The sequence below is a fragment of the Lygodium microphyllum genome, chromosome 2 (assembly GCF_053477565.2).
Source record: "Lygodium microphyllum isolate KBCC chromosome 2, Lygodium_microphyllum_v1.1.10, whole genome shotgun sequence".
NCBI lineage: Eukaryota > Viridiplantae > Streptophyta > Polypodiopsida > Schizaeales > Lygodiaceae > Lygodium > Lygodium microphyllum.
This window is the reverse complement of record NC_141136.1, coordinates 37,983,820-38,055,908: the sequence shown is the minus strand read 5'-3', so window position 1 is coordinate 38,055,908 and position 72,089 is coordinate 37,983,820.

The following is a 72,089-nucleotide window of genomic DNA, read 5'->3' as shown; positions in this document are numbered from 1 at the left end:
TCAGGATGAGGCAATGATTCTAACCAATCCAATTTCACAGTCATAGTGACTTTCTTGGCTAGCTTTGCCTTCAGCTTGTCACCAAATGTCTTTTCAATTAAGGCAGATGGAATAGTGATATTTCACAGATATTCGACCGCCCCTGCATCCTCTTCAGGGGAGTCCATTGTGATTAAAGGTTCAAAACGATCATCTGCCACCAAAATACAAGCTGCACCAGGATTTTGAGCATGCCATATCTTCAATGCAAAGTAGCAACCTCCCCGGTCCACTAAAGTTTTGAGAAGTGCAGAGCTTGTCAGATCAGGAAGATGTTATTCCGGTGACTGTTGGTTGTCGCACACTGATTATGAGTGCTATCTGGAAGTATAATTATCAGTTGTCTAAGCAAACAGATGGTGGTTCTTGTTCTCTGCAATGATGGCATTCAACTTTCGAAATGCATATAAGCACTGAAGGATATAGATCATTTTGTTACAGTTTGGGAATATCGTGCCAGAATATGGGACAATTCACTGCCATCAATGCGGAACTGAGCTTCCTTCCACACTTTCTGTACATACTAACCCCTTTTTACCTATAGCAGCATCTATGTCTTCATCAAGCCTCTCAAGTTGTTGCTCAGTAGCAATACCGGTAAACTTGCTACAACATAAACCTGATGAGCCTCTCTATGTTACAGCACCATGCATCCTTGAGACAAATGATGTCTCAGAGATAAAAACTTGAGAGACAAGTTGCAACTGCGGTCTTTCAAACTTCAGTGGAGGGCTCAGGGTATTCGAAAGGCATTCCTTGATGAGGTTTCTGCGAGAGGCAGGAACATGTAACACTGGTGTAGCAACAACATCATGCAATGCTCTGCCAATCTCTAAAGCGATAGTACATCCCTTCTCTGCAAGTGAACCACATGCTTGGAGGACACCAAGAAATGTTGGCTTATTGGGACTCATTCCTTCAACTAGCATTTGACTATATAGCTTGCAGAGCCTTCTCTGCCTTATCCAACTCAAAATATCGTGAGATCATAACATTCCATGCAACAATGTCCTGATCAAATAGCCCATCAAACATGCTCTCTGCTTCTAAAATGTTGCCACATTTACCATAGATACTAATAAGAGTGATATTAACAAAAGCATCTGAAGTGAAGCCCTTCTTGTGAGCATCTGCATGTAATGCTCGGAAAATTTCCCAAGAAACTTTTCTTGGTTTCCCATCCATGCTCATAACATCTTCCTTCTCAATGAGGGCACCACATGCTTGAAATGTGATCTTAAATGTCTAGTGATTTGAGAAAATGCCCTCCTCTTGCATCTGTTTGTATAGTTGTAATGTCTTCTCCCCTTGACCCTGCTCAACATAGGCTGAAAGCATCCCATCATGCCTACCATTGTTGAAGGACCTATCAGGTGAAACCCCAGCTGAAAGGAAAGGCAACAAAAGACTCCTCTCTCTACTATACTACCCACGTAGAACAAAAATGCAAACAGAACAACTAAGTATGTACAAAGTAACAAAATGTCAAACACACAACTTTTTGGTGGATTTCACACCTCGAATGCGTAGCAATACGACAACGGGTGGACAGAGCCATCTTTGTATCAGTTGTTTGGAGCTTTGATGGACTAGTAACTGCCCTTAATACTCAGGTGAGACCTTGAGCTTTGAATTTTGAGGAGTTTTGTGCATTATTAATGGAGGAGGAGTTGAGGTTGAAAGCCCGAGAAGGAAGCAACAATGGAGAAGCTACATTCTCTGCCAATGCAAAAGGCAAAGGTGGTTCCTCCACCAAAAATGATGGTGACAAAAAGAAGAAGGGCGGCAAGAAGAAGTTTCAAGGAGAGTGCTTCTACTGCAAGAAGAAAGGACATGCAATTGCAGATTGTCGTGTCAAGAAGGCAGATGAAAAGAATGGTATCCTTAAAAGTAAAGGGAAAGAGACAGCCAATACGGCTGAAGCAGAGTTGGAATTATTCACGGTGACCATTGAGGAAGTGTGCTCCTCGGCACAAGAAGAATCTACCACTGACTCATGGGTGTTGGATAGTGGGGACTCCGGTCACATGACCAACAAGAAAGGTCTATATAGTTCTATGCAGCCTCTACAAGAATCCATCAATGTGACGGTTGGAAATGATGCTAAATGCCCTGCTGCGGGCACAGATACTATTTCTTTTGTTGCTGCAAATGGTGAAGTCAAAAAGCTTTCAAATGTGTTGTATGTTCTCGAAATCAGGAGAAATCTGTTATCAGTTGCTGCTATAACTGATCTTGGTCATGAAGTGAGGTTCAAGAAGACAGGTGCATAAATTCTTGATAGTGCTGGCAAAATTGTTGGCAAAGGAGAAAGAAGGAACAACCTGTATGAGCTAAGTGCTCTTACAGCCACCGTTAGAGTGGGTACAAGTAAGCTTTGGCATGAAAGGTTTGGACACATCGGATTGGCAGTGTTGAAGGAGATGCAAAAGCAAGGTATGGTTGCTCACCTACCTACATTAATTGAATTGTTGCTCACCTACCTACAATAACTAAATTGCAGGAACCATGTGAAGCTTATATGATGGGCAAGCAACAGAGAAAGGCATTTCCACAAGAAAGCAAGAATAGAGCACAGGCTCCTCTAGAGTTGGTGTATGCTGACTTGTGTGGTAAGATGCCTACACAAGCCTTGGGGGGATCTTCTTATTTTATGTTGATTGTCGACGACTACAGTAGGAAGATGTGGGTGTACTTCCTTCGTGATAAGGCTCAAGCTTTTGGTAAGTTTAAAGAATGGCTAAAACTTGTTGAGAATGAAATAGGGAAAAGTGTGAAGAAATTTAGAACAGATGGTGGTGGTGAGTGCAACTCAAAGGAGTTTGAAGGCTTTTGCAAGAGCAAAGGGATCAAGCATCAATTGACAACGCCTCACATGCCTTAGCAGAACAGTGTTGTGGAACGCAGGAATCACACCATTGTGGAGATGGCAAGATGCATGCTAAAGGGCAAGGGATCGCCTAACCATTTTTGGGCTGAAGCTTTTAATACTGCAGTCTACATTCTAAATCAGAGCTACTCAAAGGATCTCAAGGGAAAAACACCTCATGAGGCTTACACTGGTAAGAAACCATCTGTCTCACATCTCAGAATTTTTGGATGTGAATGTTATGCACATGTTCCAAATGAGAAGAGAAACAAGTTAAAACCAAAAAGTAAAAAATGTATCTTCTTGGGTTATAGTGATGAGCAGAAGGCTTACAAATTATATGACCAAGAGGCAAAGAAGATCATCGCGAGCCGTGATGTGGTGTTCAAGGAGGAGCCGCATACGGTGGAGGAGGAGAAGGCAAGTTCTTCCACTTTATCATCAAGCGAAGAAGTAGCCCACTATGAACCTATCCCGAGAGTTGTCCCTATCCTTAAGGAGGAGGAAGCATCATCTTCAGATGATGAGGAAAAATTTCACCAACCTGGCATCACCCCACCGGAAAAGCCATTGCCGCGCTCGGTGAAGCAGCTCTATGACCGCAATAATCCTATGCCTACATCTGTTGAGGAGAAGGCAGATGGACCAAGGAGGTCTCAGAGAATAGAGGAGCAAAGGGGGGCTTCTTCTCACATAGTCAATATGGCCTTGATGGTTGAGATTATGAGAGAAGTAAAGGAGCCAATTGACTTAGAAGAAGCACTTGCAGATCCATCATGGAAGGCTACTATGCAAGCAGACAGCATAATGAAGAATGACACTTGGGAGCTAGTGGATCGACCAACAAAGTGGAAGGTTATTGGCACCAAGTGGATCTGGAAGGTAAAGTACAAGGCTGATGGTACCTTAGAAAAGTACAAAGCTAGACTAGTTGCCCAAGGATTCTCACAAGTTGAAGGGTTTGATTGTCAAGAGTCATTTGCCCCAATTGCCAGAATGACCATTATTCGCACGGTACTTGCAGTGGCTAACCATAAGAAGTGGCCAGTGTACCAAATGGATGTTAAGTCAGCGTTCTTAAATGGTGACCTCAAGGAGGAGCTGTACGTGGCTCAGCCACCAGGGTTTGAGGCCCCCCATTCAGAGAACAAAGTGTGTAAGTTGAAGAAGGCATTGTATGGGCTGAAACAAGTCCCCCAGAGCATGGTACCAGCAGATAGATAAGTTCTTTTTAAACCTAAACTTCAAAAGATGTGCCTCAAATGCTAACTTGTATGTTTACAGGGATGGTAAAAAGTCTGTAGTGATTGTCCTATATGTGGACGACCTTATTACAGGTGATTATGAAGATATGATCAACCAAACTCGAAAGGCTTTGAGTTCTGAGTTTGAAATGACAGACTTGGGCTTGGTGCACTATTGTTTGGGGATTGAAGTCTGGCAAGAGCTAGGAAAGATCTTCATCTCTCAAAAGAAGTATGCATGGGAGATCTTGAAGGCATTTGGCATGACCAAGTGCAAGGAGATAGCTACACCTATGGAGGTGAATGCAGAGTTATCCATCCAGGATACATCAGCACTAGCACACATTGGGAGGTATAGGAGGTTGGTCGGCAGTCTGATCTACTTGTGTAACACCAAACCAGATATCAGTTTTGATATTGGTGTTTTGAGCAGGTTCTCAAACAAACCTCATGAGAGTCATTGAAGGCTGGGATGCGGGTGCTCAGATACTTGAAGGAAACTCTTGACTATGGTATCACATACAGTTTCGAAACTTCTCTTGTGGGGAACTGTGACTCAGATTGAGCAGGATATAGTGATTCCAGGAAGTTAGTTTCTGGTTATTGTTTCTCTTTGGGTTCAGGAATTTTCTCTTAGATTAGTAAGAAGCAGCCAACAGTGCCATTGTCTTCTACTAAAGCAAAGTACAAGGCAGCTTGTTTTGCTGCATGTGAAGTAGTATGGTTGAGAAGGATTCTATGGCCTATGGGAGTGCAGGATGAAGAACCAACTGTGCTAAGATGTGACAATCAGAGTTGCATCACCATTGCCAAAAATCCAGTGTTTCATGCACGCACCAAGCATATAGAGATCCAGTATCACTATGTGCGTGATTTGATAGAGGATGGGATAGTGAAACTGGTCTACTGTTCAACAGAGGAGAATGGAGTAGATATGTTCACCAAAGCACTTACGAAGGATCCGCTTCAAGTTCATCTTCAGAGACTCGGCATTGGGCCGAGGAGATAGTTCACCTATGGGTGGACGCTGAGGGGGGGGTGTTAGATATGATCAATTCCCCACCCTCATTAGGTGACACCAATGATCCATGGTGCTCAAAGTTGTAAGGCCCCCATTATGAGGAGAAGCCAAATGTGAGCCCAGACATTGTTTGAGTCCTGACTTGTATATCAGATGAGGTCTATGTGACCGGATGGCAAAAAGGTGACCGTTGTGGGTCTAATCTTTGGGTTAGATGGAGTGGTTAAGCTGGTAGCAACTCGAGGCACATTGCATCGAGTTGTGAGGTAAGAGAGTTAAAAGGGGCCCGATGGTAAAGGGAATATTCCATGGCCGACTAGTGGAGGCTCATATGGTAGGTCAGTCAAGCCGACCTAACAGCCTTCACGGGCTATAAAAGCTAAACCCCTTCATAGCCATCTATATTTCATCTTTTACCCAGTCAAAGTTGTTGTTCCAGCTAGCCTTAAGCTCTTCACCTATCTTCTGTCTAGATCGCCATCTAAGCTTCATAGAGTGGAAGCGCACGGGTGGACAGAGCCATCTTTGTATCAGTTGTTTGGAGCTAAAGAATTTACTGATTCTCCTCTTATCTGTTGTGTTCTCTCTATCTCTATCTCAGATTTTGTTCGCTGCGCCGTGTAAATTTTACATTCAGGAGTGGTAGAAGAATGGCTATCAGAAGTAGCATCGGAAGAATTAAAGTGCACGTCAATGGGGGAAAGGATGGGGTGACTATGATTGTCAAGATCCCCAAGGAGAGAAGTACTTCTTTAGGCGATAGCCATTAATCATGAAGGGATCATCAGAGGCATCAACGGTCTACAATTGAGTAGAGCCATTAGGGTTGACAGCAAGTACCTTGTACGGGCCCATCCACCATTGTTGAAGCTTGCTAGAAAACTTGCCAAATCTCGAATCATAGTCCAGAACCAGATTACCTTCTTTGAACTCCTTGTGTTTGATGAAGCTGTCATGGTAAGCCTTACGTTGGGCTTGCGTGGCTTCCATGCACTGTAAAGCCATCTTGCGAGTCTCGTCTAAACATTCCAAGTGCATGAGGTAGTCTTGTAGTGACTCATCATCTCCCAAGCATTCTTTGATAGCCGCTTGCAAAGAGGGCAATTCCAGTTCAACCGGGAAAACAACTTTTGTACCATACACCAGTTGGAAAGGAGTTTATCCTATAGCAGCCTTATGGGAGGTTTTGTATGCCCAGCGGGCCTCTATAAGTCGATCATCCCAGTCCTGATGATGTGCGGCAATTGTTCTTGTCAAGATCGAGCAAAGGATGTGGTTGGTGACTTCAACTTGGCTATTGGCTCTGGGGTAGTAAGGAGTGGACTTGAGATGGCGGATCTTATACACCTCTGTCAGCTCTTTCATGATCTTATTAAGGAAATGAGTACTTGTGTCACTTACCATCTCGAGGGGACTACAAAAATGGGTGATAATATTCTCATACATGAAAAGGGCTATGTTGTTACCATCGTCCTGCTTCAAAGCTTTAGCTTCACACCACTTTGTGGCATAATCCGTACATAGCATGATGTATCTGTTCTACTTCCATTTGGTAGGCAGATCAATGGGACCCACCAAATCAATCCCCCACTTCTCAAACAGCTTTAGTGAAAGAAGAGGTTGTAGTGGCATGGCACTTGTTTTGGTGGGTTTCCCCATTGCTGACAAGGGTCGCATCTCTTGCAATAGTCATAGGCATCCTTGTGAAGGCTCGACCACTAGTATCCTACTAAAAAAGAATTTTTTACTATCACTTCTCCAACAAAGTGTCCACCACATGGTTTATCATGGCATTCTTTCAATACTGTGCTGATTTCGTCTCCTGCAACACATCTTCGCAACACTTCACCTTTGCCTTTCTTGTACAGTGCACTGGCTAGTAAGGTGTAGGGGATTGATTCTAATAGAAGTTTCTTCTTCTCACGGCTTGAGATGCCAGGAGGATACTGCTGAGTTTCCAAGAGGTTGGCAATGTTTGCATACCAGGGAGTAACTGTGTCGACTAGAAACAAGGAAGCATGAAGAAGGTCTAGATCATCATGTTCCTCTTCTACAGTTTGAGGGATCCGTGACAGATGATCAACTAGGACATGGGAATAGCCATGCTTAGTGACCACTTCAAAATCAAACTCTTGGAATAGGAACAACCATCTCATCAGCTGTTCTTTGACATATGCTTTGTTCATCAAGAAGGACAAAGCTTCATGATCCACATAGAACTTGAAATGCATTGAGAGTAGATAGTGTTGAAACTTCTCCAGTGCAAACACCATTGCTAAGCACTCAAGCTCTATAACTTTGTAGTTTTGCTCTCGGTCAGTTACTTTCCGACTTGCATAGGGCCTCTTTGACAAGTTCTATGAAGTTGCTGCTGACAACACTGACAGCTTTCAGGTCAGCTTTTCGGCTCAAGGCATCTGCTATTTTGTTAGTAGAGCCGGGCTTGTGCTTAATTTCCAGGTCAAATTCGGCTAGGAAGTCTAGCCAACGGGCTTGCTTTGCTGATAACTTGGGTTGGGATTGGAAGTATTTGAGGGAGATGTTGTCGGTGAAGACTATTGTATGCTTGTCTTGAACATAGTGCTTCCATTTTCTAAGGCAGTGGATGACTGCCAACATTTCCTTCTCATGTGTGCTCCACCTTGTTTCAGCATCCATAAATTTCTTGGACTCATATGCAATGGGGTGCCCCTCTTGGACCAGTACACCCCCTATGCCATAGTCAGATGCATCTGTAGAGATTTCAAAGGGTTTGGTGAAGTTCGGTACCCTTAGGACGGGAGTTTGGCTCATGCACTTCTTCATCTGCTCAAAGGCTTCCTGTTGCGCATTCCCCCATGTAAACGAGTGGTCGTCTTTGGTGAGGTGGGAGAGGGGGGCAGTGATGAGGCTGTAATCTTTGATGAATCTTCGACAAAATACTGTAAAGCCTAGGAATTCCCGCACTTCTCTTACAGTTTTCAGTACAGGCCATTTTTGGACAGCTTCCACTTTCTTAGGGTCCACTTTGATTCCATCTGCTCCTACAATAAAGCCTAGGAACTCCAATTCTTTCACTGCAAATTCACATTTTTCCGGCTTGGCGTATAACTGATGTTGCCTCAACTTCTCAAAAACTTGGCGTAAGTGTTGCTTGTGCTCTTCTAAGGTCTTGCTGTAGACTAGGAGGTCATCTATGTAGATAATGACAAAGATATCTATCTCCGGTCTAAAAATTCCATCCATGAGGCCACAAAATGTGCCTGGCCCATTGCTTAGGCCGAACCCTAATACTAACCACTCAAAACTACCATATCGGGTGCGGAAGGCTGTTTTTGGGATATCTTCTTCGGCTATGCGGATTTGGTGGTATCCTGATCTAAGGTCAATCCGACTAAAGTGCTTGGCCCCATGCAGTCTATCTAAGAGATCTTCCACTAGGGGCATAGGGTATTTGTTCTTTATGGTGATTTTGTTAAGAGCCCTATAATCTACACAGAGTCTAAGTCCCCCATCCTTCTTCTTTACAAACAACACTGGAGCACCAAAGGGGGATTTGCTAGGGCGGATGAATCCTTGTTCTTCTAGTTCATGTAGTTGCTTCTTCAATTCCATGAGCTCAGTGTGGTTCATGCGATAGGGAGCTCGGGCCGGTGGAGAAGACCCTGGAATCAACTCAATCTTGTGATCCACATCTCGTCTGGGTGGCAGGCCCTTGGGTAATTCGGCTGGCATTACATCTTTGAATTCTTCAAGTATTTCTGCCACTTCTGTGTTCCTCTTCTGTTGTTTCAGTTTCTTGCCATCTTCTTCTTCTTCTATAGGTCGGATCATACATAGGTAGACCATATCTCCTTGTTTGACTGATTTCTCGACTTGCTTTGCACTGCATGTCATGATATGTGGCCTGATGACGGTCCCTTGGACCGCTGCTTTTTGGGTCTGGCCCTTTGGTTGGTTTGCAGCTGGTTTTACTGTTTGGCATGATACTCCTGGCTTGTTCTCCTTCATTTGCACCTTGATTGGGGTCCTACCAGGTAGCTGCATTCTTTCGCAGGGTACTCTGACGCCTTCTCCTTGCATATCTAGCATCATTTCATTCACACCCTTACCGAACATTGCAATGACATACTTGTCATAGAATTCTAAGCCTAGTATCACTTCAAAATCATCCATGGGGATTACTAGGAAGTTGAGTTTTGCTTTCCACTTGTCGGCTTCCACTTGGACTGCAAAGACTTGTTTTACCTCCTTGGCTTCTCCTTGTGCGAATGTTACTGTTAATCCTTCTGGGGCTTTGGATAGTTTCAATCCATGCTTTGCTGCACACTGTGGCGTCATGAAGTTGTGGGTTGCTCCTGTGTCCACCATGATAGGTTGGTTTCCTTCGCCCAGTCGACCTTTGATGTATAGATGGTGGACTGCCGCTACTCTGGCTGCCATGCATTGGGGTCGGGCACTAACTGACCCTACCCTTGGGTGGTCCATGCTCTCTTCACTCCCATTTGGAATTTCCTGGATACATGGTGGTTATGGTTCTTCTCCTCCATATGCACAAGCTGCATTCACCCTTGATCCACTCGATGAAGCTGTGTCTTCTATTGGGCATTTGTTTTGGTAGTGTGGACCCCCGCATTTGAAGCATCTGATGCCAGTGGAAGGGCCTGGGGGTCTCCACCATGATGTGTTTGATCCTGCGGGTCCATATGATGAGCTGGGGGTTGGCCTGTAGTGATTGTTTCCCCATCTCCCTGCTGCTTCTCTTGGTACTAATGCGGTTTGGAATACGGCCGTGGTGTTAGTGGTGTTTTGACTCCTTGTATCTGTGAATGCCCCTCTAGGAGCGTTGGGCCTTTGGTTCCAGGAGTTGCTGTTGTTGAAGGTGTTGTTGAAGTTGTTGTTGAACCTGTTTTGATTCCCTTGTGCTGTTCTTCTGCCTTCCAGGTCCACCAGTCGTTCGGCCATTCTCATGGCTTCTGCTAAGCTTGTTGGCTCTTGTCTCTCCACATCTCTTCTAGCCCATTCTTGCATTCCAAACAAAAATCCATGTAGCTTAGTGTCGGTATCCATGTTTGGTAGCTGCAGCATGATTTGCCTATATTTGCTGACATATTCTTTCATCTTTCCCTGTGCTTGCTTGAGGTTCCTCCATTCATCTCTTACTTTGAATTTCTCCAGCTTTGGAATAAAGTAGTCCCTCAGTTCTTCCTGGAGTTCTTCCCATGAACAGATTGTGTGGCCCTGCTCCTGTTCTAACAGGTACCAACTAGCAGCATCCTCCTCCAAGTAAATGGCTGCCACTTCCGCCTTCTTGTCTTCGGTGATTCTTGAATACTTTAAGTACCTATCCACCTCTGCGATCCATTTCTTCAGAACCAACCCATCTCTCTCTCCCTTATACTTGGCGGGTTGGGGCATCTTGAATTTTCCATAATCATCTTCTGAGCTACTACTATCTTCCTCTTCTTTGCGATGGTGCTTCTTCTCCTTCTTCTTGTCTTTCTTTTTGCTTCCTTATTATACTAATTTCTACTTCTCCTTCCTTGTATCTTGCGCCCTCCTAGATGACTCCTCTCTACCCGTTTTATCCATCTCCTCTTGCATTCGGTGTCTCCTCTCCTCTTCTTGTTGTTGACTCACCCATTCTCTATAGCCCTGCTCTACTTCTAGTTTCTTTCTCCTTTCTTCCTCTTCCTCTTTCATCTGCATGTTCCTCCATATTGATTCTAGCATGCCTGACATACCATCTATTTGTCTTTCTAGTCCGGCCACCTTCTCCTCTTGGGCCACTCTCCATTCTTGTCCCCTACTCTTCTTCCTCTCCTCTAATGTCGGGAGGGCGACGTTCTCCCTTTCTTCCTCCATGTGGTTGGTGGTGGTGTAGACGCGGGGAAGCCGCATTTCGTTGGTGGTGGTGTGGGTCGTGCCGCGCGGAAGCCGCGTCACGTCTTCGGACGGTGGGATGTCGAGATTGGGGCGTCACGTCGAGGCGACGCGTCGGGGTGGGGGCGTCGCGACGTGGGGTGACACGACGTGGGGCGTCGCACTGTGGGTCGTTCCGACTTCGATCTCTTCGGGGCACTGGATCTTTCCTCCTGCTTCCGTGAGCACTCCTTCACTCCGAGCAAGAGTTGCTCTGATACCAAGTGTGATAAACCTGCACTCGTTACGCACTCAACACGGCACAGAAAGGTAACACGATATGAGCTCAAGGTATACTCTTGTATTATTCAATCCAAAAGCGGGACAACATAGACACATCCCAGGACTACACCCTCGTGACGCCGCACATAAGAGGGTTCACCACTGGGTATAGGGAATCACACGTAGAGTGGAAACAAGGCAAGGCTTTGAGTCACTACTACTCCCTATATAGGTGCAATCGGTAGCAACGGCATGGTATAGCTACAAAGCCCTTACATCCCCCCCCCCCCGATTTTAATCCCCATAAGGGCCTTGTTTCCCCCCCCCGGGTTTCAAAAATTCCCTTAGCCCTTCCCATGGTTTTTGGAACCACACACCCCCCTAGGATTTTAAATTCCCTTTTTTTTTCCTTAAGCCCCTCCCTTGACTTTGGGAACCTACCACCACCACCCCCCCCCCCCCCCCCCCCCCCCCCCCCCCCGTGTCTTATTCCCCTAAGCCTTATCACCCCCTTATAACCCTTTTAACCCTTTTTCAACCCCCCTCATAACTCTTATTTTCCCACAACTCCCTAAGCTTTCTTCTTAATCCCCCCGTATCCCCATTATTAATTTTCCCCCCTTGAACCTAAAAATCCAAATCGTCATCATGGCCTTGGATGGTATCCCGTAAGGGAGAAATAGCCGTGAGATAAAAGATAGGGAGGGAAAGTAGAGGGAGTGAAAAGAAGGAGTGAAGGAGGAAGAGTGGGAAAAAGATAAAAGAAAGGGAAGGGAGGAGAATAAGTGCTTTCTATTCCTTGTACCCCAAGTCAAAATCCTCCAAGGGTTCCTGTGCTTGCAAAACCACACTCACCCATAAAAAAATTTTGATCCAAGGAGACGGTGGAATTCCAAAAGAAGAGAAAAAGGCTATCTAACATTCGAACTACGATGCCGCCGAAGAAAGTCCAAGGTGTAGCTGCGGGAGGGTCATCTCCAGGTATCCATGTGGATATCTCACCCCAAAACTAGGTTTTTCTTCTTGGCTTTAATTCGGTTTTAAGTCGATTGTGCAAAGAAAAATTGTTAAGGATAGGATATATTTGTTCAAGTTATTTGTAACGAAGGAGTTTAGCTTATGAATGACAATGAATAGAACTTATTTTTCTTCAAATTGCATCAAGCATTATAAATTACGAGCAAGATTATCCATTTACTATAGTAGTATGTTTTAGTTAAATCCTAAGGTGTAGAAATTATATCTTGCACCATTAGTCTTATTCCTTTCGCAACGAATCATTGTAAATGATTAAATTCATGAAAGGTTTCTTTCGATGCTCAAATTACTAGGGAGTTATATTTGCTAATTGCGCATTTTAGAAAGGCAGTTGTTGTTATTTGGCATGAGTTCATCTTTAAGGAAACCGGTGTTAGATATGATCAATGCCCCACCCTCATTAGGTGCTACCAATGATCCATGGTGCTCAAAGTTGTAAGGCCCCCATTATGAGAAGAAGCCAAGTGTGAGCGCGGACATTGGTGGAGTCCTGACTTGTATATCAGATGAGGTCTATGTGACCGGATGGCAAAAAGGTGACCATTGTGGGTCTAATCTTTGGGTTAGACGGAGTGATTAAGCTGGTAGCAACTCGAGGCACATTGCATCGAGTTGCGATGTAAGGGAGTTAAAAGGGGCCCGATGGTAAAGGGAATATTTCCTGGAATATTCCCTGGCCGACTAGTGGAGGCTCATATGGTAGGTCCGACCTAACGACCTTCGCGGGCTATAAAAGCTAAACCCCTTCGCAGCCATCACTCACTCATCTTTCACCCAGTCATAGTTGTTGTTCCAGCTAGCCTTAAGCTCTTCACCTATCTTCTGTCTAGATCGCCATCTAAGCTTTACACAGTGGAAGCGCATGGGTGGACAGAGCCATCTTTGTATCAGTTGTTTGGAGTTAAAGAATTTACTAATTCTCCTCTTATCTGTTGTGTACTCTCCATCTCTTTCTCAGATTCTATTCGCTGTGCCGTGTAATATTTTACATGGTATCAAAGCCCAAGGGGCTCTAGAGATTGGAGAGCATGCAAGAGGCAAAGGCTTCAACAGCAAAGAGAAACTATGTCGACTCCGGGAAGCGGTTCTGGCGCATCAGGAAGCGGTGCAGGAGGTGGTGCTGCTGTACCGGCTATTCAAACACTGAGGATTCGTCCACTAACCTTCAGCGAAGGAAAGTTAGATGGTACAAACTACACCTTGTGGAAGTTCAAAATTACAACTATCCTTGATTCTTATGAGCTTCTGGAGACTGTGCTGGGGACTGACGCAGAACCACAGCCTACCCCCAACCCATCAAATCCTAGTGTGATGATTCCTTCGAATGCAGGTCTTCTACGAGCTTGGAAACGAAGGAATGCAGATGCATTGTGTGCCTTAGTTACAAGCTGTTCTGACAGTGTTTTGACTTTGATTGAGCATACAACCAAAGCGTCAGAGGCTTGGAATGTACTAAGGAGTCAGTATGAAACACGAAACCAAACAAGGATTCAAAACTTGGAGAATCAACTAGCAGCGGAGAAGTTTGCTGAAGGAGAGACGGTTGAAGCAATCATCACTCGGATTAAGAATCTGCGCGATCAGATGGCTGGCGCTGGGATACAAAAGACTAGTAAAGAGCTAGGTCGGAGGTGCCTTCGGATTTGTCCACAAAAGTTTGATGGACTAGTAACTGCCCTTAATACTCAGGTGAGACCTCAAGCTTTGACTTTTGAGGAGTTTTGTGCATTATTAATGGAGGAGGAGTTGAGGCTGAAAGCCCGAGAAGGAAGCAACAATGGAGATGCTGCATTCTCTGCCAATGCAAAAGGCAAAGGTGTTTCCTCCACCAAAAATGATGGTGACAAAAAGAAGAAGGGCGGCAAGAAGAAGTTTCAAGGAGAGTGCTTCTATTGTAAGAAGAAAGGACATGCAATTGCAGATTGTTGTGTTAAGAAGGCAGATGAAAAGAATGGTACCCTTAAGAGTAAAGGGAAAGAGACAGTCAATACGGCTGAAGCAAAGTTGGAATTATTCATGGCGACCATTGAGGAAGTGTGCTCCTCGGCGCAAGAAGAATCTACCATAAACTCTTGGGTGTTGGATAGTGGGGCCTCCCGTCACATGACCAACAAGAAAGGTCTATACAGTTCTATGTAGCCTCTACAAGAATCCATCACTGTGACGGTTGGAAATGATGCTAAATGCCCTACTGCGGGCACAGGTACTATTTCTTTTGTTGCTGCAAATGGTGAAGTAAAAAAGCTTTCAAATGTGTTGTATGTTCTCGAAATCAGGAGAAATCTCTTATTAGTTGCTGCCATAACTGATCTTGGTCATGAAGTGAGGTTCAAGAAGATAGGTGCATAAATTATTGATAGTGCTGGCACAATTGTTGGCAAAGGAGAAAGAAGGAACAACCTGTATGAGCTAAGTGCTCTTACAGCCACCGCTAGAGTGGGCATAAGTAAGCTTTGGCATGAAAGGTTTGGACACATCGGATTTGCAGTATTGAAGGAGATGCAAAAGCAAGGTATGGTTGCTCACCTACCTACAATAACTGAATTGAAGGAACCATGTGAAACTTGTATGATGGGCAAGCAACAGAGAAAGGCATTTCCACAAGAAAGCAAGAATAGAGCACAGGCTCCTCTAGAGTTGGTGCATGCTGACTTGTGTGGTAAGATGCCTACACAGGCCTTGGGGGGATCTTCTTATTTTATGTTGATTGTCGACGACTACAGTAGGAAGATGTGGGTGTACTTCCTTCGTGATAAGGCTCAAGCTTTTGGTAAGTTTAAAGAATTGCTAATACTTGTTGAGAATGAAACAGGGAAAAGTGTGAAGAAATTTAGAACAGATGATGGTGGTGAGTTCAACTCAAGGGAGTTTGAAGGCTTTTGCAAGAGCAAAGGGATCAAGCGTCAATTGACAACGCCTCACACACCTCAGCAGAACGGTGTTGTGGAATGCAGGAATCGCACCATTGTGGAGATGGCAAGATGCATGCAAAAGGGCAAGGGATTGCCTAACCATTTTTGGGCTGAAGCTGTTAATACTGCAGTCTACATTCTAAATCAGAGCTATACAAAGGCTCTCAAGAGAAAAACACCTCATGAGGCTTACACTGGTAAGAAACCATCTGTCTCACATTTCAGAATTTTTGGATGTGAATGTTATGCACATCTTCCAGATGAGAAGAGAAACAAGTTACAACCAAAAAGCAAAAAATGTATCTTCTTGGGTTATAGTGATGAGCAGAAGGCTTACAAATTATATGACCAAGAGGCAAAGAAGATCATCGCGAGCCGTGATGTGGTGTTCAAGGAGGAGCCGCATACAGTGGAGGAGGAGAAGGCAAGTTCTTCCACTTTATCATCAAGCGAAGAAGTAGTCCACTATGAACCTGTCCTGAGAGCTATCCCTATCCTTAAGGAGGAAGAAGCATCATCTTCAGATGATGAGGAAAAATTTCACCAACCTGACATCACCCCACCGGAAAAGCCATTGCCGCGCTGGGTGAAGCAGCTCTATGACCACAATAATCCTATGCCTACATCTGCTGAGGAGAAGGCAGACGGACCAAGGAGGTCTCAGAGAATAGAGGAGCAAAGGAGGGCTTCTACTCACATAGTCAATATGGCCTTGATGGTTGAGATTATGAGAGAAGTAAAGGAGCCAACTGACTTAGAAGAAGCACTTGCAGATCCATCATGGAAGGCTGCTATGCAGGCGGAGTATGACAACATAATGAAGAATGACACTTGGGAGCTAGTGGATCGACCAGCAAAGCAGAAGGTTATTGGCACCAAGTGGATCTGGAAGGTAAAGTACAAAGCTAGACTGGTTGCCCAAGGATTTTCACAAGTTGAAGGGTTTGATTTTCAAGAGTCATTTTTCCCAACTGCCAGAATGACCACTATTCGTACGGTACTTGCAGTGGTTGCCCATAAGAAGTGGCCAATGTACCAAATGGATGTTAAGTTAGCGTTCTTAAATGGTGACCTCAAGGAGGAGGTGTACGTGGCTTAGCCACCAGGGTTTGAGGCCCCCCATTTTGCGAACAAAGTGTGTAAACTGAAGAAGGCATTGTATGGGCTGAAACAAGCCCCCAGAGCATGGTACCAGCAGATAGATAGGTTCTTTTTAAACCTAAACTTCAAAAGATGTGCCTCAGATGCTAACTTGTATGTTTACAGGGATGGTAAAAAGTCTGTAGTGATTGTCCTATATGTGGATGACCTTCTTATTACAGGTGACTATGAAGATATGATCAACCAAACTCAAAAGGCTTTGAGTTCTGAGTTTGAAATGATAGACTTGGGCTTGCTGCACTATTGTTTGGGGATTGAAGTCTGGCAAGAGCCAGGAAAGATCTTCAACTCTCAGAAGAAGTATGCATGGGAGATCTTGAAGGCATTTGGCATGACCGAGTGCAAGGAGATAACTACACCTATGGAGGTGAATGCAAAGTTATCCGTCGAGGATACATCAACACTAGAAGACATTGGGAGGTATAGGAGGTTGGTCGGCAGTCTGATCTACTTGTGTAACACCAGACCATATATCAGTTTTGCTGTTGGTGTTTTGAGCAGGTTCTCAAACAAACCTCATGAGAGTCATTAGAAGGCTGGGATGCGGGTGCTTAGATACTTGAAGAAAACTCTTGACTATGGTATCACATACAGTTTCGGAACTTCTCTTGTGGGGAACTGTGACTCAGATTGGGCAGGAGACATTGATTCCAGGAAGTCAGTTTCTGGTTATTGTTTCTCTTTGGGTTCAAGAATTTTCTCTTGGATTAGTAAGAAGCAACCAACAGTGGCATTGTCTTCTACGGAAGCGTAGTACAAGGCAGCTTGTTTTGCTGCATGTGAGGCCGTATGGTTGAGAAGGATTCTATGGCGTATGGGAGTGCAGGATGAAGAACCAACTGTGCTGAGATGTGGCAATCAGAGTTGCATCGCCATTGCCAAAAATCCAGTGTTTCATGCACTCACCAAACATATAGAGATCCAGTATCACTATGTGCATGATTTGATGGAGGATGGGATAGTGGAATTGGTCTACTGTCCAACAGAGGAGAATGGAGCAGATATCTTCACCAAAGCACTTACGAAGGATCTGCTTCAAGTTCATCTTCAGAGACTCGGCATTGGGTCGAGGAGATAGTTCACCTATGGGTGGACATTGAGGGGGGGTGTTAGATATGATCAATACCCCACCCTCATTAGGTGCTACCAATGATCCATGGTGCTCAAAGTTGTAAGGCCCCCATTATGAGGAGAAGCCAAGTGTGAGCCCGGACATTGGTGGAGTCCTGACTTGTATATCAGATGAGGTCTAATGGTGTGATTCCTGCATTCCACAACATTGTTCAGCTAAGGTGTGTGAGGTGTCATCAATTGATGCTTGATCCCTTTGCTCTTGCAAAAGTCTTCGAACTCCTTTGAGTTGAACTTACCACCACCATCTATTCTAAATTTCTTCACACTTTTCCACGTTTCATTCTCAACAAATGTTAGCCATTCTTTAAACTAACCAAAATCTTGAGCCTTATCATGAAGGAAGTACACCCACATCTTCCTACTGTAGTCATCGACAATCAACATAAAATAAGAAGATCCCCCCAAGGCCTGTGTAGGCATCTTTTTGCACAAGTCAGCATGCACCAACTCTAGAGAAGCGTGTGCTATTCTTGCTTTCTTTTGGAAATGCCTTTCTCTCTCTGTTGCTTGCCCATCATACAAGCTTCACATGGTTCCTTCAATTCAATCATTGCAGGTAGGTGAGCAACCTTACCTTGCTTGAGCATCTCCTTCAACACTGCAAATCCAATGTGTCCAAACCTTCATGCCAAAGCTTACTTGTGCCCACTCCAACGGTGGCTGTAAGAGTACTTAGCTCATATAGGTTGTTCATTCTTTCTCCTTTGCCAACAACTTTGCCATCACTGTCAAGAATTTCTGCACCTGTCTTCTTGAACCTCACTTCATGACCAAGATCAGTTATGGCAGCAACTGATAACACATTTCTCCTAATTTTGAGAACATATAACACATTTGAAAGATTTTTGACATCACCATTTGCAGCAACAAATGAAATAGTACCTGTGCCTACAGTAGGGCATTTTGCATCATTTCCAACTGTCATAGTGATGGATTCTTGTAGAGGCTGCATAGAACTATATAGACCTTTCTTGTTGGTCGTGTGACGGGAGGCCCCACTATCCAACACCCATGAGTCAGTGGTAGATTCATTTTGCACCAAGGAGCACACCTCCTCAATGGTCGCAATGAATAACTCCAACTCTACTTCAGCCATATTGGTTGTCTCTTTCCCTTTACTTTTAAGGCTGCCTTCTTGACATGACAATCTATGATTGCATGTCCTTTCTTCTTACAGTAGAAACACTCTCCTTGAAACTTCTTCTTACTGCCCTTCTTCTTTTTGTCACCATCATTTTTGGTTAAGGAACCACCTTTGCCTTTTGCATTGGCAGAGAATGCAGCATCTCCATTGTTGCTTCCTTCTCGGGCTTTCAGCCTCAACTCCTCCAGAAATAATGCAAAAAACTCCTCAAAACTCAAAGCTTGAGGTCTCACTTGAGTATTGAGGGCAGTTACTAGTCCATCAAAATTTTGTGGACAAATCCGAAGACACCTCCCAACTAGCTCTTCGCTAGTCTTTTGTATCCCATCGCCAACCATCTGGTCGTGCAGATTCTTAATCCCAGTGATGAATGGTTCAACCGTCTCTCCTTCAACAAACTTCTCCGCTGCTAGTTGATTCTCCAAGTTTTGAATCCTTGTTTTGTTTCGTGTTTCATACTGACTCCTGAGTACATTCCAATCCTTTGATGCTTTGGTTGTATGCTGAATCAAAGTCAAAACACTATCAGAACAACTTGTAACTAAGGCACACAATGCATCTACATTCCTTCATTTCTAAGCGCGTAGAAGATCTGCATTTCAAGGAATCATCACACTAGGATTTGATGGGTCGGGGGCAGGCTGTGGTTCTACATCAGTCCCCAGCACAGTCTCCAAAAGCTCATAAGAATCAAGGATAGTTGTAATTTTGAACTTCCACAAGGTATAGTTTGTACCATCTAACTTTCCTTCATTGAAGGTTGGTGGACAAATCCTTAGTGTTTGAATAGCTGATACAGCAACACCACCTCCTACACCACTTCCTGATGCGCCAGAACCTCTTTCGAAAGACGACATTGTTCCTCTTTACTGTTGAAGCCTTTGCCTCTTGCACACTCTTCGATCCCTAGAGCCCCATGGGCTCTGATACGATGTAAAAATTACATGGTACAATACACAGAATATGAGAAAGAGATAGAGATAGAGAGTACACAAAAGATAAGAGGAGAATTAGAAAATTTCTTTAGGTCCAAACAATTGATATAGAGATGGCTTTATCCACCCGTGCGCTTCTACAGTGAAGCTTAGATGGCGATCTAGACAGAAGATAGGTGAAGAGCTTAATGCTAGCTAGAACAACTCTAATTAGGTGAAAGATAGATGATCGATGGCTGTGAAGGGGTTTTGCTTTTATAGCCAATGAAGGCGGTAGGTCGGCATGATCGACCTACCATATGAGCCTCCACTAGTCCGCCAGGGAATATTCCCTTTACTCTCGGACCCCAAAAATAGGGGCCCCTTTTAACTCCCTTACCCAGCAACTTGATGCAATGTGCCTCGAGTTGCTACCAGCTTAATTACTCAGTCTAACCCAAAGATTAGACCCACAATGGTCACCTTTTTGCCATGTGGTCACATACACCTCATCTGATATACAAGTGAGGAATCAATCAATATACGGGCTCACATTTGGCTTCTCCTCATAATGGGGGCCTTACAACTTTGAGCACCATGGATCATTGGTCGCACCTTATGATGATGGGGCATTGAGCATATCTAATAGGGGACCCCAAGATAGTCACAACCAACATTTTTCAGATTACTAATCGGACGCTAGACAATGAAATGGTAGTGCCCGAGGTGGAGGACCGAAAACCAATCAATGTAAATGGACTTTTGTAGAAGGGGATATGACTTGGGAGCCCTTGGGACCCCAAAATTTTGTGTGAAGGGGGGGTTTGATTGCATGAATAAAAAAATGAAGGGGAGAGGGCACATGTAGCAGGAAAACATGGTGAAGGGGGGGCTATGGACCATGGCACCTCAAAGTACTCATATCCACCGATGAGATCAGCCTCTTCCTTGATATTTTTGCTCTCCATTACCACTCTCACCTTCAGAATTGGTTGCGTGGTTGCTGAGATCCAGATCTAGTCTTTCTCTCTCCTCCCTCTCTCTCTTTCAAATGGTGGTTCCCACAAAGGAAATCAAGAAGAAGAGGGACTGAAGGATGCTTATCCTCCTCTTGATCGAATCGCTCCAAGATTAAGAGGAGGCTGAGGGAAGGTGTTCAATACTGAGGAATGCTTGCTGATCAGTCCATTGGCAGCCCATATTAATTAACAAAAAAACCTGCAATATGTGAATAAACAATATGCCTCTTTTTTATAAAAGAAATTTGCTTCTTTTTTATGTTTGATGGTTGAAATGAAATTCATATGGAATGAAAATTTGTTTGGATCTTGTTTGCATCACGATTAAGGGCTGCACATAAAAAGAAATGGAGAATCGTAATGATACATAGTTGTAATAATTAAATTCAAACCCAAAAAGTGCATTTCTAGAGTGAAAATGAAGATTTTGTTGGTTTTGGGTGGGGAAAAGAGATTCACATGGAATAAATTTTTTATAAAACCTATCTTTCAGCTATCATAATCAGTCAATAATCATAGGTAAAAAATACCCTATTTTTATGAATAAATAAATAGTAAAAAATAGAAAAAATGAGAGGAAATTTGGTTTTCTTTCTTTATGAATAAATGAATAGAAAAAAATAGAGAAAATGAGAGAAAATTTGATTTTTATGCTTTAAAAATTAAGGAAAATTATGATTAATGTTTGTGAATGTTTAGCAAGGTTCAAGCATGAGGTATAGCCTCGGCTCATCCTTTTTTGTATGTTTTAGTGAAGTTTTTTATTGCTTTATACATTGAAAATGATAAAAAATCAAACCCTACACCTATGCAACGATGCAACACATAAACGAGAGGGGGAAAAAGGGTTTCTGAAAGTGTCTAAATGCTAAAAATGACGCAAAATTTGATCTTTTGGTTGTGCATGCTATGTAAGACGATTGATTACTTAAGTTAAAGAGACTACTAGCACGATTAAGTTCAATGCTAGTCTCTAGCAATGCAGCAACAACGCCTAGATTGAAAATCATAAAAGGGTTGACTTAACACTCAACTTTGTTGATTTGTTTTAGAATAAAATGTTTGTGCACAATAGGCATCCACATTTGCATTAAGCATAGCATGGTATCAAATCATGGATGCACAGCACATGTATGCCAAACATTGACCAAAGCTGAGAGTGTGAGGAAGCCCTTGTTGTAGGTTAGATGAGTAGTTCCTTGGGGTAAGTTTAGTGAGGAAATATCAACTCTTGGATTGTTCGATAGACAAAAGAGTGGAGCTTGTACATTTATTCTTTATGTTGGAACATCGTATCAAGGGGCCAATCCCTGAGATGTAGGAGAGCTGTAGTGAGGCCACGATGTTTTAGCCGAGAGGTTGCCTCCTACGTATGTGATATGTGGTATATTCTACCAATGTGTATGGGATCTCCCTTTGAGGAGTGGAAAAAGGAAAACGTTGGATTGTGCCATATTACAAATGCAAGATGGGTATTAGAGTTTAGTGTAGCGTGTGCCTTAGATGCTAATGGCTGCAAGGTCATGTGGGGTGTCATGTGTGTCATAGAGGTCCATCTAGTGCTAGAGAGCTAGTGTCAGGCCCATTTTTGGTCCCAACAGATTAGAAGTGCAATGAAGGCCCTGGATAATGTAATTCTAAAAATACATTTTCAAAGACTTGTCAAAGAAATTTGTCACAAACATAGTCTTGATAGTTTTAAATGTACAAGGGCAGCTCTCAATTGCATTTAAGAGGATACATAAGATTTTTTTGATTGATTTTTTTTCATGATTTCTATATATGTGCTACTCATGCGCATAGACTTACACTTATGGACAAAGGCATGATAATTCTTAGGAGGTTGAGATACAAGTTTTCAAAGTTCCTTGAGCCAATCCCCCTTTCTGATGTGAAGGCTTTCAATATTTTAAATATGCCTCCATATAGAAAAAAGAAAGGTGATCGAGGTCCTAAGATTAAAGATGTTACGCATGAAAATGGCACAAGACTATATGAGAAATAGAAAAAGGTCATATAAGAGCATGCAAATCAATGAAGAGAGTATAAAAAGGAAGAGTTCGAAAGAAAAGGAAGTAGAGAAGCTCCCATCTTTTGAAGAAGAGCTGTCTACCCTTCTTGAAGTACTCTAAATATTTTGATCTTTTTTTGCAAGCATTCTAAATATTTTGATATATTTTTTACAATCACCTAAATTTTAGTGTCTTTTTGGTATAGAGCTATAAAAATATTGATTGAAATGCTAAAGGGAAAGCCTCCCATGCCTTTTGATTTACTTGCAATAATGCAATATAGATAAGTTGTGGTAAGGTCTGGATTTGAATAGTTGGAACATAATAAGAAAAATTATTCTATAAACTACCATAAACAAGTTTCATAGTTTTACTTTATATTGTTGATTGCAATGTCCTCTCATTAGGATGATAGTCACTCTTGTGGTTGGAGAGTAATTGCAAACGCCAAAAGATTGGTTAAGTTTATTTATCTCAATGATGATAAACTTATAAAGGTAATGTGACATATACTAAACTTTAAGATAGAGGTTTGTTGCAAAATAGTCCATTGATGATAATAATATAGTCCATTGTAAAAATTAACAATGAACTAAATTTTTTTTAATACAAATGTATGATATTTTACAAGGGATTGCTATACAAATGAACATGTTTGGTATATAAGAGCAAAGGTCATGAAGTACATAACTATCAATTGTATACAACCGACCGGAATGGATAATAGTGGGGGCTTGGACATTGAAGAAGAGGAGGTACATGTAATTACAGCATGTGAAGCTATGCCTTCAATACCCAACGTAACCAAAGCATCAAATAAATGAAAAAGGACTCCTAGAAAAGATGTCCCTTGTCTTAAGAAAAGTTCTCAAAAAAAGAAGTAGCTTTGCCTCATTGCTTGTAAGCCTTTGTGTGTATAAGTCATGGTGGAGATGGCTAACACAAATTTATCACAAAATTTATACATGTATTTTATATTGATAGTAAAGAGATCTTTGCTTCAATATCTTTGCATTGTATATCATTTTCTCTCCTTGTTGATATCTATAAAAAATATATTACAAATGTTTATTAATTAGGAAGTGGAATTAGATATACATATAAGTGGATATGATATGATATAAAAACTTACTTGTTTGTTATTAAGTTAGAATACAAATTAGCATGGTAGTTCAATATCTTTATTTTGTAAATACATCCTCACTTCATGTAGCATACATGATGATCTAACCTTTCGGATTGCAATAATGTCCTCATTGAACTATACATCAAGATCCACTATAGGTTCTTTGCTAAAATTATCAAGATTTTGGTCTAAAGTAACCAGACTACCACCAACATAATGTCATCTACTATAATAAAAGATAAGAATGAAATTTTGAGTAGCAATCATATATTTAAAAGCTATAGAGTCTTGATCTATCTTACATATAATTTTTCCTTATGTCCTAATATCCCATCCCTCATCAACAAATTGTATGATATGATCATATGTTATATCTACATTGAAAGCATAACCTTTAATCTTCTTATCTCAGTATTAGAAAAGAAGTCAACAAATATATTAAGATGCATAAAGAAAGTAACTTTCCTTAGCCTACTTGAGACATTAGGTTTTAATTCTCTCTATATCTTAGAATTTATTTTACATCTATAGCCCTCACTAGTAGCTGGACTTGGCAAAGGCCACTCAAAGCTTGAAAAATCAGGCAAAAGAATGGGGGATATTGATCCCCATTGGCTCCACTACATGGGAAAAATATAAGAATGGTCATAAAAGAATATTCAATTCTCTGCAAGCTCTGACTTCTTTCTATCTTTGTACATTTCTTCTCCAATTGAACCATGCATAACATCAATTACATCAACAATAGACTCGACCGGTTGCCATTTCTCAAGATTAGAGGGATAAACATCTACAAGACAAAAAAACAAATGTTATAATGGAAAATATTAAACCAATTTCAAGAAAGGAAAGAATTTAAGAATCAAAATCTTACAATTTAGTCTATGCATTAGAGGATTTGAAGTTTCAAGTTTCAAATATATCTCTATATGCATAGACACATGTTGCACCAATACCTATTTTATGCTATTTTTATTTAATCTAAGCTTAAAATCACAAAATATACCCTTCCAAGCAAAGATAAATGATCTCTCATATCTTCACATTTTCCCATGTTTTGCATGTGTTGCATGGTGATCCAACTGCCTTTGCTAATGATTGTACGAATCCATATTCCATATTTTTTGAATGAGTTAAACATTGATATGTATGTGATTTGAGAGCTTGGATGCCTTGTTGAAGGTCAAATTTCTATATCCATGGGAGAGAGAGAGAGAGAGAGAGAGAGAGAGAGAGAGAGAGAGAGAGAGAGAGAGAGAGAGAGAGAGAGAGAGAGAGAGAGAGAGAGAGAGAGAGGACTATGCTATCACAAAGGAAGGAAAAACATGAGAGGAATAAAAGAAATGAGAAAAAAAGTAAGTGCCAAGATTTTTACTAATTTAATCTCAAATTAACTAATCATTATCATAAATCCAAACATATCATTAAATAAAAGTGGCTGAGATTGTATATCATTAATGTAAAGAATATCATAATCACGAATATAAGAGGCTAAAGATAGATATTGATAATACAAATTCATAATATTATTATACAGATCTCTTTCTATAAAATGATTTTTTGTGTTTTTAAAAATAGAAGTTATGTTACAAATCCTTTGCTCCTATTTGTCTAGATCACTTTCTCTCTTTATCTCTTAAAATGCATTTTTGAGACCTCAAAGCTCCCCTACTGAGGTCGAGTACCTAAGTCGATTTATTAATCTATTAGTACAATTGGTTTTTCCCTTGAAGAAGAGACTCGCTAATGTAGAAATACTTGCTTGGAATGAAGTGTTTATTGCAGCACAGAGGAGCGGGAAAATGGAGCAGAGGAGCAGCAAAATGAAAAAAGGAGATAACTGAAAGGGCACAGGACAAAGGAAGGAAAAGGCGCCCCGGATGGAAGTCAGACCCTGAAAAATTTGAATGACGACCTCTCCACAAGGCTTCAATGTTTCCTCGAGAAAAGAAAAGAGTAAAAGCGTACCATTAATTGTGAAAGCGCTCCCGAATCCTTGTAAAAGAGTGCCAGACTCACTCATATGCAATTTTATGCACTAGTTGGGAATGGGATGAGTTAGAACGGTGGAAAATAGGAAAAGAGGGCCTAGTCTAATGGCCGGCCATGTAAAAAGTGGGGATGACCACCCAAAAAGGGATTTAGGTTTTTGTATATAAAATTGAAAAGTGAATGAGAAGCTCATTCTTGTGTGTGGCCAAAAGCTTCTTCTTCTTCTCTTCTTGTTTCTTGCCTTCTTGCTTGTGCTTGAGTGAGGGATTGAGAGAGTGTGAGGGAGTGAGGGAGTGAGTGTGTGAGAGTGAGGGATCGTGGAGAAGAAGCTCCCCATCTTCTCTTCTTCTCCATGATCCCTCACTTCTTCTCACACACTCACACACTTCTCTTCTCTTCTTCTCTTCTCCTTCATCGTGGAGAGCTTGACGAAGAGGGCTTGAGATTGCTTGAGCTTTCCACAGGGATCGTGGAGCTATCGGAGTGCAAGAGAGAGGAGGGAACTCAATTGAGCATCAAGATAAGCTCACTACACCCGTAAGGTAGGCATTGCATGTTTGGCTATGTGAGAGGTGGCCATGGCTGCTCGACTTGAAACACTTGATCAATAAGCGGTCCGTAGGTCTCGGGGTAGAGCTCCGTAGCTCCCCTTCATTTTGGTTCTGTTGCTAGCAACGACGGAATCAAGCCTCGAGCACCACGTGCATCGAATCGAGCATAGATTAGGGTTTGCAGCCCGAACCGGTGCTCGAGATAGTTAGAATTCACCCCAAACAGCTAGACACTGAGCGGACCGAATTTAGAACTTGACTTGACTTTCGGAAACCAACCTGTAACATGCGCGCTTGTCCGCTTGTGGGACATGTCTTAGTAGCCCATCGGGAGGAGTGTTTAGAAGGTTGTGCCTGGCACTCGTAGGGAATGACACAGGGTTTGTGATCTAGGTCTTTCCAAGTCTGCCCTGAGTGGAAGTGTCTAGCCATTCCCACTTGGGATCTACCTAAGGTTAGGGTTCCTTTCCTATCAGCAAAGTCTATAGGAAGGAGCTAACATCGAGCTCTAGATGTATCACTTTGCATAGGAATAATAGAGTTGAAGCAGATTCATGCTGTACTTGGCTCGTGGAGAATGGGAAATGAGAGAGATGCGAAGGTCAACCTCTCTGCCATACGGCATAGTCCCATTCCTTTCCCCTAAAACAAAATAAACCTTAAATTCTACATCTAGTGATACTAGGTCTTCATTGTCTTATTATCTCATCATTTGAGAAAAGTTCCTAGCTAACTGGGTCCACCGTTCCATAGGACGGACCTAAGTCATACCCATCGCACTTTCCTCAGTTTGCTTTAGTTATATAATTATCTAAAACATTATGTTTTGACATGCAAAATCAGCTTCCTTAATTAAACAAATTAATCACGGGTTCCTTCACGTAACTTAGGCACTGACACAAAAACAATGCCAAGCAAGTTCCTTTTTCTCCAATAACTACTCTTTATTTATAAAAATCTTGGAGTACATCCAATATCACACCCGAAGGCTATCCCAGCAATCTACAGGATTGCTGCTCCAAGTTCTGCCCGTTGACTAGTACACGAGCCTTGAGATCCCATCTCAAGTCACGTCGGTCCCTTGTGTGGGATTCGGAGGCAAGGGATTTATAGCTAGAGCCTCCCCTGGCACCCAAGCGTCTTCCCGCTCCAAGCAGCACCCATGGAGAGACCTCTCGTGGTGGGTTAGGTCCATATACCCGACATGGCTAACAACCCCCTTGGATAGGGTCAAGCAAACAGTCGGAGGTAATTGTTCTTGCCTCTCCCTCTAGGCTTTCAACTTGAAGCATTAAGTGTTTTCCTTGAATTAGTTCCTTGAGCAAAGAGATCAAATAATGTACCTAAGTACAAGCACGAACATTTCGGAGGTCGTTTGTACAACCGACTGCTAAGGTGTGACTCCTTTTCTCTCGGATGCTCCCAACATCCGATCTTGGGTCTTTTCGCGACTTGGCAAGATCCCAATACTTTCAAACAAGATACACAAGAAAATGGTCCTGGTAAGTTGACTTATACTTTTCCTTTTCCCTTGGGTTTTACCTTAGGGTATCTTAATCTCTAACTCAAGCATTAGCTGGTCAGTCAAAGAAACAGACATGCCTTATTCGCAACCCAACCAAGGGTCTTTTAATCTCTAATTCCAACCAAGCTCAGTTAACACACATGGCAACACATGATTCTTTGTTTAGACTTTTCAAGATGCAGTCTAGATGCATGCGATCTTTCCAATTCTCTTAGTGCGGTTCTATGCAGGATTTCCCAATCAACCTTAACCATCGTGCACATTGTGTGTTTTAGTATAGTTGTACCTCCTAAATAACCTTTATCTCTCTTTATTTTCGACAATAAGTACTTATTTCTAATGCACCGAATCACAAGTGACTTGCGTATATGAAAGTCTAGGGTTTCTCCTTCTCTCTTCCTCTTCCTCCTCTTCTCTCTCTCCCCTCCTTCTTTCTCTTCTCTCCTTCTCCTTCTCTCCCTCTTCTTTCCTTCTCTTCCCCCACTCCTTCTTCTCTCTCTCTCTCTCCTTCTTCGTCTTCTCTCCTTCTCCTTCTCTCCCTATTCTCCTATTCTCTCTCCCTCTCCTTCTTATCCTCTCCTCCTTCTCCCCTCACTGCCCAAACTGGATGGCAACTAGGGGGGAGGCGGCTTGTTTGGAGGGCCCAGGGAGGGACCCACAACGTCAGTAAATGGGGGAGGAGGGGTTGACTATAGTCGAAGGACCCAGGTGGCCCTACGCAACGCAGAAGGGGGGTGATGAGAGGAAGGCTGGGTGGCGGAGCAACACGTCGGCTAGAAGCTGCCGTTGCAGCAAATCGCAGAGGGGGGGACTTTGATCTGATAGCCAGGGGGTGGTACGAGAGCTGACGGGAGGGGAAGGGTGGAAACATAGCCTTCTCTCTCTTCTTGGGGAGGGGAGAAGCCTCCCTTTATATAGGGGAGGGGAGGAGGTAGGTGGCATGGCCACCTCTCCCACCTGGGGGGTTGCTGTTCAAAGAGGAGAGAGAGATAGGGAAAACACCATATCCATGAGCCTTCAAGCTCTCAAGCTCATTCCTTCATTTCCACGCACTAAGCTGAAAAGCACACACTCTACAAGATAAAGTGACCTAGTGTAAATGTAGACTAGACGGACTAACAGGTCACTAATAACTGACTGCTAACCCGACTTATTTAATGTAGTCACATGTAGACAGCTGTACACACTAGCTATCATAGATGTCGATCATAGATGTCGATCATAGATGAAGACACACTAACGGTGAGCTTGATTTCTAACACTCCCCCTCAAGCTCAAAAAACAAAACTCAAATCATATGTATCACTTCAAGTAGTTGTCTAAAGTGAATGAGCTTATCTTTACCAAGTGATTTGGTAAAGATGTCTGCTACCTGGTCTTCAGTCTTCACATGCTCCAAGTCAATCTGATCTGCTAAAACCATTTCCCTGATGAAATGGTAGTGAACCTCAATGTGTTTTGATCTTCCATGATAAACAGGATTGCTTGCTAACATAACACTGCTCAAATTGTCCCAGTACAGCTTGACTTTGCTGTCCAAGTGTACTCCCAAGTCATTCAGCAACTTCTGTAACCACTTAGCTTCACAGGCCTCTAAGGCCGCACCACGATACTCTGCTTCCGTACTAGACGGTGCAACTGTAGGCTGTTTCTTACTCTGCCAACTGATCATGTTGCTTCCCAATCCAAATGCATAGCCGCTGGTTGACCTCCTGTCATACGTGCAACTAGCCTAGTCAGCATCAGTGTACCCCATCAAGTCAAGGGGTTTCCCATATGTATAAAACAACGCATGATCTGTGGTACTCTTTACATATCTCAGAATTCTTCTGACTGCATCCAAGTGTGGTTTGTGAGGCTTCTGCATGAACTGACTGATCAGCCCCACAGCATAACTTAAGTCAGGTCTAGTGATCGTGAGATAGATCAAGCTGCCTACCATCTGTCTGTACATAGTAACATTCTCAATCTCTGTCCCAACATCAATGTGCAGCTTGACATTCTGCTCCAAAGGCATATCCATAGGCTTGCAATCAGCCATACCATATTTCTGTAACATGTCATGAGTATACTACTTATGTAGCAGCCATATGCCTTGAGGTGTAGAGACAACCTCAATCCCCAAAAAATATTTTAGTTCTCCAAGATCCTTGACCTTAAACTCAGCCTATAAACATGTCTTTATTTCTGCAATCCCATTTTCATCATCTCCTGTAATGATTAAGTCATCAACATAGACAACTAGGAAAACATAGCCACTATCTGTCTTCTTCACAAACAGACTATGATCAGCATCTCCCAATCGAAAACCATGTTGCTATAAATAACTGTTGATGCGAGCATTCCATGCTCTAGGTGCATGTTTCAACCCATATAATGCCTTTTTCAGCCGACATACATGTGCTGGAAATTCTGGATGTACATAGCCTTCAGACTGTTCCATGTAAACCTCTTCCTGTAATTCTCCATTGAGAAATGCATTCTTTACATCCATCTGCCATAGTTTATAGCCTCTAGTTGCTGCCAAAGCAATCACAGTTCTAACTGTAGCCATCTTTGCTATAGGGCTGAAAGTCTCCTCATAATCAAGACCATACTGATGCGCATACCCTTTTGCAACCAGCCTGGCCTTATATCTTTCCAATGATCAATTTGATTTACATTTTACCGTATACACCCACTTGCATCCAATAGGTGTTTTGCCTCAGGCAACTGTACCAAATCCCATGTACCATTTTCAGCCAAAGCTGAATATTCCTCATCCATAACATCATGCCAATTCTCATCTGCAACTGCCTCATCAAACTTACTTGGTTCTCTAAAACCTGTTACTTTCGTCATATAAGCATAATGACAGGCTGAATATCCAGTGCAAGTAGACCTGTCAATAGGTGGTCTGACCCTCTCTGATCTCCTCAGCTGTGGCTCACTGTGAACTTGTCTCTCATGAGGTGGCACATAACGGCTCTGCCTGGCACCTGGCGTCATAACAGATGGAATCCCTAATTCACTGTCTAAGCCGTCACTACTAGATGAATCATAACCTGCAATGAGTGGACCTGTTACATCTTCAAACACCTTTTCTTTTCCCTTATCTGTCCTCCCCCTCACTGACATATCCGTGTCAGTGGATGCAGTAGTGCGACTCCGTAACCGTCTGTCCAAGGACTCACTGTAGATGATACATCACCTATCTGACCACTCATGGAAGTACTCTCTGCAGGAGTATTTTCAGCATGACTCATACTGGGTGAGCCATCAATAGGCACTGCCACAGGATTCCCATACCAGGATGCTAACTCATCAAATACCACATCTCTACTTATGAGTGTCTCATGCGTAGAAGGTACATAACACTTATAAGCTTTCCGTTCCTGTGCATATCCTATAAACACACTTTTCACTGCCTTAGGATCCAATTTCTTCCTCTTCTCATCTGGTATATGCACATATGCAATGCTGCCAGATACCTTCAAGTGTGAAATATCAGGTTTATGACCATATAGCCGTTCATACGAAGTGACATCATGAATCCCTGCTATAGGGATTCGATTCAGCACATATACAACAGTCACCACTACTTCAGCCCAATAACCATTTGCATACATTTTTCATTTAGTATAGCTCTAGTTGACTCCATCAAAACCCTGTTTTTCCTCTCTACAACACCGTTTTGTTGCGATGTATAACTGCATGTGAGCTGTCTTCTGATCCCATGTTTAGCAAGATACCTGTGTCAAAGTAGATTGAGACATATTCACCTCCTCCATCTGATCTCAAGCATGATATGTAACAACCCAAATCATTTTCAACATGCTTCTTGAAGTCTTTGAATGCATCAAACACATCATCCTTATGCTTCAAGATATAAAGACAAGTGTACTTGCTGCTGAAATCATCAATAAATGAGACATAATATTGTGCATCGCCAAAAGAAGCATTATGTGAAGGACCCCAGACATAGGAGTGCAACAACTGTAAAGGCCTAGTGCTGTTTTTTACATGTCTCATGAAAGGAAACCGTGCCTGCTTCCCAAACTAACATGCAGGGCATACATGACCAAAATCATTATACTTGAATTTAGATAATCTAAGTACTACTTCTTTCTGCTGCATAGATTTCAGCTTTTGTACATTGACATGTCCAATCCGCTTGTGCCAAATCTCTACATCCCGAATGGCACTCTCATCATGAGCAGACATGGCTGCCTTGAGTCTCGAAATGGTCGCATTCAATGTAAACATCATGCCATCCCATCTGCCCTTGGCAATTAACTCGCAGCCATTTCCATAATCCTCAATGTAACACCCATCTTTGTTGAACCTCATTTGCAAATTCTATTCTGCCATTTGACCCACAGACAACAGATTCTTTATTATGGTTGGTATATGTAATACATCATGCAGGCCTTTCTTCTTGCCATCAGGCATCATAAGAGGAACAATCCCTTTATGCTTTATGTCATGTTGGGTGTCATCCCCAGTACATACATGACCATGTGTACCTGCAACCATCTCATCAAACCACTCTCCATGTGGTGTCATGTGGTTTGACGCTCCAGAGTCAATGTACCATCTGTCATCTCTATCATGTCTCGATGCATTTTTAGATACATGCTGCATGGCAAAGAGTCTATCAACTAGCTCATCATGAGCACCACTGGAAGATGCATAGTGCCCATGATGTTTGCCCTTTGCCTTCATATCTCCCTGCTTCTTGTAACAATCCTTTGCAATATGCCCATACCGGCCACAATAATGGCACTCCTTGTCCCTGTTGGACTGATTAGATGACTGCCATGAACCAGATCCACCACCTCTACCTCGGGGTGATCTCCTCCTGCCTCTAAACCCACTAGATCCATGCTGGCCTTGTGTATTTGCACCATGCCAACTACTCTGCTGTTGCTGCTATCCATAAGTATTACGAGTGTCACCACGACCTCGAAATGAACCACGACCTCTAGATCCTTTGCCACGCTGGCTAGAGTATAACATAGTGTCTCTACTCTAAGATGCACTGGAACCTGTATTCAAACCAAGTTTGACTTCCTCATGCAGCAACAAGGTAACTAGCTCTTCCCAGCTAGGGGGCTCTTCTCTGATAGAAATGGAAGTGTCAAAATCTTTGTACTCTTTGCCTAAGCCATTCAAAGCAACAGCAATCATATCATCTTCTGATACACTTGAGCCAATAGTAGCAAGTTGATCAGCTATGGTCTTAATCTCCGTGGTATACGTCTGGATGCTCTTGCCATTCCTAGACATGTTGTTGAACTGTTGTTTCAACTGGATCTTTCTCGCATGTGTCATGGTTCCATAATTTTTCATCAGTATGTCCCAAGCATCCTTTGGAGTCTCACATCCAATGATTTGAATTACCATAGCATTAGATATACATAAGGAAAACCAATGCAGCACCTTGCATGCTCTTTCATTCCATAGCCTGTAGGCTCTTTTTTGTTCATTTGTTGGATTGTGTGCAGGCAACTCAGGAGCAACTTCATCTCCTGTACATAAATCCCAATAACCTCTGCCACCTAGAAAGTTTTTCATTCTGAATTTCCATAATGTAAAGTTCTTATTATCCAACTTCTCTCCAACTATCTGAGTGATATTTTCAGTCCCATGTGCATTAGCCATGATGCAATAGATTGTCTATCAAGTGCGTGACTCCCTGCAGTCCAATAAGTATGACTGACTAAGTTCAGTCCATAATAGTTTATGACAGTTTTCTGCACTAAATTGCAGAAAAAACTAGGGTATTTCAGCCCACTGACACCCCAAAACAACCCACAAACAAGTGGTCTCAACTGTAGATATAACTATCAATACATAAGCTATGTGTTTGCTTCAGCTTAAGCTTCTGTAACCTCACTGCCAGGGTACATACATGCAGTCTGAAAACTGTAAACTATGAGTAACTAGTAGCAATTTCAAATTCACAACTGAGTGGTAATCATGTCATACATGTTCCAAAATCTCCCAGGTAGCTGCTACTACATTTGGCAGTCAAGACATGAGCATAGAGGCACAGAACAGTGCATAACCAACACATACAAGTGTCAACAAGTTCAGTTGCAGGTTGCAGTCAACTAGAATTTAGCATACCAAGCTCCAAGCAGCTCCAAAATGTCTTTCGACCATGTCATACATTTACTTTGTAGTGGCAAGTTCAATACATGAGCATCTGAGTAGGCATAAACAACCTGTCTTCATTGACCAATGGCATAAACTTCATGAGCTGTTTTTAATTAACCAGGACAGTGTAACTGCATTTACTTCAACTTTACAATTCAATTTTCAATGATGCTCATTGCTTGCTTCAATCCTCCATACATTCAGCATGTATAGGCCAGTTCATATAGATGATGGAACCCCCAAGATGACATGTATTGCTTCAGTAATGCACAATACTTGTCTTTGACTATGTATGATAGTTTTCAGCCTGTCAATGATTTTTAGATCTAAGTATTCTGAGCAAGAGATCTCAGCTCCAAGACATTTGATCCAATGTATACATGCTTTGACACATTCTTGTGCTCCAAAGATGCCTTATGAGTGTAGTACAAGGCTCCTATGTGTCAGTGATGACTAAATGCATGCTGTCCATTCATGTTTATAGCAGTTCAGAACTGATTACAGGTCTGTGTCTGTTACAAAAATAGAGCTCCCACACAAGCATTTACTTCTTGTACACTTCAGATACCTTCAATAGTGAGCATACATGCTCTATGAATCTTGTCCAGGTGCCCCACTGAAGATTGATAAGTTGCTGTCCACCCAGATCAGCAGGCGCAGATTACGCAGAATTCTAGGCCTTGTTGTCAGCTGGTCCTCCTCATCATGAGGCTCAATGACCACTTGCAGATGCTCAAAGATGCCCACCAAGGCTCCCAGAAAGGCCTCAACCACTGTGATAAAGCATGGAGTCCAAGATGAGCAAATGCATACCTTGACAGAGTAATGGCAGCTTGTTCTTGTTTTCAAAAGGCCTTGTTCTTCAGCTTCTTCAAGTCTTCTTGACTCCCTCCTGCTCCAGAGAGTTCAACGTGGCAATGCTCTAATACCATGTTCAAAGAGGAGAGAGAGATAGGGAAAACACCATATCCATGAGCCTTCAGGCTCTCAAGCTCATTCCTTCATTTCCACACACTAAACTGAAAAGCACACACTCTACAAGATAAAGTGACCTAGTGTAAATGTAGACTAGACGGACTAACTATAGTCAGGTTACTAACTGACTACTAACCCGACTTATTTAATGTAGTCACATGTAGATAGCTGTACACACTAGCTGTCATAGATGTCGGTCATAGATGAAGACACACTGACAGTGAGCTTGATTTCTAACAGTTGCATGCCCCTCGGCACCTTCACTCACACTCTCTCTCTCTCTCTCCCCAATGTGCTGTCGGCGTGGAGAGAGGGGGAGTAAATTTTTTTTTCTTTTAATTAAAATTCCAAGGGGAGGGTTCCTATGGCCCATTACATTCTCTCCCACTTAGAGGAATCGAGATGTCCTCATCTCGAGAGGACCTGGGGGTATTGTTGGATGAGAGTATCTTTGTCCATCCAGGTAGCATCCTCTTCGAGGTAATCTTTCCACTAGACGAGGTATTCTCTCAAGGTCCTTGACCTCAAATGCCTCTCGTCGCTGACATCTAGAACTCTATCAGGCTGTAGCTCAAGGACTCCTTGGCTAGGCATTACAATTTGCTGATCATTAAGTACATGATTCAAATTAGGTAGATACTTTCTCAATAGGCTAACGTGGAATACATTATGAACCTTTAGGGTTGTGGGCAGCTGTAGTCTGTAAGCGTTAGGTCCTAGGCACTTAGTGATCTTATAAGGTCCACAATACCTTGGACTTAGCTTCTTGTATTCTGCCAAGGACAGTGAACTCTGTTTAGGGCGTACGCGGATGAAGACCATATCACCTTCAACGAAGGATCTGCCTTACCATTTCAAGTCTGCGTAAGCCTTCTGTCTATCCTTGGTGGCTTGGATGTCTTGTCTTATTGATTTGATTTGATCATCCATGTCTTCCAGCATCTGCCTTGAAGCTTCTACCCTCAGGGTTGGATCCGAGAAGCTCAAAGGAGTACGACAATCGTGCCCATACAATGCTTGAAAAGGGGTCATCTGAATGCTTTGTTGGTAAGAAGCATTGTAGGAAAACTCAACCAATGGCAAATATTGAATCCACTTTCTGGGTTCGCGGCGACAGTAGTATGCTGTAAGCATATCTTCAATGACTTGGTTGACTCGTTTGCGACAGCAGTATGCCGTAAGCATATCTTCAATGACTTGGTTGACTCGTTCCGTTTGGCCATCAGTTTGGGGATGGTAAGCTGTACTAAAATAGAGTTGAGTCCCAATGGCCTCGAAGATAGCCCTCTAGAAGTGTGATATGAAGAGAGAGCCATGATCACTAATGATTCTTCTGGGTAACCCATGTAGTTTGAATATTTCCTTGATGAATAATCTTGCGATGTTTGAGGCTTTATAGTTTGTCTTGATAGGGATGAGATGTGCAACCTTGGTGAGCATATCTACTACAACCATAATAGAGTTGTATCCTCCTTGAACTTGGGATAGGCCAACAACAAATTCCATGCTAATGAATTTCCATTTCATTTGGGGAATGTCAAGTGGTTGCAATTTCCTCGGCATTTTGACATGTTCTGCCTTAATGCGTTGACAAGACAAACATTTCGTGACATATTTGAGAACGTCACCCTTGAGCCTATCCCAATAATAGCTCTTCCTGACCGCATTAAGGGTCTTGGCATAGCCACGATGTCTTGAGAAAGGGGAGTCATGGGCTTCCCAAAGTATGTTCTACTTGAGAGATTGGCTTGCAGGGATACATAATCTTGTCCTAAAGTAGACAAGTCCACTACTGGTAGAGAATTCTTAATACTTCGTCTTAAGCTTTAGGTCTTGATCCTTGATGGGGATCTCCCTTAGCATTTTCTGGTAGAATGGGTCATGACATGCCTCTTCTCTAGCTAGCTCTAGAATTGGGTTGTTTGGCATTGATATCTTTGTGGCTAGTGACCTTGCTATTGATGGGTCTTGCAAAATAAGAAAGTTTAGAAATGCCTTGCAATTGAGCGCATCCGCAACTACATTCTCTTTTCTAGGCTTGTATTTGATTTCAAAGTCATATTCTTCCAGCACTTCGATCCATCGACGTTGCCTCATGTTGAGCTCATTCTGGGTGAAGATCCATTTAAGACTCTTGTGGTCCATCACTAAGGAAAATTTATTACCTAGTAGGTAATGTCTCCAAAGTTTGAGAGCATGGATGACAGCCAACAACTCGAGATCGTGGGTAGCATAATTCCTTTCATGCCTCTTCAATTCCCTTGAAGAATATGCTACGGAATGACCTTCTTGCATAAGCACACATCCTAAGGCAAGTGTGCTAGCATCAATTACCACTTCAAACTCCTTACTAAGATTAGAAAGTTTCAGGATGGGTGCTAATACTAAGTTTTGCTTTAGCTTGTCAAAGCTGGTCTCTTCGACAGGTGACCATACAATTGCTACTTGCTTCTTTAGTAGATCAGTCAGAGGCGCTGCAATCAAAGCATAATCTTTGATGAAGATCCTGTACCATCTTGTCAATCCAAGAAAGCTACGTATTTCTTTGATAGAAGTTGGTGTTGGCCATTCCAGAACGTCTCTGACCTTGGCTGGATCTACTGAAATTCCTTTCGCTGATACAATGAATCCTAGATATTCAATCTGTCGCTTGAAAAATGCACACTTCTTCTTCTTGGCATAAAGCTTGTGTACTCTCATTGTTTCAAGAACAATGCGAAGCTGGGGTTCATGATCTTTTTCCTGTTTAGAATAGATTAGGGTATCGTCAAAGAAGACGAATACAAATTCATCAAGATAGGGCCTAAAGATATCCTGCATTAACCTGTTGAAGGTAGCAGGAGTGTTTGTTAGACCGAATGACATCACTAGGAATTCAAAGTGTCCATACCTTGTGGTGAATGCAGTCTTCAGGATGTCTTCTTCCTTGATCCTTATTTGATAATATCCAGATTTGAGATCTATCTTAGAGAAGATCTTCACACATTGAAGACGGTCAAGTAGTTCATATATTCTTGGAATGGGGTATTTGTTTTTCATGGTTGATCGATTCAAACCTTTGTAGTCAATGCATAGCGGAAGCGTTCCATCTTTTTTCCTTTGGAACAGTACTGGAGCTCCCCATGGTGAACTGCTAGGATGGATGTAGCCTTGATCTAACAGTTACTTGTCAATAGCTTCCAGGATGGAAATCCTATACGGCCTCTTTGCGGCTGGTGCAGCTCCTGGCGCCAGCTTGATTTTGTGGTTGACTTCCCTTTGAGGAGGAAGTTCTATCAGCTCCTCAGGAAATACGTCTGCATATTCCTTTAACCATGAAGGTTCTTCCCTAGATTTCTGATTTTGATCTAGCTTATTCAGTTTAATCAGATAGATAGGTAGACCCTTTCTAACTCCTTTTATTATCCGTGTTTCTTTTGCCAGCTAAATTTTTGGCTTACCAACCTCTCCTTGAGTCATAACTAGTTCCCCTTCAGAATTTCAGAAGGAGGCTTGGCCCTTTCCACAGTGGATGTGGGCATCATTGGGTATTAGCCAATCCATTCCGAGCAAACATTTGTAGACACCTAGGTTCATTACCCTGAATCTCACCGAAGTCGGCTTCCCACCCAGTAGGAATTTCACCTTAGCAGTTTGCCTAGTACAAGAGACCTCACTACCATTTTCCAATTCCACAAGTAAAGCAGGTGCATCTATTGTGGCTATCCCTATCCTTTTTGCACAGATCGGTAAAATGAAGAAATGTGTACTACCACAATCGATTAGGGTTTTGAAGCTTTCACCTTCATAATCCGATGGAGTTCGGATCACTGAGAATTGGCAATTCGGACCCTTCTTGTGAAGAGCGGCGTGAACTGTTGCCATCTCAATGTCAGCATCCATGGATGGATCTTCTTTGTCACCCAGCTCCTTGTTGGAAACACTAGAGGTTCTCTCTCTGGCCATGACTATGGCTCCTTGGCCATGGGCGGCTCCTTGGAATTGCCCTTGGCAATGTCCTCTGCTAAGCTTGGGACACTACCTCTTGAAGTATTCGGGCTCGTTGCAATGGAAGCAACGTAGATTGTGGTCATTACCTCATGTAGGAGCAAAGTTGTTGACAGCATTGGTCCTAGCTTTCTTCCTTTGTCCCTATTTTTGACCTTGCACTCTCTTAGTCTGAGCCCTATACATTTCCTTATTTTGATCCCTGTAAGGCCAAGTCCTATTGTTCCTTGGCTTGGTCTGCACCTCCTGTATTATTGGTGCAGCTCGAATGAGTGCGTCTTGTAGGTCCATTGGGTGCATTGATTCGCAGTGAGTGTTTATGGGGGGGATTTAACCCAGCACAAAACTCTAACACCTATTGTGTCATATCCATTGGAGGAACGTACTTTAAGAGAGAGTCCAACTTTGAATAATATGCATCAAGGGATAGTCCAAGCTGCTTCAATTCATAGAATTCGTTCATCTTCTGTGTGCGGTAAGTAGGTGGCAGATACCTCCCTCGCACAGCTTCCTTAAGCTTCTCCCAAGCGACTGTTCCTTCCGAGATCACTTGGTCTCTGAATCATTGTTTTCACCAAAGTCTTGCTTCGCCTGTAAGCTTAAGGTTGGCGAGCATAGCTTGGTTAGTAGGTGCAGTTCCTGCTGCCTCAAAATAGTCTTCCATGGACTCGATCCAGATCTCGACGTTAGCTTGAACAGTCCTTCCCTTGCCATCGAACTCAAGTGGCTTGATTTGTTTGAGAAGGAACTTCTTCTCTTGAATCACAGTTGTGCTTAGTGCAGGGGTCTGACTTGGAACTTGCACTTGAGGTTGCGCCTGGACAATAATTTTTTTTTAATGTTAACAACTTATCACTCGTTCCTCCTATCACATTATTATGACTTGCACATCTTTTAGCCAAGTGACTTAATCACTTAACACCTTTGCCAACATTTCAATCAGGATAGACAATAGTAAAAATCGTGTTCATTCATGAGGGCATAGCCCTTTGAGTACATTTATTTTGGGAAAGTAGAAAAAGTTGATTGGTACATCAGTTTAGGGAAAATATGACTGTGTTACAATCGGCTATAGGGACTGAGTAATAATATGGAGCGGGGTCATGGACTTTCAAGAATTGATAATTCATAGGAAGCTTGGGGTATCCCTTCCTTTGATACCCGTTCTTCTCATAGCGCCCTAGCACTTTGATTCTGTCGGCAGGGATCACCCGAGTCACTTCTTCATACACATACTTGTTTTGTTTGACTTGCCGACCACCAACATGCAGGGTTGCATTTGCATGAGCTTCGACAAAGATGAACAGCTTCACGATCTTTAAATCCTCCATCCACTTGATTCTCTTCAAGTTGGTCTGAAGGTACGCACGTCAGTGGGCTGCTATGTAGTATATTCTTGATTCTCCCGTCCACCTCCATTCCACGTACAGGCATGAAGGATTGTAGATGCGGTCTAGAATATTCATCATGCCTAGCCTCCTTTGATAATCCGAGGCACGCATTGCAGTCATAAACATAACCTGGAATACAAAGAATTTATTCCATGCTTCGTGACTCTGCAACCCAGCATCCATAAGTGAGTAAGGAAATGTTTTCAACAGAAAACACTGCTCTATTCCACTCACCTTCCCTTGGCTGTCCCCTTATTCCCTTTACTTTCCTCCATTAATTTCCTTTGTAAATCTTAGATCCCGTTGGTTTGCTCTGATACCAATTGTAACGTGCCCGCTTGTCCGCTTGTGGGACACGTCTTAGCAACCCATCGGCAGGAGTGTCTAAAAGGCTCCACCTGGCACTCGCAAGGATGTATCACTTTGCGTAGGAACAACAAAGTCGAAGCGGATTCATGTTGTACTTGGTTCATGGAGAATGGGAAATGAGAGGGATGCAAAGGTCAACCTCTCTACCATACAGCATAGTCCCATTCCTTTCCCCTAAAACAGAATAAACCGAAAATTCCACATCTACTGATACTAGGTCTTCATTGTCTTATTATCTCATCATTTGAGAAAAGTTCCCAGCTAACCGAGTCCACCCTTCCATAGGACGGACCTAAGTCATGCCCATCGCACTTTCCTCACTTTGCTTTAGCTATCTAATTATCTAAAACATTATGTTTTGACATGCAAAATCAGCTTCCTTAATTAAACAAATTAATCACAGGTTCCTTCACGTAACTTAGGCACTGACACAAAAATAATGCCAAGCAAGTTCCTTTTTCTCCAATAACTGCTCTTTATTTATAAAAATCTTGGAGTACATCCAATATCACGCCCGAAGGCTATCCCAGCAATCTACAGGATTGCTGCTCCAAGTTCCGCCCGTTGACTAGTACATGGGCCTTGAGATCCCATCTCAAGTCACGTTGGTCCCTTGTGTGGGATCCGGAGGCAAGGAATTTACAGCTAGAGCCTCCCCTGGCACCCAAGCGTCTTCCCGCTCCAAGCAGCACCCACGGAGAGACCTCTCGCGGTGGGTTAGGTCCATATACCCGATGCGGCTAACAACCCCCTTGGATAGGGTCAAGCAGACAGTCGGAGGTAATTGTTCCTGCCTCTCCCTCTAGGCTTTCAACCTGAAGCATTAAGTGTTTTCCTTGAATTAGTTCCTTGAGCAAAGAAATCAAATAATGTACCTAAGTACAAGCACGAACATTTCGGAGGTTGTTTGTACAACCGACTACTAAGGTGTGACTCCTTTTCTCTCGGATGCTCCCAACATCTGATCTTGGGTCTTTTCACAACTTGGCAAGATCCCAATACTCTCAAACAAGATACGCAAGTGAATGGTCCTGGTAAGTTGACTTATACTTGCCCTTTTCCCTTGGGTTTTACCTTAGGGTATCTTAATCTCTAACTCAAGCATTAGCTGGTCAGTCAAAGAAACGGACATGCCTTATTCACAACCCAACCAAGGGTCTTTTAATCTCTAATTCCAACCAACCTCAGTTAACACACATGGCAACACGATTCTTTGTTTAGACTTTTCAAGATGTAATCTAGATGCATGCCATCTTTCCCATTCTCTTAGTGCGGTTCTATGTAGGATTTCCCAATCAGCCTTAACCATCATGCACATTGTGCATTTTAGTATAGTTGTACCTCCTAAACGACCTTTATCTCTCTTTATTTTCGGTAACGAGTACTTATTTCTAATGCACCGGATCACAAGTGACTTGTGTATATGAAAGTCTAGGGTTTTGTCTAATGATGCTAGTGCATCTCATGAATAGAAATTAACATTTCATGTGTTTCTTTTAACCATGATTGCGAAACGTGAATTCTAAATGACTATTCATGCAACACTGAATTGGTTAAAAAGCTATCATTTTATGGGAATTCTAAACTCTTCCATTTCCGCATGCAACTCAGTTCTCAAAGTAAACAAAACCCTAAGACTCGTTCTTGTTCCATGCACGTCATCAATTCTTTCATCCCTTCCACGAGGAATAATTCCTAATTGCTTTTAAAGCTTAGAACCTAGGCTTGATTCATATGTGTGGTGTTGGTCCCTCCACTCGCCTCTCCAACATTACCAGTAGCTTGGGCGCCTACGCTTTCTATGACTTTCTTCTTGGGAGCCATTCGCCTCGCGGAGGTAGGGCAGTCTGAACCTTAACGGGTTTTGGGTTTACACATTCGGGGTGGGAAAGACCATTGGATGGGGTCCTTTGCCGAGAGAGTGGTTTGGGTGACTTGTTGCGGTTACTCTCTTTCTCTCTCCTCTTCTTCTTTTTCTCCTCTCCTCCTTCTTTCTCTCTCTCTCTCTTCTTCTTCTTTTTTCTTACTCTCCTATCTCTCTCCCTCTCTCCCTCTCTTCTTCTCCTTCTCCCACTTCTTTTCTCCTTCTGCTCCTTCCCTCTCTTTCTCTTCCTCTTCTCTTCTTTTCTCCTTCTACTCTTCTTCTTCTTCTTCTTCTACTACTTCTCTCCTCTTTCCTTCTACCTCTTCCTCTTCTTCCTCTATCTCTCTCCTTCTCTCTCCCTCTTCCTCCTCTTCTCTCTCTCCTCCTTTCTCTTCTCACCTTCTCCTTCTCTCTCCCTCTTCCTTCTCTTCTCTCTCTCCCTCCTTCTTTCTCTTCTCTCCTTCTCCTCCTCTTCCTCTTCTTCCCTTCTCTTCCCCCACTCCTTCTTCTCTCTCTCTCTCTCTCTCTCTCTCTCTCTCTCTCTCTCTCTCTCTCTCTCTCTCTCTCTCTCTCTCTCTCTCTCTCTCTCTCTCTCCTTCTTCCTCTTCTCTCCTTCTCCTTCTCTCCCTCTTCTCCTCTTCTCTCTCCCTCTCCTTCTTATCCTCTCCTTCTCCTTCTCCCCTCATGGCCCAAACTGGATGGCAACCAGGGGGAAGGCGGCTTGCTTGGAGGGCCCAGGGAGGGACCCGCAGCGTGAGTAAACGAGGGAAGGGGGGTTGACTATAGTTGAAGGACCCAGGTGGCCCTGCACAGCGTAGACGGGGGGTGACGAGAGGAAGATTGGGTGGCAGAGCAGCACGTTGACGACGTAGCCTTCTCTCTCTTCCTGGGGAGGGGAGAAGCCTCCCCTTAGATAGGGGAGGGGAGGAGGTAGGTGGCACGGCCACCCCTCCCACCTAGGGGGCTGCATGCCCCCCAGCATCTTCACTCCCTCTCTCTCTCTCCCCGATGTGCTATCAGCGGGGAGAGAGGGGGGAGTAAATTTTTTATCCTTTTCTTTTAAAACTCCAGGGGGAGGGTTCCTATGGCCCGTTACACAACCAACCAACCCTAAAGTAGAATAGAGAATGCAGCATGGACTTTTAGTAAGACCTTAGATCAGCCAGAATCTGCGCTTAGATCCAAATCAGGCTACGAACGTGAGGGGAAGAGTGGATTTTGCATTGAGAATTTCTTGCATCCGCACCTCACTTTTGATTTTATCACCAAAGGTGTCAAGAGTCGCGTGGTGGGGGGAGTTGCTCAAGATGTTGCGCCAAACACACACAGAATGCACAAGGAGAAGCTCACTCAAGAGACAAGAAGAGAGATGGAGGCCAAAACGTTTTCTTTCTAATTTCTTCTTCTTCTTCCACACTCTTTACAATGTACACAAAGTATAGATAAGATACAACATAAAAGGAAAGTGGACTACTAAGTCAAACAATGCATAACCGACTACACTAGTCGACTGGCGCTATAACTATGCCAGCTATAAATAGGTGTAACGACCTGAATATAATAAGTAATGAGTCAGTGGCCATGTGAGATGCATAATGACCACCGACGTGCTAGGTGTGGACATGTGGACCCATCTAACCAGGCGGTCCATCATCAATGTCCGCATGTGTTGAGCTTGTCATCTCAACACTCCCCCTCAAGCTCAACTACATCTCTGCAACTCCAAGTAAGCTTCGAAACTTTTGAAGCTTCTCTATACCCAATGCCTTCGTGAAGATGTTAGCTATCTAATCCTGTGTGCTGACATACACCAAGTCAATCTCACCTGCTAGTACCTTCTCTCTCACAAAGTGGTAGTGTACCTCAATATGTTTTGTCCTAGCCAACTGTATACTGCTCATGTTGTCACAATAAATGACAACTGGACCTTCCACTTGCACATCCAAATCAGCCAATAGCTTTTGCAGCCATACTACCTCACATGCTGCAACAGCAGCACCTCTATACTCAGCCTCTGTACTCGACAAAGCAACTGTAGATTGCTTTTTGCTGCTCCATGCAACTGCTGCACTACCAAGAGAGAATATGTATCCACTGGTAGATCTTCTATCAGACATACTACCAGCCCAATCTGCATCTGTGTATCCAAACACCTGTATATTTGTACCTGCCTCATAGAAAAGTTCGTAATGTAATGTGGACTTCACATATCTCAATATGCGTCTGACTGCATCCAAATGTGGCTTTCTAGGTACTTGCATAAACTGACTCACAAGACCAACATCGTAGCTCAAGTCTGGCCTTGTAATGGTCATGTAGATCAAACTCCCCACTATCCTCCTGAACATAATAGGGTCTTCTATCTCATCCCCAACATCAGCACTCAACTTTACATTCTGCTCCAATGGGACTGAAAGTGGTTTGCATGCAGTCATACCATACTTGGACGACATATCCAAGCCATACTGTCTTTGGGACAACCATATACCATCATCACTTATGATCACCTCAATGCCAAGGAAGTACCTTAGCTCACCTAAATCCTTCATCTCAAACTTCATCTTCAAATAGCCCTTGACTTCAGCAATCCCACTATCACTATCACCTGTAATAATCAAGTCATCCACATAGATGACTATGATGACCAAACCTGCTTCTCCCTTTCTCACATAAAGTGAGTGATCAGCATCAGAAACATAAAAGCCAATATTGACAATATACTCTCTGATCTTGTCAGACCATGTTCTAGGTGCTTGCTTGAGCCCATAGAGTGCCTTCTTCAACCTGCACACATACGTGGGATGCTTTAAATCTTCATAACCTGCTGGCTGATCCATATACACTTCTTCTTGCAAATCACCATGCAAGAAGGCATTCTTTACATCCATTTGCTACAACCTCCAACCTTTGGCTGCTGCCAAAGCAATCACACATCTGACAGTTGCCATCCTAGCAACTGGACTGAAGGTTTCATCATAATCTATGCCATATGTCTAGGCATAGCCTTTTGCAACCAGCCTAGCTTTGTACCTGCTATTAGAACCATCTGCATTGTGCTTAATCTTATAAACCCACTTACATCCAATAGCTTTCTTTCCCTTTGGCAATGATACTAGATCCCAAGTCTTATTGGCCTCTAATGCAGCCATCTCCTCATCCATTGCTGCATCCCAATGAGCATGACCAATAGCCTCCTCAAAACATGTGGGCTCAACATCCTCAACTAGTTTCACCATATAAGCATAATGGTGAGCTATATAACCTTCAAAACTAAATCTTTTAACAGGGTATCTCACCCTGCTAGACCTGCGTACCACTGGATCACTCAATGGAGTCTTTGCATTAACGTGTGCTCTCTGCACACCTGGAGTCCTCACTGAAGGAATGCCAAGCTCATCATCTAAGCTCTCTGAGCCACTAGAGTCTCCATCAAGAACTACATCAATGCCTTCTGACACTTTATTCTTTCCTTTGTCTTTACCTATAGTGCTATTAGATGCACCTGAAGATGTAGAGGTACTCCTTAGTCTCCCAGACCAAGGACTACTAGATGATGTCTCTGGTCCACTAAGAGTCTGTGATTCTTGCTTTTCAGCCTGCACATGAGTATCATGATCATCATCAACATCCAATGCATCACCACTAGATGCATACCAACTGCTCATTTCATCAAAGATGACATCCTTGCTCACTCTGAACTTACATGTGACAGGGTTGTAACAACGATACCCTTTCTGCTCTAAAGGGTATCCAATAAAGATACACTTTTTAGTCTTTGGATCCAGTTTTCTCCGTAACTCATCTAGCACATGTACATACGCAATACAGCCAAACACTTTCAAGTGTGAAACATCAGGCTTCTTACCTGTAAAACAATCTTCGGGGGTCATACCATGAACTGCAGCTGTGGGAGTTCTGTTCATAATATAAACAGCAGTATGAACAGCCTCAGACCAAAAATGCTTAGGCATATTCTTTTCAGCCATCAAGGCGTGTGCAACTTCTGCAATATGCCTGTTTTTCCTTTCTGCAACCCCATTTTGCTATGGGGTATACCTGCATGTGAACTGTCTCTTTATCCCATGAGACCTCAGAAAATCACTGAACTCATTTGAGAGGTACTCTCCCCCTCCATCTGACCTCAAGCACTTTACTTTCAAGCCTGTTTCTCTTTTAACTGCAGCCTTGAAAGTTTTAAAGTGCTCAAATGCTTCACTCTTTTCCTTCATAAAATATACCCACAGCTTTCTAGAACAATCATCAATGAATGTGACAAAGTATGAACTGCCTCCAAGAGATACATTTTGTGTAGGCCCCCAAATGTCTGTATGCACAACATCAAGGATATTTCTACTTACATCTCTATCAGGTGAAAAAGGTTGTCTTGCCTACTTACCAAACTGACATGCTTCACATACCTTCTGAAATTCTACAACTCTAAATGTAGGCAAACCTGTAACCAACCCTTTGGATTGTATTAATTTTAGCCTTTGTACATTTGCATGTCCAATGCGTTTGTGCCAAATTTCAATGTCTGCAACAACACCTTTTCCTTTGGCATACATAGCAGCATTCATAGTAGGAATTCCAGCGTCCAGAGTAAACATACGTCCAACTCTACTGCCCTTTGCTACCAACCTGCACTTGTCATTGAAATCTTCTACAAAGCAACCCTTTGCATTAAATCTGACTTGCAGCCCTTGCTCTACCATTTGACCGACTGACACCAAGTTCTTTGTAATAGATGGCACATGTAATACATCTGAAAGACTCTTTGTCTTACCATCATGCAAGGACAAGGGAACTTTTCCAATGTGTGAAATTGGGTGGCATGAGTCATCACCCGTCTGCACATAACCTGCATTCTGCAAATTCTGCATCTCTCCAAACCATTCTGCATGGTTGGTCATATGATTGGATGCACGTGAATCAACATACCAAACATCATCATGTGCTCCCTTTCCTGTAACAGCATTCAGCATATGCTGCATAACAAACAAACGTTCATTTTTGTCTTCATTCTATCGTGAAGACAATGCATAGTTTCCTTGCTGTAACTTACCATTGCGGATATCATCTCTCTTAGCATAACATTGGGCTGCAATATGACCTGTTTTTACACAGTAGTGGCACACAATACCAGAGTTGTTAGAACCTCTGTTCTGCCATCCACTTCTTCCTCTAAAGCTCCCCCTGCCTCTAAAGTTACCATGACCTCCTGAAACCTGCATATCGCCAAATTGCTGATTCAATCTATTTTGCTGGTTGTCACTACCACGTCCTGTACCACAGCCTCTTGAAGAGAACCTGCCATGTCCCCTTCCTGAACTAGAGTAGAAAGCTTGGACCTGTTCACCGCTTCTTTCAGATGTCTCACTCTGCATGTTGATCTCTTCATTGATCATAAGGGAGACCAACTCATCGAAATCTGGAAATGGCTTTCTAACATATACGGAAGTTACAAAAGACTTCCAAGCCTTTTCATTATTAAGTCCACCCAAGGTAGACGACACCAAATCATCATCATCGGGCATTGCATCAATTGCTGCCAAGGCATCTGCAATGCTCCTTACCTTCAATGCATACTCATTGATAGACATCTTCCCTTTCTTCAATGTATTCAACTCTTGCTTGAGTTGAATCTTTCGTGCCTTTATATTTACAGAAAACATACTTTCAAGTACGGTCCAAGTTGCATATGCATTCTCTGTATTTCTAATGTGTCCCAACATATTATTGTCAATTACTGCAGACAACTAATACATGACCTTCTTGTCTTTTGCATTCCATTCCTTTCGTGCCTTTGTCTCTTCTGCAGTTGGAGGATCACTCACCTCCGGCTCCTTTTCTTCACCTGAAACAAACTCGTAGAGGCCTTTTCCAATAAGAAAGTTTGTGTCACGGAACTTCCATGAAGGGTAGTTGTTCTTGTCGAGCTTCTCAATGATGGGGCTTCCACTGTTCTCTACCATTATCACAAGAATAATACCAAACATCAAGCAAATCTTCTGCAACCCTCGACCTGTAGTGCACAGCAATACACCAGACAACCTTTTTCACTGTCTGCTCAACAATACATGCAATCTGCAACTAGTTTGCAGATAAACCTTGTGTTTACTTACTGGTAAACTAAACACCTTTGATATTACAGATCTGAAATCTGTAACCTGCGCACCCACTTTCGGTCGATACAGCCAAAGTCACAGCGTACCCTGAAACTGCTGTCCGCAACCTTGCGGCTCTAAAACGGGCCCTGAAACGGCCTCAAATGCCCAAAATAACTGCGGGATAGCCCTAAAGGGCTAATCTACAAAAAATACAGCATTCTTCGCGCACACCAAATCTCACTGCAATCTGAGATTTTTGCTCTGCCCTGCTTCCGGTGCCTCCACAGGCACTATCCAAGAGAAAGAGTGGAAGGATGGGAGAGCTTCTTACCCGTGGCTTGCTTGCTCGAACCTTGCCTCTTCTCCTTTGATTCAACCTTCGAAATCAGCCTCTCTCAGTGGTGCGGCTCTGATACCATGTCAAGAATCGCGTGGTGAGGGGAGTTGCTCAAGATGTTGCGCCAAACACACACAGAATGCACAAGGAGAAGCTCACTCAAGAGACAAGAAGAGAGATGGAGGCCAAAACGTTTTCTTGCTGATTTCTTCTTCTTCTTCCACACTCTTTACAATGTACACAAAGTATAGATAAGATACAACATAAAAGGAAAGTGGCCTACTAAGTCAAACAATGCATAACCGACTACACTAGTCGACTGGTGCTATAACTATGCCAGCTGTAAATAGGTGTAACGACCTGAATATAACAAGTAATGAGTCAGTGGCCATGTGAGATGCATAATGACCACTGACGTGCTAGGTGTAGACATGTGGACCCATCTAACGAGGCGGTCCATCATCAATGTCCGCATGTGTTGAGCTTGTCATCTCAACAAAAGGTGCACTACAAGAAAAGAAAAAGCATGTTTTTGCACTGAGTACTAGAAAGCACGAAGCACAATTTGTGAATAAGATTGACAACTACTTTCAATAACAAGGAACTCATTAGGAGATATAATAACATCACGGAACCCACTATTAGGAGAAGATCCCAAAACATAGTTGGGTGCCTGAGAGCCCCATCAGTAGGACCTTAAGAGGACACAAAGTTCCAGAAGGCGACAACATAGAGGATCGGACAGTGACACTGCCGGAGCTACTCAAATTGATCTACGACCTTGTGGAGCTGGAAGTGGGAGCAATGTCACGATCATAAGGCAGACAAGGAGAGACCGACTGGACTTGGGAGAATTCCCAGTCTTAGTGCAGGAGTTTGTTAATGAGTATGACTTGTTGACTAGGATGGTAGTTTAGGAAAGACCAGTAGAGAATGTGGTAGCAAGCCTAGAAGAGGAAAGAAAGGCGATTAGAAAGCCGTTAGAGAGCATAATTGCCTATAACCACAAGCAGAAGGCCAGAAAACTCCAACAAGATGTAGACATGTACGAGGCTCGCTAGCCTTGGCTGGTGCAGTCAAAGCAGGGCCAAATGCAGAGAGAATGAGCAGTAGAGGTGGACTTATCATTGAGTGAGCTCGTAGCCAAGCGGCTCATGGACAATATGTCCATTGAGTAAGCACAACAACCTTAGCCATTGCATTACTCTCGGGATTAGGGGTCATGCAAGGGAAAAAGGGGTAATCTAGAATCCCTATTGTAGCAAAGCAGCTAGACAAGTATGAACCTAGTAATGATCCATATAGCTTTGTGGAGAAATTTGAACAATTTTGCGAAGCAAACGGTCTCACGGACCTTGCACAACGCTCTCAAGCTTTCGATCTATGCTTAGGTGATAAGGGGAGAATTTGGTACACTAGTCTAGATGCAGCTGAGTGCACAAACTTTGCCCATCTTAAGGACCTCTTTATTAAGAGATTCTCTAAGGCAGGTTACTCTGACAATCTCATCGTCGGGTTGATGAATGTCAGTCAGAGGTAAAAGGAAGACGTAAAGGACTATGTCACTCATGTGCGTAGCCTCTTCAAGAGGATCCCTGCAAATGAGTGACCTAACAAGAAGGCTGTGTCTACCGTATTTATAAATGGAATTCAAAGCAAGGAGCTCTACAAGGCTTTGGCTAATAGCTCCACTCTACACCGAGACGTGTTAGCTAGAGTCTTTGAAGAGGCAATAAGGGTGGACAATCAGCTTAGGGAGCAAAGCATGAGGAACACCAGTCGGGAGAGTACAAGTCAGAGAGCTCCAGAGGGATCAATAGTTTCAGGAGAGAGAGAGAACTCTAGCATACAAGATAAGAGAAAGGGTATTGACCAAGGCCAGGAACTAGCTGAGGTGAGAATGGAGCTTGCACAATTACGAGACCAAATGAGGAAACCTCTATAGTCGCATGTGCAGTGTATACACTGTGGTAGTAACCACCTCCTAGCAGAGTGCCAAGATCCTAGATCTAGGCCGTGCTCTAGGTTTGATCATGACGCATTACATTGCAGACTGCCAAGGAGATTCCCATATGTGCAGCAATACAACTCTCCATACTTAGGCAAGAGGCCACCTAACCTCTTGCGCAGGGGAGCCCAGTTGGTGCTTCCAGTACCAAATGATGCAAGACCGGCCATTCCTAGGCTAGAGATGAACCCGACAGGCATACCCAGACCACCAGGGCATTATGTAACCCATCCACCAAGTGACGCTCCTGTTCACTATGTGGAAGAACCTAGTGAAGAGGAGACCTACGTGAACCCATACATATCCTATGATGAGGAAGGCAATCCACTCCTGATGGACTATCGACCAGTACCCGTGATGGCACTAGGTAGAGGAAGAGGCAGAGGCTTTTGAGGACCAAGCCAAGATCCAATCTCATGCTGGACTTTCAGTCATCCAGGCCATATTTCATCACGCTGCTCGGAAAGGGAACAGGCAAACAAGGACAAAGTTGACCTTCGATGCACCGAGTATGGAATCACACACCTATTTCCTGATTTTCCTAGACGAAAGCCATCAACTAGTTCTGCCAACATGCCCTCAATACCCTTGGGGCTGTTTGGTGTGGAGACCTTTGACAGTGAGGATACGCCCATCCCACTACATGTCATGACGCGAGCACAAACAAAACAGGCAGGCATCTCATTGCATGGGCCAAGTAACCTGGATGCAGCCTCGTTGGGAAAGAAAAGCTGGAGGAGAAGGAGAAAGAGAACATATTCAAAGATTACCCTTAGGACTGAGGAAGCTACAATGCTAGTGACAGGAAAGAGGGTCACTGATGCAGAGGCTGAGACCTCAGCTCCTAAGACAACAGAACTAGGGAGTGCCAAGGTAGGGGAATACCCCCACCCCAAACGGCAACTCGAGGCTATAGCCAAAGTCAAGGAGTGGGTCAAGGATGCCTAGGAACACCTTAAGGATGTAGAGCCCATGCTGGAAGACCAAATTGAAGATCTCTCTAGTGTGAGTACACCCGTTTCACTGTCACGACCTCAATCGGGGAACGCACCCACACCACATGAGATGCCACAAAGGCAAGACTAGGAAGAAGCATGTCAGCAAGCTAACCAAGACATATGGCCAAAGAGTGCTGACTAGGGAGGAAGGAAACCACCCAGCAACCTCCTCACCACTTTAGTAACCATGCCAATAACCTTGAGCCCAGGAGATCTGCTTCGGCAGCACCCTTCCTTATGGAAAGAATTAAAGCACTAGGTGGAGGAAAAGAGGAGCACACTGTCGCTGATTTGCAAGAGCAAGATGCAGTCACACAGATTCCAAGCCTAGTGCTACACTCAGTTCCAAGGTCACTGCACGTCAATGCTTTCTGGGAAGGCAGTGAGATGTATGCAGTCTTACCTATCTTAGCCTTGGGGGATGTAACATGAAAAGAAATTGTAGACATAGGCGCGCCAGTGTCAGCGTCTTGAGCCACATAGTTCTACATGCCTGGGGAAACCCACCTGTGGAAATGGCTAGGTTCAATGTCACATTGGCCAATGGAATGAGGGTCAAACCATTCGAGGTCCTGAAGAACTAGTCAGTGAAGGTCATAAGGGTGTAGTTTTTTGTGAACTTCATTGTCATGAAGGGAGTGGACTACAACATAGTACTAGATCGACCCTAGATGAGGAATGCTTGAGTTATTGAAGATTGGGATAACAATATTATCTTCTTGGGGAATAGAACATAAGCGATAAGGTGTAACGTGTCGTGTCCACTTGTTTGCTCGTAGGACACGTCTTAGCAGCCCATTAGGAAGGGAGTCCAGAAAGCGCCACTCGGCACTCCCACTGAATGTCACGGGGTTTGCGATCTAGGTCTTCCCGAGTCTACCACAAAGCGGAAGCATTCCGGCCATTCCCACTTAGGAGCGACCCGAATCAGGGTTTTCGCTAGTGGTCAATTTCCTAGAACGGTAGCTAGCGTTGAACCCCAGGAGAACTACTTTCTGCAAAAACGTCAGGGTCAAAGCGGATTCATGCTGCACTTGGTTCAAGGAGAATGGGAAACGAGAGGGATGCAAAGCTTGACCTCTCTGCCCATAAGGCATAGTCCCATTCCGTTCCCCTAAAACAGCATAAATCGGGACTCTAGTATCCTGGATTCTAAGTCAATGTTCCTTGTTGTTCATTTCCTTCGAGAAAAGTTCCCGGCCAACCGGGCCCACTCATCCGTAGGACGAACCCATGGCCACAGCCACTGCACTTTCGTCCGGGTTGATTTAGTTGTCTAATTACCTACCACATTTAGTTGGACACGCAATAACAGCTTCCTTAATTAGCTAATTAATCACCGGTTCCTTCACGTAATCTTAGCACTGGCATAGACAAAAAGTTTCAAACAAGTTCCTTTAGATCAATTCATCTTATTTATCTTTGGAATACATCATATAATCCAGCCCATAGTCTAATCCATAATCCGCCAGAAGGCAATCCATAATCCGCCGAAAGGCAATCCAGCAATCCTCAGGGATTACTTATCCAAGTTTTTGCTCATAGACTAGTATGCGGGCCTCGAGATCCAATCTCGAGTCACACCAGTCTCTTGTGCAGGGCCTGAAAGGCAAGGGATTTACGACCAGAGCCCCCCTAACACCCAAGCGTCCTCCTACTCGAAGCAGTGCCCAACAGAGAGATCTCTCATGGTGGGTTCGGTCCACGTTCTCGGTGCGGCTAACAACCCCCTTGGTTAGGGTCAGGCAGATAGTCGAGGGTAACTGATGTTGCCTCTCCCTTCAGGCTTTCAACTTGAAGCATTAATTATCTTTCCATCTTTAGTTCCTTGAGAAAAGCAATAGAAACAATGCTTCTAAACTGTACAAACACAATCAAACCAGTGGTTGTTTACTTGGCCAACTGCTAGGATGTGAATCCATCTCTCCAAATGCATCCAGCATTCGATCCAGGATCAATTGCAACTTTGCAAGATCCCCAAGGGTTTTGTTGTTTGTTTACCCTTTCATCCTTGGGTTAGGGTCATACCCTATCAACCTAAATTAACCAATACCTTAGGTTTCTTAAGTTAAGACAGTAAATCCTGGTGACCATGTCGCTCTAACTTGATTTGTCAATTGCTTGCTAGGCAATTCATAGTTACCTTATCTTGGAAAATCAATCCAACAAGGGTGATGTAGCAGGATGTCTACTCATCCTCTTGCACAATAGGCTTGCACTAGAACCTGCCAACCTTATTCTAAGGAGTGGCAAATCTATCTTGTGATTAAAACACAAGCCATGCGACGTTGCAACTTGTTGCACAAGTGTCGCACCTAACTCATGAGATCATTTCACCCATAAAACGGTGTTTCTTGGTCAAGGAATTTGTTTAGTCAAGATGTAGGGTTTGGGGTGTCTTCCTACCCAACCCAGCGCTAACTTTGCTAGGCCAATAACATTTGGGCCTAGGTTTTCTAGGCTCAATCGAAATTTTAGTATTAGGTCATTCGACCCTTGGGGTAAAAACCCTAGATTGTTAGTGTATGGGCGTCCAATTAACCTAAACATTCTGTGAATGTGGGTTAGGACCTTTGCGTTTGAAGGTCTTGACTTGGCATCCCAAGTGCAATACCAAGCAGAATTTCTAACGTGCTAAACCCTACCTAACATTTTCAGGTGTTCATCGTACCATCTAGTCGTGCTTTTATGAATCCCTATAGGGTTATAACATTACAAGTGATTTAGCTAAAATGGTCCACTTGTCTTGTGACAAGGAACGATCTTTTCTTAGAGATGCTAAACTTTATCTAAAGGTGTAAATAATTACAAGACATCACATTACGTGTAAATATGCGATTCATTATCTCTATGTACTATAAGGTTTGCAATAACCCTTTCTTTTCTTGATAAAGTCATGACGAATGACAAATTGGAGACGAACTTGCATAAAACCTATAAAGATTTACATCAAGGAACTATGCCTACATCCTTTTGTTTAATGCAATTGAATTTCCAGGCTTTAATATGATATGCAACCTTTTCTAGGTACAAATTCGATGAATGAAGTTCATGCATGACAAATATGTAACATGCAACCTTTCCTAGATACAACTTCGATGAATGAAGTTCATGTATGACGAATATTATAAGACTAATGTTGACTTAATCCATTCTACAAGCATCTTCGCATGCCACATGTAAGTTCATGGTTTCCTTTTCATATCATGCAAGTCTTTGGACAACGTTCTAACGGATGTTTAATGAATATCTCCTACGAATCATATCTAGGAAATCATGGGCTAGATGCATTATGTGCTTGTTCTTTCATGCAAGGAAGACAAGGCTGAATTTAAACAAATTTTCATGCAATATGCAATTGGGATTGTCACTTTGGAAATGCAAGCAAGAGCAACATGCAAGTTAAAACTTGTAAAATGAATGCGTAATTTTGTATTCATATCTTATGCATGCAATTGGGATTGTCACTTTGGAAATGCAAGCAAGAGCAACATGCAAGTTAAAACTTGTAAGATGAATGCATAATTTTTTATTCATAACTTCCGCATGAAATTTAAGCGTGCCCAATGCGGAATTAAACTTCTAAGAACCTGGGTTTGAGGACTTGCGACGATGTCCACGTGTAAGCTTGGGTTCGAGGCTTCCGCATGTGCGCCTTCTTGCGTCTTTGGCTTTGGAGCTATCGTTGATGCAGTGGGCTTGAACTCCGTGATTTGTCCTTGCCTTTACGCGATCTCCGAACTCCCTCCAAGCTTGGCAAAACAGCCTCAAAATCTGTCTACTTTTCCCTTACACAGGAATACCCCTTTACAAGGTGTGGGTTTTAAGAAACCGAGGAAAACACCGTGTGCACAAGGCTTATGGGAGCCTTATCCTTCGAAGCTTCTAAGGAATTTTCCAAGAAGCTTTTGCTATACAGTAGAATGACATGGAAGGAGGGGATGATTGGAAAGAGAAAATTGGCGAGACTGCTAGAGCATACGATGATGAGGATGATCGTGGGCGACAGTAGCACGGCTACAACGGCGGCAGCAGGCGGCGTGTGGTGACAGTGCTCTTCACAGCAGGGGACAATATACCTTCCTTCTCTCTACTCATTCATGCCTCCCCCCAAGGCTAAGGGGGAGGTTATATAGTGTGTAAGGGAGGGGGGGGAGATCTACCACATGGAGGCCTCATGCCTTCTCTCCCTCATTCGTGCCTCCCCCCAAGGCTAAGGGGGAGGTTATATAGTGTGTAAGGGAGGGGGGGGGGGGGAGATCTACCACATGGAGGCTTCATGCCTTCTCTCCCTCATGCATCCCTACACCACACTCCTCGCTCTCTCCACTTAACTCACTCCTCCACACACTCCCTCTCCCCCTACCATGCATCGCTGAGGGGAGGGGTAATTAATAAAAAAATTTACACTACTTTAATCATTTATCCATTTGCCTTTATGCAAGGGGTGTTTGTTTTGCGGCTTGCGATTTTTAAGCCCCGGCATCATTTGCACAATGCGGATGGGCTCATTATTGTGCGTGCGGGTAAGGACTTTGTCACTATCATTATTGCGTTGCAAGAGATGACTTTGCATGGCTTTTGCGCAGTGTGTGGTGATCAAGGTTCTTTAATATTTTGAGCAGAAATATTACACAAGGATAGAAATGTATACTTGGAAGACTACCCCAACAGACCTTAATGCTATCTCAACCATGCTAAAAGGTGATGCACAGGCAAGTGAACCCTATGGGTCATTGACCAAGTACATCCCTTGTCCTGAGGATGAGCAGGATTGGATGCATGTCTTGGCAACCATTGACCTACCGTTCTCAGATGAGGAAGAGCTATATAGGCAAGCTGCTAAATCCCCAAGCATGCCAGCAAGGGAGCCCATCATGCCACTCTGCATGATGGTAGGAAGCTCACATAACCCAGGGAAATTGATCTCATTCCATATCCCCACCAACAAGATTGAGCTTTAGAAAATCATAGAGCACCTGACCGATAAACTGAAGGGAAACATGGCTTCCAATCTGAAATGCCTAAGTGATCTTTTGGCTAAGCCTGAGTGGTAATGGACTAAAATTCACGATCTGAACCTATTATACAATTGGGCTTTAGTCACTGAAAAAAAGGAGGTTGGAGAGGAAATCCTGGGGGATGACGAGTAGTGTGAGGGGCAAGACTCTGATGATGAGGAGTACGAGGACTGCCGCTCTATTGGAGATGAGAGTGAAGAAGATTTAGGCATGATAGAATATGACATTGAAGGGAGAACGATCGAACAGATCATGGCAGACTCTAGGCCTAAAAGGGAAAGGGCAGGCTGGAATGAAAGAGGAGTCATGCGGATGGAGTGCGATAGATCCTAGTTGGAGCACATAGGAGCCATGGATTACGAGTAGGCAGGAGTGGCGCAACCATTGGTAGTTCGAGTGCTTAAGAGGGATACACCTACTGAATTGTGACCCCCTGGCAAAACTCCTTCCTCAAGCAAGGGATGTGAGTTTAACTCGCAGTCAGAAGTCAGTACGGAGAGTGAGCCCAAAATACCCCAACTCTCTAAGGTCAAACGCACCAAAGGGGACTTACCAGTCCACCTAAGGCGTAGAGACGGCTAAAGGGGGAGGCCAAGAAGCGAATTAAGGACTCAGAAGCAGAGAGGCAAAAGAAGCCGCAGGATCTCCCCAAATGCTTCACAAAGTTTAAGAAGGGTGATTCTGCTAGGAGCAAAGAGACAAGGGCAAACCAGTGTACCAATTGAGGGACCCGCCAAGGTCAAGAAAGCCAACCTGGCAGGGGAAGGCGAGAAGCCTCGACCTGTGTTCATTGCTAATGACTTGACCAAGGATGAGGAGGCTAAACTTGTTGCTCTCCTATGAGAGTATGTCGACGTGTTTGCCTGGTCCTTGGAGGAACTTAAAGGAGTCGATCCTAGGGTTGTGACCCATAATATCCCAATGGTTCCAGATGCGGTGCCAACAAAGCAGTGACCTTACCCTATGAATCCCAAACACGCCTATGCAGTGAAGGAAGAAATCGATAAGCTCCTGAAGGTGGGATTTATATATGAGATTGAGCACACGGATTGGGTATCACCTATAGTGATCGTTATGAAAAAGAATGGTAAAATTCGAGTGTGCATGAATTACAAGAAAGTTAATGCCACTACGAAGAGGGACAACTACCTCTTACCATATACCGAGCACATGCTGGAGAGTGTAGCAGGCAAAGAAGCCTGCAACTTCCTGGATGGCTTCTCTAGTTATAATCAAGTGCAAGTGCACCCTGACGATGACAGGCACAAGACTGCCTTTGCCACTGAGTGGGGTGTATTCACCTACACTGTTATGCCCTTTGGGCTAATGAATGCACCTGCAACCTTTCAATGATTAATGTGCACCCTCTTCAAGGATATGCTTAGATGCAAGCTAGAGGTGTTCGTAGATGACTTATGCATACACTCTAGTTGGGCCGAACACTTAGAAAAGTTGAGAGCTGTCTTTGAATGGTGTCTATTATACAACCTCTCGTTAAACCCCTTAAAGTGCAAGTTCTGGGTGAAGCACGGATGTATCCTAGGGCACGTAGTGTCAAGGAACGACATTGCCACTGACTTCTCAAAAGTCAGGGTCATTATCCACCTACCACCACCCATTAACTACAAGGGCATTCAGTGTTTCTTAGGCCATACAGGATACTATCAACACTTTGTATTGAATTATGCACTGATTGCTAGACCATTGTACAAGCTGCTGATCATATTCGAGTGGACTGAGGAATGCCAGCGTGCATATGAAGAGTTGAAGAAGGCTCTCACCACTGCACCAATCTTACGAGCCCCAGACTGGAGCATAACGTTTCATGTACACATAGATGCCTCTAAGTTTTCTATTGGAGTTGTTCTATGCCAACCTCGTGAGCATAACCTAAATTACCCTATGAGTTTTGCTAGTAGGCAGCTCATTGAAATGGAGATGAACTATTCCACTACAAAAAGGGAAGGGTTAGCCATGGTGTTTGCTGTAAAGAAGTTTAGGCATTATCTGTTGGCCACCCCCTTCGTCTTTTTCGTTGACCATCAAGCGTTGCTTTATCTCATGAACAAGCCGTGCGCTACATGTCACATAGCTAGATGGTTACTTCTCTTGTTGGAAATTGATTTCTCTATGGTTGTACGTAAGGGAAAGCAGCACTACATGGCTGATCACATGTCCCACATACCCACAAGAGAAGCTGCTGGACAAGGCATACCTAACGACCTACCACACGCTCATCTCTTTGGCTTGTCTAGCGAAAGAGACTTATTTAGAGCCGATCTGATGCCATATTGGGCCGATGATGTAGTTCAAGTGCTAGAGAATGGTCTACGTGAGAGACCTATTGAGAAAGCTAAGCTAAGGAGACTTATCTTAAAGATCCAGCCTTACCACGTCTGTCAACTCTATAGGCTAGGACAAGATAGTTTGTTGCGTAGATGTGTGTGTGAGCACGAGATGCATGATGTATTGAGAGAAGCGCATGGTGGAATAGCTGGAGGACACTTTAGTGGGGATACAACAGTCCATAAGGTGCTACAATCCCAACTATGGTGGCCCACCCTATTCCGTGATGCTGCTAAATTTGTAAAACACTGCGATGAGTGCTAGAGGACTAAGGTGCATGTGCGCAAGGATAAGATGGAGTTGACCCCCATAATATCATGACGGCCCTTCAAAAAATGGGGCATTGAATTCATTGGACCTATCAGTCCTGTGACACAATACTTCCAAGCATGCTACATCATTGTGGCAAACTGATTACCTGACGAAGTGGGCAGAGGCAAGAGCCACTAGAAAGAACGATGCTAGAACCACTGCGAAGTTCTTGTGGGAGCAGGTCTTTTTATGTTTTGGTTGTCCAATTGAATTAGTAAGTGATTAGGGCACACACTTCATTAATGAAGTGATATCCCACCTGCTCTCAACCTTCCTAATCATTCATAGAAGGTCCTCATCCTACTACCCTCAAGCAAATGGCCAAGTAGAATTCACGAATAAAATCCTAGTCAACATGCTTACGAAGGTGGTATCCACATCACGAAGTGACTGGGATAAATTAATGGCGGCCTTGTGGGCCTATCGTATAGCTTATAAGATGGCTGTAGGACAGACGCTCTTTAGGCTGACTTATGGAACGGAGGCCATTCTACCCTTAGAGTTCTTTGTTACTAGCTTAAAGATAGCAACCCAAGAGTGGTGGGAGGGAAGAGAGGCTTGGACCAACCACTTAGTGGAATTAGAGCGTCTCATGGAGAATCGACTCTTAGCCACCCACGCTCTGATTTGTGAGAAGGCACGAAGAAAGATGTGGTTTGACAAGCATGTCAAATAGCACAACTTTGATCAAGGGGACCTTGTTCTACTAGACTCTGTGAAGGATCACAAATAGAAAATGAACTAGGACTAGGACCTTTCCGAGTATGTACAATTACTAGAACAGGCAATGTTGAATTAGAGACGCTTGAAGGTGAAGGAATAGGCTTTTTCAATGGTAGTCGCATGAAAAAGTACTATCCTCCTTCCCATCCGTTGCATGAGCCACCTATGCTTGAAGCCCCTGTCAACGTTTGTGTGGCCACTATTACCAAACTGACAGATCAAGATGAAGAAGCAGTGGCACCCGCCTACCTACGAATCACGGTCACTGTAGAACGGACATATTCTTTTGATGCCTTGATCGACGAAGGTGCCGACTATAATATCTTGATGCATGACCATTGGACACACATTGGTCAACCTAAATTACAGCCCACAAACTCTAAACTTAGCCCATTTGGGGGCAACACTTACTCACTCTTAGGAAAATGCAAAGTGGTTGTCTCTATCGAGTCTCCAATCTTCTTTTACGTGTTGCCAAACACTAAAGGGGCCGGTAATAAGTCACTACTAGGTTGAACTTTTAAAAAGTAGATGAACTGCAATGTGAACTATAACCTAGATCACATCCATCTTGCTATAGGCAATGTGCGCATAGTGACTACTTTCAGCAAGGGTTATCTTGATCCTTCTACAATTGCAAAGCCACTGATAGAGACCCCTACAACCACGCCTATGACCAAGCCTAGGGGGAAGGGCTGTGATATCTCACCCCACGCTCAAACTACTAGAACCAAGCCCACCAAGGCCTTTCACAAGGCCAAGGAGTCCATGCTCATATGGGTGCCAAAATGACAAGGACCACCTCCTTGTAAACCGCAGAACCCTGCTTCTAAATGCAAAAACTATTAGTCACAGCCTAAGAGGCAGCTCAGACGCTATCGACATAGGTGCAGGACCATGCCGCGATGGATCCCCAAAGATCTCTTGCGAGCACAAGGATACTATGAGGGAAACCCATGGATATGGGTGCCTAAGAGTCGACATTCAAGAGGCTCAACTCTTAAGCAACCTCACTGTAGCTAGAGAGGCTTGCACATACGGAGTCCAGGCTGCAAAGCAAGCTGGACCAGCACCGGTGTTATGATTAATGAATCCCAACACATTTATCACCCAAAGCTAGATGCCCCAGAATTATCCAAGTCAAAGGAGTTGAGCATCCCTATACTGGCTTAGATAGAGTGCAGCACACCTCCTATGCCACTGGAGCCCCCTACAGCATCTCAAAGTGCTTCGGAGTGCAAAGTCCCATCTGTGACGCCATCAATGGAGTCACCACTATCCAGCCCAATTGTACCATTACCACCAGTAGGTCTTAGGCCTTTGTATGAAAGATGATCTTTCCTTTCAGTGGCCAAGGATCTTGCTGAGACCTCGAGAGATGTCGTAGTGACATGCATCAAGGAGTTAGATAATACCTTCACCACAGTTGCTAAGAGCTATGAGAGGCTTGAACTATGACTTCTCAACAAACCCCTTGCTTCTTCTGATGTTCGTGCGTTGCCATGCACTTGAGAAGACTACAAATTTATGACCGTCAAATATCCCAAAATTTTCACCAAATTAATCGCTAATGGAGAAATCTCAAAGGAGCAAGCCATTCTCAGAAGACTAATTACCTCGTAACACAAGCCTTCTCGCTCTACACCTGAACAAGAACTGGAGGAGCTCACGCAGCTTGCCAGCTCTGATTCTTCATTCTTACAACTGTGGCATGCCTTGCAACTCCAATGGGAGAAAAAAGGGTGCTGCATCATGTCCAATTCCGAGCAAAGAAGGGCGATCAAAACAATTGAACAATACCCTGCTTATGTGGCACCTCTTTCGTTTAGGGTTTTGGCCATTACACGCAACATACACTTAGATGACCATGTGTTAGCCCACCCTTACATTGACCAATTCCTTACGAAAGAGGAACTGCACGTTGCTAGCTGCCTCAACTCCGGGGACATCTTTCATGATGTCTTGACCTATATCACCCAAGCTTCCATACGACCATGTGAACTTGATTGTCATGCCCATCTTGAATATAACCCTAACCTCTATACTTGATTGTTGGCCAAGTAACTTGCCCCACAAAGTCCATGTGAGTCCTCCTTCTTCCCTTGCTAATCCTTTGAAGGATTCCTTTAAAACTTAAGGAACGAGGGGGGGGGGGGCAGAGGGGGGGGGAGGGGGGGCAAAGTGAGAGCCAAGTAATGTAGCAAGGTTTAGTGATGAATGAAAATGATCAACTAAATTGAAATAGGAAAGAATGCAAGGAGGAAATAGATGTTACTTTTGAATTATTTCCAAGTTTCATACCTCTGAAGCATCGCGGCAAATTGTCACATGCATTCTTTCTTGGGTTTTGTTAGTGATGAGTCAATTCATAACGCTAATATTGGCATGGTGTAATGATAGGCACCTACCATGGCAGGACAAGAAAAGGGAGGTAAACTCCCATTCACTGAAGAGGAGCTGACAAAGTATGGGATCAGTGTTGAGACATGTGGGTTTAGCCATGGCATTCACGTTCAAACATACCTTGAATTTAGACGATGCCATCCTGGAAGAGCCAGCAGTGAAGGAGTTGGTGGATAAATGCAACCTCCGAAAGTATGTGGAAAAGGTCAAACAAACTGAAGATTACAGCATGTGCGTTGACTTTTTAAGGAGATTTGATGAAGGTAGAAACTATGGCATGATCACAGTAATAAGGACTGGTGACCAGGAAAGAAGTGTGCAAGTGCCCCTTAATGTAGCTATCATCGAGAAAGCCGTTGGGCCTGTGTCCAAGAAGGAGAGGTGCCCAAGAAGAGATGTATATACCATGATGAGAGTAAAAAAAGATGACATGCACACAGTGGATGGAATCAGTTTGGCTGATATTCCAGACCCGGCAACAAAGATGCAAGCTAAAATGGTCCACGCCCTTTTCATAGGACAGAGATACAACGCTTTAATGAACAAAATCGGGGTGCCATTACTAGAGAGCATCGCTGCAAGAGTTCAGCCACGATCCTGGCTCTAGCCGCAACACCAGTTGGTGGGGAGTCTCCTACTTCTACTGAACAATCCGCAAGGAAAAAGCCTTCCTTGAAAGCCTCCACAATCAGATATGGCAGTGTCCTGATGGCAATCATCCATGAGGCTATCAAGGATGCTGGTTTACATGAAGAGCAAGCGGTGCATCAAATCTCACCTCACCGCAAGGAAGAAGGCTCGAGTGAAAGGACAATAAGCGACAAAGGAAATCCAGAGGTACCACCTATTCAAGCGGCTAAACCACGAGAGAAAAAGAAGAGTGACAAGAGCCAGAAGGAGAAGAAAGAAAGACAAGAGCAAAGAAGAGTGAGCTGAGATGAAGAGGGCTCAAAGAGAGTCAAGAAGGGTGGAGGAGGAACAAAGGAAAAAAGAAGAGGAAGAACTCAAAAAATTTAGAGAAGAATCAAAGAGGGCAGAAGAAGAGAGGCAAAGAAGGGCAGAGGAGGAAGCCAAAGAACTAAGAATAAAAGAACTTGCTGAGTTGGCAGATGCCACTCATAGATCTGTCAAAGAAACCCATGGGGGAGGAGAGATCGATCCTTTGAGTCCCCGCCATGAAGCTGAAGCAAGTGGCAATGTGGAAATGGCCCCAGTTGATGGGACCTCAAATGGGCCGGCACTGGCTATGGCACTAGCCGGACCTCATGCTCATAACAGACAACCACATCCTCACGGCCTCACGGACTGGGAGCGTCTATCTACTGCTAAAGGACAAAATGTCCTAAAGCCTAATCTATGTGTTTATAGTTTTGTAGTTTTGTAGTCCAACGTTTCCCTTTCTATAAACTCCAGAGAGGGAGAACCCATACACATTGGCAATAAATACCACGATAATCACAAACATGGGAGGAAACCTCTCGGTGGAAACACTGCGGCCCACTGCAGCTCTCCTACATCACAGGGATTAGCCCCTTGATGCACTGCTTAACATATAAAACAAATGAACAAACTCCACTCTTCATTTCGAAAGTTTCCAAGAGATACCATGTGTCCTTACTTAATAATCCCCCAAGAAACGAACGTCTATCCTACGGCTTAGGATTCCTTTCCACACTCAAGCGTAGGTCATTGTCATTAAAAACATGTGCTATGCATCCAGGCCTTTTATTATGATACCATGGTTTCATGCACATGCAAAGTGAATGATCTTAAAGTGCTCAAACATCATTTTCAAATCAGCAACATGGTGTGCACAACCAAGCTTTCAATGCCTATTCCCTAACCCATTGCAGCAATGAAAGGATAGCACTGAGACAACACTTGTGCTACTATCCTCTTAATTAAAGTATAACACGAACTCTATGTCATGGTATGCATCAGAAAATCAGTAACAATCAGCACGCAAATCACACCATTCAAACCTCCCAACCCCCTATGTTTAGGTATTGCTTTTGTTGCATAGGTGTAAGGTTCATTTTGTCATATTTTGATGTAGAAAAAACAATAAATCACAAACTTTAACAAAGAGATAGGGAAAACTGAGGCTAAACCTCATACTTTGCCAATACCATACATCCACAAACAATCATTACATTTTTCCTTATTTTTCCAAGACGTATTTCTATTTTTCCTCTTATTTTTTCCATTTTCTTGATTTATTTATCAATAAAATATTATATTTTCCGATTTTTCTTACTCCAATCACTTCAGCATACTAACATTAAATTTATCTTCTATTTTCCCCCCATGGTGACACCTTTTACCCACCCGAAACGGAAAAAACTGCCATTTTACCACTAAAAAACCGCATTTTGGATTTACGAGAATTAAATAAAGCATGTAAATCATTGCAAAATCAAGATTTCCGATACACAGCAATTAATCATAATGCAAATAGCACACAAACAAATTTTCATCCAATAAGAACATAATTATCATCATAAACTATCAAAAATCCTTCATTTTCTTCATAAAATTGGTCATACCGTGTTTTTATGTAACCCGAGATGCCTTGAATGACTGCATAACCAGCAGACGGAGCCTCCATTGCTCTCAATCTAATGCTGTACTTCAATCTTCAGCATCTCCATCAATCTCCATCACCACTTCCTTCATTCTCCCTCCTGATTCCTCCTTCAAGATGGTACACATGAATAGCCCATAGAGAAGAGAGAGGGAGGAGAGAGAAATACTAGAATCTGATCTCTTCATCCACACATCCATTCCTCACGCGAAGATCGGCGATATCATCAGCCAAGAGGGAGAAGTTGAGGCCCAATGTCGGTTACATGGGTTGCTTTCAGCCTCACATCATCATGTTGAGGAATCATGGCGCAAAAATCAGCGCCTGCTGCTGCCCACGTTTTCTTCATCTTCACGCTTTTTTTTCATGCAATTTAGGGGAGGGGTTAAAATTCCCAAAGGGCACCCCCCCCTTTGGTCCAAGTTGTGTCCATCCTTTTGTATCTTGCCCATTTTGTGGCCTCTTCCTCATCCGAGCTCCAATTCGTCCTTTGAAAAATCCTGGGCGTCCGTCTTGACATCCCGCACTGACTGGCAGCTCCTGACATCCCACACGACAGTCGAAAATATTATCAAAAATCCACAAATGTCGCTTGGGTGCCTTTTAAAAACTGTCTTTCACTTGGTGCTTAAAATCGTCCTAGCTGCAACCGCCGCCTTCGATGTTAAATATTTTTTTCCTAAATTCTGGATTTTTTGGTAAATTTTAGGGACGTCCCGGGCTCAAAACTCGTCCGGGCTCCAATTCATCCCTCTGAAAAATCCTTGGCGTCCGTCTTGACATCCCGCACCGATTGGCAGCTCCTGATATCCCTCACGGCAGTCGAAAAATTTATCAAAAATCAACAAGTGTCGCTCGGGGCGTCTTTTAAAAGCCGTCTTTCACTTGGTGCTTAAAATCGTCCTAACTGCAGCCACCGCCTTCGATGTTAAATATTTTTCCCCTAAATTTTGGATTTTTTGGCAAATTTTAGGCACATCCCAGGCTCAAAACTCCGCTCTCATTGGCGACATACAACATCAAGCTGGTACAAAATAGATACATACTAAAATACAGCACAAAACAACCAAAGGAAGCATCAAGCTAGTACAAAATAGATACATACTAAAATACAGCACAATGCTCACCCTACCCCCTAACAAAACCAAGGCATGAAATCCACAAGGAGTAGGCCTAGCATAATCTGATAGAAGGTCCAAAACTAGTCACTAACCGACTGCTCCAACACGGCCAAACTAAAAAGAACTATCAAAGAGGTCGCCCTAAGTGGTGGTCTGAACTACCTACCTAAGGACAACACAACCAGGAGCTCCTACTAGGCGAGGACTCCTATAGCCTGAAACAAGGAGTATTTCGTTTTAGCACATTTTTTCTTTTAGGTTTTTATTTTTCCATACTCGGGCATGTAAAAAGGAGGGAGCTGAGCGTAGTGACCCAAGGAGAACAGAGCATCGGCCTCAGGTCCTGTCTCGGTACCCAAGAACCTACCAAGCCCTCGCAAGGCGACACTTAATCTTTTCTGACTCTCACTTTTATTTTAGCTCCAACCTTCTTGACTTTCTTCTTTTCCAGCGAGCCGCTACCCCTAGGAAGATAAGGCATCGGGCTTGGGTCTGACTCGTCCCCAAGAACCTACCAGGCCTTCTCAAGGCGATGATCAACTGCTTATAAATTTTCCTTTCTTTTCCTTCCTAGTTTTATAGGGGGTTAGAACCCCTTTTTACACACTTTTTTATATATTTATTTTATTTGAGATATTCAAGGTTTTTTTTCCTCTCCATCATCATCATCATTTTTCCTTCGACAGGCTTCTCTAACTGCCTCACAACTAACAAGAACTCCTAGAACGGTAGCTGCCTAGCAGGCTAGCAAATCAGGGTCACTAGAACTGCCTTCTAAAATAGGTCTTTTGATGCCTGGCAATGTCTTGATAGGAGGCAACGACTACTCAGCCCTCCCCCAGATATACCTAACCTAAACCTGGGACTTCATACCTTGGATGTCGGTCCCCAACAAGAAAAGAAAATCCCCTACAAGTACACAGACACAGATAGTATAAAAACACGGTACTTGTAAAGGAGAGATATCACTTGGAAAGGGCCACGAGAAGCTTCCATGCGACATAGGCTCCTTCCAAGCTCTTCTTTGAACCTGTCTAGCACAGGACTAAAACAAGAAACCCTTAACTGCACCTGTACTAAACAGACAACTAGCCCTCTTGGCCTAATGAAATCAAACAGAATAGCACCTACACATTGTCAAGAATCGCATGATGGGGGGACTTGCTCAAGATGCTGCACGGATCACACACAGAATGCACAAGGAGAAGCTCACTCAAGAGACAAGAAGAGAGATGGAGGCCAAAACATTTTCTTGCTGATTTCTTCTTCTTCTTCCATACATTTTACAATGTACACAAAGTATAGATAAGATACAACATAAAGGAAAGTGGCCTACTAAGTTAAACAATGCATAATTGACTACACTAGTTGACTGGCGCTATAACTATGCCAGCTCTAGATAGGTTTAACAACCTGAATATAATAAGTAATGAGTCAGTGGCCATCTGAGAGTCATAATGACTACCGACGTGCTAAGTGTAGAGGTGTGGACCCATCTAACCAGGCAGTCCATTATCAATGTCCGCATGTGTTGAGCTTGTCATCTCAACACTCCCCCTCAAGCTCAACTGCATCTCTGTGACTCCAAGTAAGCTTCAAAACTTTTGAAGCTTCTCTGTACCCAATGCCTTCGTGAAGATATCAGCTATCTGATCCTGTGTGCTAACATACACCAAGTCAATCTCACCTGCTAGTACCTTCTCTCTCACAAAGTGGTAGTGTACCTCAATATGTTTTGTCCTGGCATGGAACACAGGGTCTAGCCAAGCTGTATACTGCTCATGTTGTCACAATAAATGACAACTGGACCTTCCACTTGCACATCCAAATCAGCCAATAACTTTTGCAGCCATACTACCTCACATGCTGCAATAACATCACCTCTATACTCAGTCTCTGTACTCGACAAAGCAATTGTAAATTGCTTTTTGCTACTCCAAGCAATTGCTGCACTACCAAGAGAGAACATGTATCTGCTGATAGATCTTCTATTAGACATACTACCAGCCCAATCTGCATCTGTGTATCCAAACACCTGTATATCTGTATCTGCCTCATAGAAAAGTCCATAATGTAATGTGGACTTCACATATCTCAATATGCATCTGACTGCATCCAAATGTGGCTTTCTAGGTACTTGCATAAACTAACTCACAAGACCAACAACGTAGTTCAAGTCTGACCTTGTAATGGTCATGTAGATCAAACTCCCCACTATCCTCCTGAACATAGTAGGGTCTTCTATCTCATCCCCAACATCAGCACTCAACTTTACATTCTGCTCCAACGGGACTAAAAGTGGTTTGCATGCTGACATACCATACTTGGACAACATATCCAAGCCATACTGTCTTTGGGACAGCCATATACCATCATCACATCTGATCACCTCAATGCCAAAGAAGTACCTTAGCTCACCTAAATCCTTCATCTCAAACTTCTTCTTCAAAAAATCCTTAACTTCAGCAATCCCACTATCACTATCACCTTTAATAATCAAGTCATCCACATAGATGACTATGATGACCAAACCTGCATCTCCCTTTCTCACATAAAGTGAGTGATCAGCATCAGAAACATAAAAGCCAATATTGACAAGATACTCTTTGATCTTGTCAGACCATGCTCTAGGTGCTTGCTTGAGCCCATAGAGTGCCTTCTTCAAGTTGCACACATACATGGGATGCTCTAAATCTTTATAACCTGCTGGCTGATCCATATACACTTCTTCTTGAAAATCACCATGCAAGAAGGCATTCTTCACATCCATTTGCCGCAACCTCCAACCTTTGGCTGCTGCCAAAGCAATCACACATCTGACAGTTGCCATCCTAGCAACTGGACTGAAGGTTTCATCATAATCTATGCCATATGTCTGGGCATAGCCTTTTGCAACCAGCCTAGCTTTGTACCTACTAATAGAACCATCTGCATTGTGCTTAATCTTATAAACCCACTTACATCCAATGGCTTTCTTTCCCTTCGGCAATGATACTAGATCCCAAGTCTTATTGGCCTCTAATGCAGCCATCTCCTCATCCATTGCTGCATCCCAATGAGCATGACCAACAGCCTCCTCAAAACATGTGGGCTCAACATCCTCAACTAGTTTCACCATATAAGAATAATGGTGAGCTATATAACCTTCAAAACCAAATCTTTTAACAGGGTATCTCACCCTGCTAGACCTGCGTACCACTGGATCACTCAATGGAGTCTTTGCATTAACACGTGCTCTCTGCACACCTGGAGTCCTCACTGAAGGAATGCCAAGCTCATCATCCAAGCTCTCTAAGCCACTGGAATCTCCATCAAGAACTACATCAATGCCTTCTGACACTTTATTCTTTCCTTTGTCTTTACTTGTAGTGCTACTAGACGCACCCGAAGATGTAGAGGTACTCCTTAGTCTCCCAGACCAAGGACTACTAGATGATGTCTCTGGTCCACTAAGAGTCTGTGATTCTTGCTTTTCAGCCTGCACATGAGTATCATGATCATCATCAACATCCAATGCATCACCACTAGATGCATACCAACTGCTCATTTCATCAAAGATGACATCCTTGCTCACTTTGAACTTACATGTGACAGGGTTGTAACAACGATACCCTTTCTGCTCTAAAGGGTATCCAATAAAGATACACTTTTCAGTCTTTGGATCCAGTTTTCTCCGTAACTCATCTAGCACATGTACATACGCAATGCAGCCAAACACTTTCAAGTGTGAAACATCAGGCTTCTTACTTGTAAAACATTCTTCGAGGGTCATACCATGAACTGTAGCTGTGGGGGTTTTGTTCATAATATAAACAACAATATGAACAGCCTCAGACCAAAAATGCTTAGGCATATTCTTATCAGCCATCAAGGCACATGCAACTTCTGCAATATGCATATTTTTCCTTTCTACAACCCCATTTTGCTGTGGGGTATACCTGCATGTGAACTGTCTCTTTATCCCATGAGACCTCAGAAAATCACTGAACTCATTCAAGAGGTACTCTCCTCCTCCATCTGACCTCAAGCCTGTTTCACTTTCAACTGCTGCCTTGAAAGTTCTAAAGTGCTCAAAATCTTCACTCTTTTCCTTCATAAAATATACCCACAGCTTTCTAGAACAATCATCAATGAATATGACAAAGTATGAACTGCCTCCAAGAGATACATTTTGTGTAGGCCCCCAAATGTCTGTATGCACAACATCAAGGATATTTGTGCTTACATCTCTGTCATGTGAAAAGGGTTGTCTTGCCTGCTTACCAAACTGACATGCTTCGCATACCTTATGAAATTCTGCAACTCTAAATGCAGGCAAACCTGTAACCAACCCTGTGGACTGCATTAATTTCAGCCTTTGTACATTTGCATGTCCAATGCGTTTGTGCCAAATTTCAATATCTGCAACAACACCTTTTCCTTTAGCATACATAGCAGCATTCATAGTAGGAATTCCAGCATCTAGAGTAAACATACGTCCAACTCTGCTTCCCTTTGCTACTAACCTACACTTGTCATTGAAGTCTTCTACAAAGCAGCCCTTTGCATTAAATCTCACCTGCATCCCTTGCTCTACCATTTGACCCACTGACACCAAGTTCTTTGTAATAGATGGCACATGTAATACATATGAAAGACTCTTTGTCTTACCATCATGCAAGGACAAGGAAACTTTTCCAATGTGTGAAATTGGGTGGCATGGATCATCACCCGTCTGCACATAACCTGCATTTTGTCAAGATTGTGGGAGAGAAGGAAGGAGTCTCGCTTGAAGCTTTCTTGCTTGCACAATGGGGGAAGACACACAGAGATGGAGGCTGAAAACGTTTTTCTCTTCTTAGTTGTGTAAGCCAAAAGAACTCTCTTACAAAGAAATAGAAGAACCCTAGATATGGGTCTCAAACCAAACTCAACTAACTAAGGTGGCATACTAACTGAGCCACAAACTAGAGTAGATAAGGATAGCTATCATGTGGCTATTATTCATGGGCGGTGTACCAACCGCGTCTGCAACTGACACGTCTGTGACATAAATACACAATGGTCACCCTGGCGTATCACGAGTGGAGCTCGATATCTCAACACTCCCCCTCGAGCTCAATCCCAATTCCTGCACACCAAGCAGGTCTCTGAACTTGCGCAGCTTCTCTGCGCCCAATGCCTTCGTGAATATGTCAGCTACCTGATCCTCTGTGCTGACATAAACTAGATCAATAAGACCTAGTAAAACCCTCTCTCGCACATAGTGATAATGCACCTCAATGTGCTTTGTTCTAGCATGATAGACTGGGTTATTTGCCAAGTGTATACTACTCATGTTGTCACAATAAATGACAACTGGCCCATCTGTAGACTGATGCATATCATAAAGTAGCTTATGCAACCAAGCTACCTCACATGCAGCCATTGCTGCACCCCTGTACTCAGCCTCTGTGCTCGACAAGGCAACTGTAGGCTGTTTCTTGCTGCTCCAAATGACTGCAGCACTCCCAAAAGAGAACACATATCCACTGGTAGATCGTCTATCAGAAATGCTACCAGCCCAATCAGCATCAGTGTATCCATGCAACTGTATCTG